This window comes from Alligator mississippiensis, chromosome 4 (assembly GCF_030867095.1).
Source record: "Alligator mississippiensis isolate rAllMis1 chromosome 4, rAllMis1, whole genome shotgun sequence".
In the NCBI taxonomy this organism is placed as follows: Eukaryota; Metazoa; Chordata; order Crocodylia; family Alligatoridae; genus Alligator; species Alligator mississippiensis.
In genome coordinates this window covers 208,976,361-209,045,374 of record NC_081827.1, presented here as the reverse complement: position 1 = coordinate 209,045,374, position 69,014 = coordinate 208,976,361, and the positions used below count along the sequence as shown (strand labels likewise).

General features: G+C 48.0%; 6 protein-coding genes and 1 long non-coding RNA gene across 11 annotated transcripts in view; all 7 read left to right on the top strand.

The window, feature by feature from the left end:
- HOXD10 (homeobox D10) overlaps positions 1 to 273 on the top strand; it is a 10,317-nt gene extending 10,044 nt beyond the window's left edge. The window contains exon 2 of the mRNA XM_006272230.3: positions 1 to 273. This exon is cut by the window's left edge and continues 677 nt beyond it. The gene's annotated coding sequence lies outside the window, so the exon portion shown is untranslated.
- Positions 274 to 3,288: 3,015 nt separating this feature from the next.
- Positions 3,289 to 5,388, top strand: HOXD9 (homeobox D9). Its single transcript, XM_019480603.2, has 2 exons — positions 3,289 to 4,041; positions 4,408 to 5,388. The coding sequence occupies exons 1-2, from the start codon at positions 3,417 to 3,419 to the stop codon at positions 4,647 to 4,649; spliced, it is 867 nt and encodes a 288-aa protein (XP_019336148.1). The 5' UTR covers positions 3,289 to 3,416; the 3' UTR covers positions 4,650 to 5,388.
- A 4,682-nt stretch (positions 5,389 to 10,070) lies between these two features.
- On the top strand, positions 10,071 to 12,056 carry HOXD8 (homeobox D8). Of its 3 annotated transcripts, XM_059727257.1 has the most exons (3): positions 10,071 to 10,296; positions 10,567 to 10,714; positions 11,304 to 12,056. In XM_059727257.1, the coding sequence occupies exons 1-3, from the start codon at positions 10,171 to 10,173 to the stop codon at positions 11,597 to 11,599; spliced, it is 570 nt and encodes a 189-aa protein (XP_059583240.1). In that variant the 5' UTR covers positions 10,071 to 10,170; the 3' UTR covers positions 11,600 to 12,056. The 3 variants fall into 3 exon arrangements, with proteins under 3 accessions (XP_059583240.1, XP_059583239.1, XP_019335760.2); XM_059727256.1 differs by having other exon boundaries at positions 10,071 to 10,714; positions 11,307 to 12,056; XM_019480215.2 differs by having other exon boundaries at positions 10,071 to 10,714.
- Positions 12,057 to 28,323: 16,267 nt separating this feature from the next.
- HOXD4 (homeobox D4) lies at positions 28,324 to 31,454 on the top strand. Its single transcript, XM_006272226.3, has 2 exons — positions 28,324 to 30,495; positions 30,872 to 31,454. The coding sequence occupies exons 1-2, from the start codon at positions 30,087 to 30,089 to the stop codon at positions 31,174 to 31,176; spliced, it is 714 nt and encodes a 237-aa protein (XP_006272288.1). The 5' UTR covers positions 28,324 to 30,086; the 3' UTR covers positions 31,177 to 31,454.
- A 14,836-nt stretch (positions 31,455 to 46,290) lies between these two features.
- On the top strand, positions 46,291 to 50,728 carry HOXD3 (homeobox D3). Of its 3 annotated transcripts, none has more exons than XM_019480476.2 (2): positions 46,291 to 46,990; positions 47,982 to 50,728. In XM_019480476.2, exons 1-2 carry the CDS (start codon positions 46,291 to 46,293, stop codon positions 48,755 to 48,757), a joined length of 1,476 nt encoding a protein of 491 aa, XP_019336021.2. In that variant the 3' UTR covers positions 48,758 to 50,728. The 3 variants fall into 3 exon arrangements, with proteins under 3 accessions (XP_019336021.2, XP_019336008.2, XP_019336007.2); XM_019480463.2 differs by having other exon boundaries at positions 46,291 to 47,002; positions 48,009 to 50,728; XM_019480462.2 differs by having other exon boundaries at positions 46,291 to 47,002; positions 48,006 to 50,728.
- A 2,337-nt stretch (positions 50,729 to 53,065) lies between these two features.
- Positions 53,066 to 57,299, top strand: LOC109281337 (uncharacterized). Its single transcript, XR_002087951.2, has 2 exons — positions 53,066 to 54,000; positions 54,095 to 57,299. It is a non-coding gene; the product is annotated as an uncharacterized LOC109281337 (long non-coding RNA).
- Positions 57,300 to 59,366: 2,067 nt separating this feature from the next.
- HOXD1 (homeobox D1) lies at positions 59,367 to 62,451 on the top strand. Its single transcript, XM_019480241.2, has 2 exons — positions 59,367 to 60,477; positions 60,586 to 62,451. The coding sequence occupies exons 1-2, from the start codon at positions 60,006 to 60,008 to the stop codon at positions 60,864 to 60,866; spliced, it is 753 nt and encodes a 250-aa protein (XP_019335786.2). The 5' UTR covers positions 59,367 to 60,005; the 3' UTR covers positions 60,867 to 62,451.
- The last annotated feature ends 6,563 nt before the right edge of the window (positions 62,452 to 69,014 follow it).

Sequence of the window (69,014 nt, the reverse complement as noted above, 5' to 3'; positions counted from 1 at the left end):
GCTATTACACGGGCCATAACATTTTGAATACATTCAGTACGTTAAGAGAAGAAGAAAAAACTTTTGGGGGAAAACAAAGCACATTACAATGTAACTATCCTCTCGAATGAACTTAGACATTGTCCTTCGTCAAATGGATTCTTGAGTCCTTCTCCATTGTAGACATTTTCTTGTGGTGCATATGTGGTATAGTAGTGATTATACAACAGCGATATGTCCTTCTTGTGCATGTTCTACTCGCATGTATAATTGCAATAAACTCTGTAAACTACTGCGGTTGCTTTGGCTCTCTACAAATGTTTAAAAGTGCAGATGCAGGTTGGTTTCCCGGTCCTTCTTTACCAGCAGCTGTTTGGGTCGATGTAGCTTCTTTTCTCTGTTATTTTTCTTTGTGTGTGTCTGGTATTTGGGGGAGGGGGTGGGCCGGGGGTGGAAAATAATGTACATCTAATTCATTTATAATTGTGACTGTAAACAACTGATTCATTGATCAAATATTGTGTAGTCGTTAGCAGTCTGAAAAGTGAATGCAAAAAAAAAAAAAAAAAAAAAGGATGCTAAAATGTTATCACCTAAACTGGACATCCTCATCCAATCAACTCATATATGGTAAGTGATAAAAAAAAAACCTCTCTCGTACAAACTGTCAGCAATATGCGTGTCATTTTATTTGACGTTAGCATGTTGATTTAAAAAATAACAGTCCTTGTGTGCTCACAACGTGTAGAGTTTGATTTCTCGTCCTCAGTTGCTTCCTTAAAAATGTAACATACGAAACGCAAAGCAAGGGCTAAATAAATACTCCAAAGTTCAGATCTTGGTCATCTCTGGGGTCTCAGAGCCTTGCAGAGGGGGAACCCAGTTCCCTCGACCTCTGCCAGGGTAGCGTGTTTTTAAGCAGAAAACATTTTTTTTTTTTTTGGGGGGGGGGGGGGGGTCCGCTCACGAAATTGCGTGGAGGAGAGCGTGAGTCTCGCCAGCCCTACTTCTGTCAACCGGCACCATTTTTGTTTGCTCGAGAAGTCGTTTTATTTCCCGCAATTGCATGTCAGTAGCACACATCAGGATAATTAAGTTCTCCCCTCTTAGCCCTTTCTGTAAAGTGTTGGTAAAAAAACATTATTAGCAGTCACTTTACCTTGCAGAGCGAGCAGGGGGCAGATATTCGAAACAGAACGGCAAATGCCTTGCAAATGAACATGACTCCTAATTGAAGTCCAAATGCTCGAACATGCTTTCACCTTCAAACAGTATTGGAAAAACAGTGTGGAGACAGCCTGCTCTCCCAACCCAGCTTCTAAACAACACACACCCCTCCTCTCCCCAGGCAGTTTCAAAATCAAGAAATTAGATCCAAGAGCCTGCCAAGGCGCCCCTGCTCCATGCCACGAAGACGGGGCAGGCTGCAGATGGTGACATTACATTTTGCTCGCTGTCGCGGGGATTTCTGTTAGACAAATACTCTTCAAAGCATTCACTTCGCAGCACTGGGTAAAACGTAGATGTATTTTCCTCAAAGCAAAGCACAAGCAGTTGGAGGCTAAAGAAAGCCGGGGGTACTTCCGTGTGCTGTGTTTACCCTGACTTGAAAATGCCCCTGCTTAAAACAAGGACCTTCAGTGGATTCAGTGCTACGTGTAGTTGAACATCCCTTTCTTTTCTTTTCACTCAAGGGGTCTCGACACATCACGCCAGAATTTGCAGTGGTGGGGATATAATTAGATGGCTACATACCAAACGCTTAGTAGATGAAGACGTTCATTTGAACCTGCCTGCCTGATCAGTTTATCTCTGTGGATAATTAGGTGCAATCCCTGAGTACGAAACAAACTGCGTGTGGAGAGCAAATAAAGCCGGAGCACGCGAACGCGAAGGAAGATTTTAGAGCCAAAACGCAAAAAACCCAGCGTCAGAGAACAATAAATCACTAAATAAACAGGAATTTCAGCCCCTTCCTTACACTAGCCAGTGAGTAGGAAATGTTTTCCTCTGTGCTTTTGTGTGATATTCTCAGGGAGTTGCGTTGTGGGCTATGAACTAACTGTGTGCATTTTCTTCAGATTCCAATACATCCACCTTCAGTCTGTCTGGGGAACAGAGCTGTGCTGCCGAACCTGGGTAATTTAGCTGGAAATCCTCACCAAATATTCTCTCGGGGCGGGGAGAGGAGAAGCCTAGCAGAAAATCCCAGCGAGGCATTTCACGTCAATAAAGTGGCTTAAGCAACATTTATCCTCCCCACACTATTTTTGGAGGAGGGCGAACCCCTGGCGAGAAGTGTTTTGCTTGGTTAGGGACGTGTGCGAAGCTGCCGGCTGTGCGTAAGGCTGCAAAAGAGCAAAACACTTTCTGGCCAGAGAGCTGTCTCTCGCCTGCTCACCTCGCAGGGGTGTTTTCAGCTGTGGTTTTATTGATATCTGTGCTGGGCTTATCAGGGATTTCGTTTGGTAAGCGTTCGCCGACTGTCCCTTCCTCAAGCTGCGAAGGGACCAGCATGCCTGACACAATGAGCTTGGCCACAACTGAGCTCCAGAGCCCCGAAGTTTCCCAAATAGAGGAGCATGTGTTGAGCAACACGTCAGTGGTGCGGGGAGACACAGGCTTTGCTGTTCCATCAGTCCATTTTATTAGGGGCACATTAATCTATAATCAAATACACCTCATAAAATTTTTATTGAAAGACATAAAATCATTACAGAGGTCTTCCACCTGTTTTAAAACAACACAATGGGCATCTCTCTTCAGCGACGAACCCCCCCCCTCCCCCCCCAAATGGACGCTTTATTTGAACAGGGGGAAGAGGGGGGAGAAGAAAAGGCGAGTCCCTGCCCTAAAATATGGAAGTCACCACAGAGTGCTTTACTGTAACATGTCCCTGCCTGGCGAGGAGCCGCTGCACTCAGTGCTGGCTCTGGCTGCGGTGGTGTTTGCAAGCAAGACCCCCCCGCCCCCCCTTTCCCGGAGGGTTTTCTCAGCGGACTGGAGCCGGATCCGACAGCCGAGGCTGCCGGCCGGCTCCCAGCCCCCTGCCTCTCACTGGTTCCGAATGAATGGCAGAGATCACTCAGAGGAGGTGAAGAAATAGTCCGCGGCTGCCAGCGCCGGGCGCCACGCCCGCTCGGGCTCCCGCGGGGCAGGGCGCCGGGCCCGGGGAGCGGCGCGCAGGGGCCGCCCGGGCCCCGCGCCTAGCGCCCACTTGAATTGGGCGGTGTTGTTGTTGCTGATGATTTTTTTTTAATCACAGCAGCCCCAGTTTAGCGGATTGATTTACTCCCAGTATTGGTAAATATGATCACGTGGGCTCCGCAACCAATGGTTGAGGCTCGCAGTCTGCAAAATACTACGATTGTTCTCAGGGAGGGCATCAGCTACAGTTAACAGTGTAACCTTTTCTATGACTAAGAGGGAGCCTAAAAATGTCTAGTGGCACCATAAGTAACTATTATGTCGATTCTCTCATAGGCCATGACAGCGAAGAAGTTTTCGGGAGTAGATTCGCCCAGGGAGGTCACAGTGCGACCTCGAGGCCATCAGGTGTGGCAGAGAGTTCAGATTTTGCCTCCTGTAGCTTTGCACCAAAATCCACCGTGTTCTCCACCTCCTGGTCCACGGTGCATCCTCAGCCGTCCGCGGCAATGACAGGGCTCTACCACCCCTACACGCACCAGTCCCAGTTAGGGGCAGGCGACACGGGCAGATACGTGCGCTCCTGGATAGAGCCCTTCCCGGGCTACCCCAGCAGCTCCAGCGCCAGCTCCTCCAACGGGCGCCACTACGGGATAAAGCCTGAGACGGGGGCAGCTGCCTCGTCCTCCACCACCTCCTCCTCCTCCTCCTCCTCTTCCAAAAGGACTGAGTGCTCCTCGGCCCGGGAGTCCCAGGGGATCAGTGCGCCCGAGTACACGAGCAGCCCCTTCCTGCAGGAGCCCCGGGAGAAGGCGGCTGCAGGCAGCGGCAGCAGCGCGGAGCCTCCTGGCTGCAGCCACAACCCCAGCCCCAGCAGCGAGCTGAAGGAAGAGAAGCAGCAGCAACTTGACCCAAGTAAGTAAAAAAAAAAAAAAAAAAAAAAAAAAAAAAAAAAGAGAGAGAGAGAGAGAGAACGAAATCGCCCTCTTTGATTTATTGCCGAAACCTGTAAGGCTCCAATGTGCAAAACTGATAGTTTTACTAACCTATAAAAACGTCTAGACGCCTACCCCAGCGCAGCAGCAACAAGCACCCATAAAGACTTCCCCATAACCACCTACCATCAAGACATCGTTTGTACAGTAAACAGACTGGGGCACCGAGGCTTTTATGATAATTCCCCCCCAAGTTGTGAAAACAGTCCATCCTTCGTTAAATTAATTTAACGACCTCTCTCTCTCCCCCCCCACTCCCGTCTCCCTCCCGCTTCCCTTTTTCCAGATAACCCTGCAGCAAACTGGATCCACGCTCGTTCAACGAGGAAAAAGCGTTGTCCCTATACAAAATACCAAACTCTGGAACTGGAAAAGGAATTCCTCTTTAACATGTACCTCACCCGAGACCGCCGTTACGAAGTAGCTAGGATTTTAAACCTCACAGAAAGACAGGTCAAAATCTGGTTTCAGAACAGAAGAATGAAAATGAAAAAGATGAACAAGGAGAAAGGAAATAAAGGAGACTAGCGCCGGGGGTGGAAATGCACCGGGGGGGGGGGTCTGGGTTTTTATTTATTTTTCTATCCCCCAGCGACCCCAGATACAATTTTTTTTTCTCTCCCCCCCTTTCGAACTTGAAATCAATCTGGTCTTTTTTAGCTAGAAGTGAGCTGTGGTCGATGTCGGGTATTTTTGGAAATCTGTCTTGCTCGCCAATGTGTTTCCAAAAGTTGCTTCATTTCCCTCTCTTCCTCCTTTCCCAAAACGGTCGGTTTCTAATATTGTGAGTACACGGTAGCTTTATCTGATGTTAAATGTTTGCCATGTTTCTTAAAAGTGGTGTAGTCTAGATAGTCACTTTGCCAAAGTAAAGGTAAGGGACAGAATTATTAAGGACGATAATACAACTATATATTAAATTACAGTTACTGCAATCCATGGCGCTATTGTGTTGTCCATGACTTATTAAGCTATTACCCAGAACCTCTGCTTTCTAGCTCTGAATTTTGCTCTTTACACTAGATGCCACGGTGAGGCAATGAGATCCCCCCCTTTAGTGCACTATTTAGGAGGTTGTGTCATACTTGAAGCAGTTTTCAGTAGGCCTAACATGTCCTGATCCCTCGGGTAGTTGGAGTTCTTGATACTGATAAATGTTGTATTAGCTATCACATGTTTCTAACTAGAGACCTGTTGTGATTGTTGTCACTTATTACGTAATAAAGTCTGACCTGATCAGATGAAATCACTGCAATCATCAAAGAAATGTGTGCATTCGTCTTCTTTTTATGCCACAGAGAAAGAGTCTTGTGTGGTGCATATGAAAAAACAAATCCATGATTTCCTCAGGGTCTGGGAGTCTGGGTCCTGCACAGCCCCAGCAGTTACCCGCGGGTGACTTTGGCTAATCTATCATAAAAAACCAGGATTTTCAAAAAGCAACAGAGACATTGATCTTTCGTTTATTTCACACACAGGAACTTGGAAAACATATCACTACACCTTTCATATCCAAATGAAAACTGTCTCCAAGTAGACCCTAATCCAGAAGAATATCTGAAGAAATAAAAGCAAACTCCAACCCCCTAAACTAGTCACATTTTGTCTATGATCGTCAGTAAACACCTACTCTAGAAAGTAAATCATAAAGGGCCTGGCTTCAGTTATATGTTGCAGATACGCCTACTACATGATCTTTCTTGAAATATGTTATATACAAGTTGTCTTTCAAAAAATCAGTGAGGTTTCGCGTCTGATCCCTTGGAATAATTCAGGAAATATTTCCGAAATAGCCCTCCACAGGCAATGATTTAAAATGATGCATGCTTTCTTAAATCTCCCCCGTCCCTATTTCTAATCTCGGTGCTATTTAACCTGAACAACTCAGAGACTCGGAATGGACACATACCACTACCAAGTTATCAGCTCGGGATGTGCGTGCGGGTCTGTTTAGCAACCAGTCTCCTGCTTTCAGCATTTATAAACACAGAGGACTTTATCAGGATAATTAAGATGAAGTTCATTGTAAAAAATGCTTTGTTTAAAGAGCAACCATTAAAATGAAGGATCCGTAAATATTTATGAGCAGTTCAGTTAATTTAAGATTCAGAAGAGTTGCAGAGACCTGGTTTTTAACGTTTTTACCTCTGTTAAAAAAGGCAAAGGAGCAGAGTATTAGGAAAAGGTGTTGCATGGATTCCCCATCCATTGTCGACCCTATACCTATAATTCTTTTAAAACAGGAAGAACCGAGGTATAATAAAACCATTGAGATGGCTAGACGTCTGGACCTAATGAGTTTACGATATGCTATGCCGCTTTTCTTTGAAACCATCTTATTTTGATGTTTGTGTTTGTTAGAAGAAAACAAAAATGCAGACAACCCAGGTCTTAAAATCTGGACTATAAATTTCAACATGTCAGCGTTGGGCCAAGGCAGAGCAGGCAAGGAAAGACGCTAAGGTCGAAACATAAAGCGATTTCTCTAAAAAAATCAATGCATTTGTGGAAATATATTTATAGAAGTGTGATTCGGTGATTAATCCTACTGCAAGCACATGCATGTTTTGGAAAATAGCATTGTGTATTGATTGATCTGTAACTAATGTCACTAAACCGTATTATTGCAAGAAGGATACTTCATTTTGTGGATTTTATCAGAGTGCTGGGAAGATACTGAAATCAAGCCCTTGCAAGATAGGTCGAACCTGATTTTATAATTTTTGAGTCACGAAGGCAGAATCACACTTGTCATTGTTTGCATGTTGCTTCTCTGCTTATTTCAAAATGGCAGGCGGAAAAATAGGCATTTGAAACAACTAGGCGGCCTCCAACTTCCACTGAAACAAAGTATTCACCAGAGCATCGCAACCCCACTCTAATTTCCGTGTGTCGTCTGTGATTTAAAAATTAAAATATCAAATCATGCTATTACAACATAACTAAAACTTGGACGGAATGGCATGTGAGGGCTAAACAAAAGAACAGTCTTCCGTTTCGTCTGCAGTGCAAATGTATATAATCAGATCAAAAACAAGTTCAAGGCGGGGAAATTCTGAAGTTGAAAATATCAGATAATCGTTGTGCAGTAGGTAGAGAATCGGGATCAAAATCGTGATAGCAGCGGTACGCAAAGACTGGCTTAGTAGACATCTTCTTTTTTTCCCGCCTGTCTTGTGTGAAGGGGACACTTATAGTTTACATTTAGTCAGTTGTGGGGATTAAAGGATGGTATACCTATGCTAAAAAGACATGGCACTGTGAATTTTGGGTAAAAGGCTTTTCTGTGACTACTAGGCGTAGGATTCAGGCTATATATACAACCTCCTTTTCTCTATGTGAAAACTGCTGCTATATACATTCTTTGGGTAGGGTATAAGCTGTGGAAATGACTTCGGAGGTTGAATGAGGAACATAAGAGCAAGTACGACGGTAAATCGTCGAATCCAAAGGTAAAAAAAAAACCAGCTACTTTTGAATCAAAGTAGAGTAAATATGTATACACCAAGAGCGAAAGCCGTCTGATTCCGATCAAGGTTGCATTTGACCACTAGAGGGCGCTATTGCTCCATTTTATGAGGCCTGAATTTTAATGTCTGGTTTTCGAGCGGGACATTTTATTAATGTATATAATATATAATCCCACTTTTAATCATGATTTTGATGTTTGTAACCAAAAATAAACACGGGGGAATATTCTTTATTCTGATCTAAAAAGATAGATTAGGGAAGCTTGCACGATCGGTTCTTTGGAGCTGATAGGAGGTCCCCGACTACACGGGCATGACACCACATCTGGTGATATCAACCCAGGGATGTGGAAACGAACACGTTTCTCCGGGCTGCTTCTTCTCGTTGCCTTACATTTAAATCTTGACAAATACACTGATCAATATCCCTTGCCTAGCGGTTAAGCGCTGCAAAATAAAAACCAGATGTAAGGCCGTTGGGTTGGGCCTGCTGTGGAAGAGGGCTGTCTGCGAGTCTGGTTTTTAAACTAAAACTGAAAGTGCTCGAACCTCTGAACAGCCCCTAAGCAAATGCCTCGTGTATCCTTTGGATCGATCCCCAGGCTCTTGGCATGTGAACCTGAGGTTTAGAGAGATCAAGGGTGACGGAGGTAAGGAGCTCATTTGCAAATGATTCGCTTTGTCGCCGAAATGGGGATCTTGTCCCTGTGCTTTCCCGACAAAAGAGAGAAAGAGAGGGATTGGTGAGGTCAGAAATGGAGTCTGTTTTCCTTAATACGAAACACACGTTTGAGTTTTGTCTGCCCGCTCATCTGTGGGCAATAATATCAATGGGATTAGGGAATAAAACGCGTTCACGTTTGGAGTGAATCACACCCGTTTATTGGAAGGGAAGGCTCCGCACGGCCGCGTGGCTTGCTGCACCCAGCAGGCCCAGTCCGGCCCGGCCTCCCCCTCCGCCCGTCCCGACGCAGGGGCCGGGGCTTGTTCCGCTTGCCCGGTGCCCGCTCTGCAGCGGTGTCGGGCAGAGGCTCCCGCACAGCCCAGGCTGGGTAGGGCAGGGCCCGGCCGCTGCGGTGTCCTGAGTAGCCCCGAGAGACGGGCCCGGAGGCAGAGAGCCGTGCTGACACGCTGGCGAGGGCGGGCGACACCAGGATCATTTCCAAGGCCGTGTCTGGTCACGGGGCTGAACCTCTCCCAGGCTGCTCGCAGGGCTTATTCCATTTGCCCGTCTCGCCCTGCAGCTCGGGCGGCGCCTCGGCGGGCTCGTGCAGGCCTGGCCCGGGCTGCTGTACCGGGTCCGGTGCAGAGGTGGGGCCCCCTCGGCCTGGGCTCTGGCTCCCTGCAAAAAGAGCGCGGGGAAGAGCAGTTAGCGGGGCAGGAGAGCGGGGCGGGGGATTGGGATGCTCCTGGATGGAGCCACGAATGCTCCCTCGATTGCCACGAGAGGCTCACACGTGGGGTCGGGCCTTCCCCGCGCTCCGCTCACAGCCGGGCACTGGGGTCGGCGTGGCCCGCCCGCAGCCTCCCCTCTCTAGGGACAGGGTCCTGCCTCCGAGGGCGCCCACAGGGGCTGCAGCAGGCTCAAGGCCAAGGCGCTCGGGTCACAAGCTGGATCGGGGCCCTGGATCCGGGCCGAGGGGCAGAGCGGAGCTGGAACCAGCCGTGCTGGGCCCGGGGCGGCCCGGGAAGGGGGCTCAGCGCGACCTGCACACCCAGAAATGCCCGTCCCGTCCCGGCCTCTGCATCGCCTCCCGGCCTCCTGGGAACATTGTGCCCGAGCTCGGACTCCGTCCCCCAGCGATGCTAATGCTCCCCCATGCATTTTTTTCCCTGCTTCGCTAACGTCGTCCGCCAAGGGTGAAATGATGGGAAGGATATTCATGGGCATGATTTCCATTAAGTAGCAATTAACCTGGGAGCCGCTGCTGGGCCTGCCCTGCGTCAAGGGTAAATGTGCATCTCATTTCCACGCCGCCTGCCCGGGGCTGGGGCCGGGCCTGCCCGCTTGGCGCTGCTCTGCGTTGTGTTGCGCTGTGCTGTGTTGTGTTGCGTTGTGACGCGGTGCCCCCCCTCCCCCCGCCCGGGCGGCCGCCGCCCGCGGGAGCGCAGCCCGCGCCCTCCGCACTGCCGCCCCGCCGGCGGGCGCTCGTGCCCCGGGCGCTGCCAGGCCCGGCCCGGCCCGGCCCGGCCCGCCCTGCCCCCCCGCGGCCCGCGGCCCGTGGGGTTTCCGAGCGGGGGGAGGATTCCTGTCCGGCCGCGGGAGCCGCGTGTCAGCTGGAGCCGGCCCCCTCCTGGGCGCGGGGCGCGGGCGGGTGCGTGCGCGGGCCGCCGGTGCCTAATAGGAAATAGTAAAAGCAGCGAGGCAGGTCGCTCCGGCTGCCGTTATAGCCCAGCCCCGCCGGGCCGCCGCGCACACAGCGCGGCCAGGGCACCGCGCCGGCCTGCCACAGCGCTGCGCCGAGGCGGAGGTGGAGGCGGCGGCGGTGCCTGGGCCCGGCTCCTGCTGCTGCTGCTGCTGCTGCTCCCCCCGGCCCGGCCCGGCCCAGCCCGGCCCGGCCCGGCCCTGCCCCGCGCCGATGAGCTCGTACTTTGTGAACCCGCTGTACTCCAAGTACAAGGCGGCGGCGGCGGCGGCTGCGGCGGCGGCGGCGGCGGGAGAGGCCATGGGCGCCCCGTGCTACGACTGCCCCTTCGCGCCCGAGGTGAGCGGGCGCCACGCCGCTGCCGCCGCCGCCGCCGCCGCCCTGCTCTACGGGAACGGCGCGGCCGCCGCCGGCTTCCAGCAGCCGCAGCCCGGGCCCGGCGGAGCGGGCGGCGGGGGCCAGGGCTATTACCACCCGGCCGGGGGGAGCCCCGCCGCAGCCTACCAGCCGCCGCCTCCGCCCCCCCCCGCGCCGCCTGCTGCTGCCCCCTGCGGCGGGATCGCCTGTCACGGGGAGCCCGCTAAGTTTTACGGATACGATAACTTACAGAGACAGCAGATTTTTACGACACAGCAAGAGGCCGAGCTGGTCCCATATCCTGACTGTAAATCGTCCAGTGCTAATATTGGCGAGGAACCAGACCACTTAAATCAGAGCTCGTCTCCTGCTCAAATGTTTCCCTGGATGAGAGCACAAGGTTGGGCGCAGTCGGGATTTGCTTCCCTCTCACGTCTGAGACCTCCACTTTTTTCTTCCCCCCCCCCCGCCCCCCCTCTGCTTCCCCTCTCTTTGCCTCCCTTGATCCCTTCCTGGCTCTATCGCCCGCGTCCTGCAACCGCGACGGCTTATGATAATAAAATCATACAGTAAGAAGCCCCTGGTCTGCGCTTCCCCCGCACCCCACTCCGCCCCGGCAGAAGAGGCTGAAACGCAGACACAGGGCATAAATCAGAGGAGGCCGGAGCCGGCTCCAGATTAAATATGAATTGGGATGGGGGGGGGGGGGGGAGACTTCCAGTTACCGGATAACACAATGACCAGTAAGCGCTGGGACGGAATGGAAGGAGAGGGGCCGATCCTGCCTGCAGCTCCTGTCTTGCCCTGCCCATCACTATCCCGGGGTAGTCCCGCGCGGGCCGGGCAGCTCACCTAGGCGGTAGCCCAGCCAGCAGGACGTGGCTTGTGTTCACCTTCCCCCCCCCCCCCCCCCTTTGCGAAAAAAACCCCAAACCAAACCAAACCAAAAAATCCCAAACAAAACCCTGGTGTGTTTTTGTTTTAATCAGCAGCTCCCGGTAGGAGGAGAGGAAGACAGACCTACAGCCGCTTCCAGACTTTAGAGCTGGAAAAGGAATTCCTTTTTAACCCTTATCTAACCAGGAAGAGGCGCATTGAGGTCTCCCACGCACTAGGACTCACCGAGAGGCAGGTAAAGATCTGGTTTCAGAACAGGAGGATGAAGTGGAAAAAGGAAAACAACAAGGACAAATTCCCGGCTTCCAGACAGGAGGGAAAGGAAGAGGAGGCCAAGAAGGAAGCACATGATCGGGAAGAGGACAGAGGCGAAGGCCAGAAGAATTGAGGTTCTGCCTTTCAGGTCGGGAGGGAAAGACTTAACTCAAAGGCCAGCCCGAGCTCGGGCTGCGAGCTCCGGCTCGGCTGCCTCGCCTTCTCCGCTTTCGTGTCTTCGTTTTCGTACCCTACGTGGCACTATCTCTTCACTAAACAGCTGCTCCGCTCTTCTGTATGTGGAAATCCGATACCAAATTTGTAGCCAGTTCTTTTTAATGAGACGTTTCCGATGTGATTGAAGTGAAACTTCCCAGTGATCCGCACCCACACGCGCAGCTTCCGCGAGGCTTTATTAATCGAACAAGTGCACTTGTACTAGGCTAAACCTTCTTCCTTTTTCGTTCTTCTCTTACGCTGAATAAATTAAAAAAAATCAATAATTTCTTTGCGGGGGGGGTGATCTTAGGGAAATATTTACCTTCTATTACGGATATTTGATTGAAATAAACGAAACTTATTGGCACGCACTGCTAAACTGTTGTAATTCACTGCCTCCTTCTCCCTAAGCGCGGCTGCCATTCCCACCCCCCACCCCACCCCCAGCACCCGCACCCGACCCCAGCCCTTGGCACCAGCCGCTGGGGCTACCTGCCGTCCTGCCACGGCTTTCAAGGCGCTGAGCCCGGTGTCGCTGCCGCTGTAGGCGGGGGGACGCGGCACCAGGCCTGGGCCGGTGTCAGAGCGGCCCTGCCGGTGCTGGGGGATTCACTTAGTGGCAGGTGAAGCCTGTTGAAAACGACTCTCCCAGGCCGAGCCCCTGCTCCTGCTCCCGTGTCACACGCGGGAGATCGGAGGCATCGGGCCCTGCTTGCATTGCCTCTGGCCCTGCACCCTGCCCGCACAGGCCGCCTCCTCCTCCTGCGCATCCGGGGCCCTCTCCATCTCCCCGTGCCTTGCGCGGGCGCCATATGTATCCGCGTGGCTCCTGTGAGACCATCAGGCCTACAGCTTTGGACCTCTTCTCCTGAAGCGCAGGCAGCGAGCCTCCGAGCCACTCCAGGCCGGCCACTGCGCTTATTTTCCATGAAGCAGGCCGTGCCTGCCTGGACACAGAGAGGAGTCGGCAGGGCGATCGGGTTTATTCCCCTGTTTTTGTTTCATAAGAAACGGGAACGGAGGGAGAAGTACGCAGCGCCCTGCTAAATTCAGCTCCGGTGTTAATTGAGAGCCTTCAGATTTGCAACTGAACATCCGTTCAGGGATTCAGCCTGACTTTGGATGTAAAGTGCCCTGAAAGCGAAGGAGAACCCGGGGTCCCCCGAGGTGGGACCTGGATGCTGCTCTCCTCTTTACAGCTGCGGGGCCGGCCCGGCACCCCCTGCCTGCATGGTGTCAACTGGCAAGTGGAAATCTTTTCGTTTTTTTAAGCTCAGAAAAGCAAGGGCCAAAACAGAGGGCTTCTGATGCATCCGGGAAACTAACCCTTTCCCCCAGGACCAGCCCCGTTGTCTTTATAGGGCTGGTGGCACCAATACAGATTGCTCAAGTGAGTAAATAAGGCTTGGCAGGAGCCGGCCCTAAAGCATCACACCTGGCTGCTAGCGAGAGACAGGGAGGTTTTCCCTGACCCGGAGCTTTTCGACTTCACTTCCCGAGGCTGATTCACCTCCGAGGTTTATGTTCCAACGACCGCGGGTGACATACGATATACACGAGGTCTAAGAAATCCCGAATATCTGCCCCCCCCCCCCGCCCCAACAAATGTCACACAGACAAGCGTGTGCAGACGCGCTACGTGGCGGCTGGGAAATAGGTGCCGGAAGAGAGAGCAGCCTCTATGCGCTTGAGCGCTCCCGCCGTGGTGCGGCCCAGAGCAGCGTGTGTCCGCGCAGCCGAAGCGGTGCAGAGGTTTTCCGTGGGCCAGGCCGCGAAGGCAGGCTTCAACACTTGCGCGAGGTGCTGCTTTAGCGGCTGCCGGGGAAGGGAGGGTCCATGGCTCCCCACCCTGCTTTCCATCGTTCCTATTTTTTCCCCGACGGAGTCAATACATCTGGCAGGACAGCTCAGACCCGAGTAGAGCCTCCTGGCTAGGCAGAGCCGAGGAAGCTTTCCGGATGCAGTGTCCCAATCCCGATTCTGCTTAAAATCCCCCCCCCCCCCACCCCCCATACTCTCTGGTTCACCTTAATTCATCTGCAACCGCAGGGACCCGCTCCTCTGGAGCGACCTGCTGGCTGCACAAGGCAGCTCGCACCCAACCCTGGCCTAGAGGTTGCTGTGGGCACTCGCTTCGCAGCGTGGAAGGCAGGGTGTTGCACAGACACGTGAGGAACAAGCGTCCGACTATGGGTGCCGGTGCCTGGCCGGGCAGCCCTCGCTCAGCTCAAGCGCCATGCCCCTCGTTGCCACCCCCGGTGCAGGACTGCGTCGTGCCCTCCGCCTCCTGCTCCGGGTGCTGCGGTAAAAACCCGCAGTCACCCCCTGCGGCTCACGGGCGGGGCGGGCCGGGGCGGGGGGTTTGTAACGCGGTGCAGGGCACGACTCGGAGGCAGGCCCCGGCTCCCATCTCCGGCCTCCCGTTGCTCACTGCCATCCTCTCGAGCCCACCTCGTCTGCAGCCCCCCGCCCAGCCCCGGCGTCGCTCTGTTTCCCAGCACAGCGACGGGCCGGGCACTGCGGCACAACTTTTTGGTGCATGGATTTGCATAAAGCCGCCGGGCCGCAGTGCCCGGCCAGGGCCGCGCATGGCTCTGTCTGCGGCCGCGGGGCAGCACTTCGCGGAGAGGAGCGAGGCGGCGGCATGGGGCGCGGGACCCCTCCGGCCACCCTCTCCCGCGGCCAGGCCCGAAGCGCAGCGGGAGGGCTCAGGCCCCGGCGGTCGCACTGCGGGTGCCCGCTAGCCGCCCCCACAGCGGGGCCCGTCTGTGGTCTAGGGTGCCCCGGGCGGGAGCTGCGCTTGGGGAAGACCCGGGAGCGCTTGCGAGCGGGGCCCAAGGCTCAGCCCCGAGGTGCAGCATAGCGGTGCCCTCTGGTGCTGGGTGCCCGGCTTCTAAGCTGCGCCCCTCCCCCCCCCCCTCCGCCCGGCTAAAGAGCAGCGCCTCGAGCGCGCAGGCCTGCGGCCCGGGGCCCGGACGAGTCTGGCAAGGCCCGGTGCAAGGGGCACGGCCGCCGGCTGTGCGGCTCGCGGGGGGCTTCCCGCCTGCCAGCCCTGCCGCGCTTGGGACGCGAGCAAAGCCGCCGGCCCCGCGCGCCCTCCGAGGCCCGTGCCTTGGCCCGTGGGTGATTCGCTGCAGGAGAACAGGGCCCAGCTGCTTCACTTAGCTCTGTTTTCCGGGCAGGCACCATTGATTGTCCTGGAGGATGCGAGCAAGGGGCTGAGCGGGGGGCTAGTAACACAGACTAGAGCAAAATGAAATAACATAATATAGCATGCAAGCAAGTAAAGAAAAAGAAAGTGACATCAAATAATATTAACTATAATAAGGTGAAATAAAATATATCATATAATTAATATCATATCATAATGAGAAACTCCCGCGAAATTGAAGCGCTTTTGGCCTCTGCTCTCCCTCGAGGAACTTCTGAGACCTCAAGGGACTCTCTCAATTCTACTGCTCCAACCTTCCCCATCAGCCCTGTTTAACTACGCTGAAGTAGAGAAGGGAGGGCGGGTGAAGGGAAGGAGGCAGCAATGGAACCATTCTACCTCTGCATTAGAGCGAGAACCAGAGCCTCGCAGAGCAACCTGTGCCGCTGCAGACTTCAGGGGGAAGGGAGCCCTTCCGTGCGGGGGACCACGCTTAGGGACCTGGAGTTCAGCAGTGGGCGCCAAAGGAAATCGGGCTGTGCCTTTAGTATGAAGGGGAATAACCCCCGCCTCCCCCCCACCCAAAACAGGGAAGCTAAATTGCACGGGTGACGGGAGAGCAGGGCCATTTAAATGACAAACAGGGGAGAGGGCTCTCCGGGACCCGACGGGCCCCGCATGGGAGCTTCTCCCGACCCGCTGTTGTGCTTTTTACATTTTTCCATGCCCCCCTGCTCGGGCAGGGCCGGCCCGGGCTGCGCGCCGCGGTCCCGTCGCACTGGAAACCTCCCAGGCCAAAAAAAACTGGAGAAGATTTAAAATAAATAAATAAATAAAAAACCAAGCAGGCGAGCTGGAGCGATGAGGCGAGAGAAACATGGCGCGGGGCCGCAGTCTGTGCAGAATCCGCAAGGAATTGCAGTAAATTCCTTTTTGTTTGAAGAAAATTTACAACTCGGTAATAGACCTTTTTATGACCTATTTGGGCTCGTCATTGGCTGCTGCTGGTCATGTGCAGGCAGTGATGGCTTTCATGGCCTTTTTCCTGATTTCCCTGGCGAATTTCCCCCTGCATTCCGCCTTCAGAGAGCCTCAACCCCTCTTTTTCTAACCTTTGTCTCCGATGAGGTGTATTACAGTGGCTATGATGTTTGTGTACCGACCCCTTTTAGCGCAGGGCTCCTCCAACCCTCGCCCGCTCCCCGCCACCGCTACCTTGCCAGTCTCCAGTCCTGGCGGAGCCCCCTCGCCCCGCGGCTCCCCGCCGGCTGCCAGGACGGGCTCCCGGCGCCAGGTCCACCGGCGGAGCCCTCCCTCCTTCTACCTGTTAGCCCGCCGCCTCCGGCTTTTAGCTTCTACTTTCTGCCGCTCGGATTGTGCTACCAAGCCGCCTAATGGATTACAGCGATCCTGCCCGGCTCCTCTGCCTTCCGCCAGCGCAGCCAGCGGGTAAGGACTCCAGCTCTCTCGGGCTGATTGCAGGGCTGCCCAGACCCCAGACTTCACCAAATGACTCGAGAAGTCATAAAAGAAAGTGCTCGGGACAACGCAAAATGTCCCTCGCCTTCCCGAAGGCACCGAAGGGTCCCCGAGCCGACCTGTCATAAATGCGCCCACTAACTATGCCCACTGTGCTTTGCCACCTGCCAGAGAGGGACGCATTTCCTAATCCTTTGTGCCCCTGGCCAGCCGGACATGTTGGGTTATATTTGGTCTGCTTTCATGTCTTTTTATTTTTGTCTCGGAGAGGCACGGCTAGGAAGGTGTGAAAAAGGCGATGGAAATGCCCGGACTTGGGGTACAGGAAGTTTAGCTGGGAGAAGAGTATAACCCTCGGGAAGGCAGAGAACAGACATTTTAGGTTGTGTAATTCCTAGTTTAATCAGGCTAACAGGATTTTGACAGATTGTGAAATATTCTAATGAGTCTGTGGCTTGCTCCGGATTGTGGAATTGCATTGGGTAACTTTAAAGATTAACAGGTGTTTTCTGAGAGTAATTTTGGTCGCTAATAATTTGCAAAATCGAATACAACGCGGGCGTGTTCAGCGTTGAGCCTGGGTGAATAATGCCATCAATTCTCAATTGTTTGGATGTATGCCGTTAGCAAATCAGAATGATTTTAAGACTGCATCAAATATCATTTTTAACAGCAGCTCTTCTCCCTATGCTTTTAATTATAACAAATCATAAAGGGTGTATGATCGCACTCGTTCCTACAATTTAGCATTATTCGTCTCAAGGCTGATGATGCAATTTTAGCATAATGAAAATATGGCGAGGTTCTTGGGTTTAATGAATGCTTCAGACGTTAACTAGCATTACAGTAATTGTGCATAAAATGTTTAACTTTCCAGAAAAATCGAGGGCCTTTTTTTGCTAATTCTGTTCTAACTAGATTTTGCTGCTATTAAGATTTTACATATCAGAGATTATTACAGTTATAGGAGGAATACAAGTAAACATTCTCCTTATGCCACTCTCCTTATGCCTCATTCCACAACTGGTAATACATTATATACAGTGCAGCAGTTCTGCCCCTACAATTAATAATGCTATGATTATATACACATAAATTCATGATAAAAGTATTTTAAAATATAGATTAATTTGGAATTATATAAGCATTATTAACCACAATCGCCTGAATTATGTATACCTGGATAATCTAAACGTAACATTATTTTGAAACATATATTTTAAAATAATTTGAGAATTTCTTACCTATAGTGGTAGAACTGCAGTATTGTATTTAATGTTTACAGGTCTGGACAGATGTTGAACGCATTATACTATATGTGTACAATTATACACTCGCAATTCACACATCATCACTTAGGTCAGGAACAGTCTTTCATTACACTGTAAAATATAATGGATTATTATACAGTACTCAAAGCTGACTGTGAAAACAGAAAGGCTTGAGTTGTGTCCGGGAATTACATTTTGAAAGCTGAAGAGGAAAAAGCCTTCATGCTGTACTGTGCATTTCCCAGTGGGTCTCTTGCATTGTATTATTTCAATAACGAGTAATGCAAGGCTTTTAGTCTTCCGATTGTTTGTCCATATTGTTTTAACATCAGAATGACATTTACTTTTTTTTAAAGAAAAAAAATAACGCTTAGTTTGCAATAATTTGCAATAGTGATTGGAACATTCTGCATTACCTTTTTTTCTCCCTGAGAATTTCTCTTTGCGGGTACCGTTGTGAATATATGTTATTAACAGTTTCTCCAGCAAAACTTTGCAAAAATCCTACTTTTATTTATTTTTTAAATGTTGAGACGCCCAGGGAAAATCTGAAAGGAAAACCAGGATCTTATAACGAGCGTTACAAGCAATATTTAGAGATATATTCTTTGGTACTTTCTCGCTTTTCCTCGAAAGTGCAGCATTGGGGTCTCTTTCTCACCGTATGTATTTCCATAATTAAAGTACACACATATAGGAATGTGTGTTTACGCTACTAACAAGATGTGTGCCTGTCTGCGCTGGGAGTACTTTAATTATTTAAGTTATTGTTTATATGGGACATTCTCGCACCTGCTTCATGTTCGGATTTGTTCAACAGCACCTCATAATTCGATGACCAATTTCAGGTTTGAAAGGAAACAGGAGATTCACGATGCATAGTTTAATGATGTACAACTAAAATAATCCTAATCAGAGAAATGGCAACCAGGAACTAGGTGTAATACCCAGCCCACATTAACTTTCTCTTAACATTTAAAAATACGGCTCCAGCTCAACCGTAGCGACTCCAGCACTTTTTCTCCGGATGCACAGACGACTGTGCTGAATAGGAGTCGGTAGGTACATGCTAGGGAAGGGTGGTCCTGCGGGCATGAGATACCCACTAGAGAGGATAAAATAAATACCAGACCCTTCTCCCTCTCCCCCACTCGGAGCCCAAAGATTTGTTTATTTTCTAATAATGTTTTCGTCCAAGAAATCTATTTCTTACGGACTGCTTTATGAGCTCTAGGGGCAGAAAAAATCAGAACAAAGACAGTATTTCACTCCTTGCTTGGCAGGCAGCTGTTAAAGGTATTTACTGCTCTACTGCAGTGCGGCAGTGAATGCTGCTGGCAGGGCTGGAGGAAAAAAAACAGGAAGTTAAAGGAAAAGATAAGACACCATAAATGCTGCAGTGAAGCAGCTGGGCACGGCTGAGCATCACAAACACTGACCTGGACAAGAGACCATCAAAAGAGAAAAAATACCCCCCAAAAAACTCAACTGGAGTGTTGCGCTCTCTTGCTGCAAACCGGGAAAGACCTTAATTGTGTAATCTCAAAGCGGGTGCCAAGAAAAGCTTCCTGGAGTTCCCGCCCCGCCTCGGAAAGTCATGCCCCGTGGCAGTGGGTTTTGCCAGTCAGAGCCCCACGGGTTAGAGCAGCTCGCGTGGAGAAGAGGGTTGGAGTCCTTGGAGCTCGCGGGTGAGGCCGCTTCTGCGTGGAGCAGGAGCAGTGCCACGTGTGTGCCCGCCTGCGTGGGGAAGCGCGCAGCTGTTCCCACCGCGGGGGCACGCGCGGGTGTGCAGGGCAGGCAGATTCAATAGCCCCGTCCGACCTGCAAAAGCCCGGATTCCCCAGGGCAAGTGGGATGCTGACTCATGTCCGCTGTTCCCCAAAGCCCCCGGCCAGAGCGGCCCTGCGGCAGTGCTGGCCCTAGCTGCGGTGGGGCGCTGTCCCCTGCCCGGCTGCCAGAACCTGCCTGCCCCCGCGGCAAAGGTGGGGGCTGCTTTTGAGCCGCGGTTCCTTTTGGACTGCCCTGTTTCCTGCCGGCGGCTCTGCGAGGCTGATGGAGGGGGAAGGAGGGCTAACCCGGAGGGGTTCAGTCCGGCCCCAGGTGCCAAATCTGCCAGGTGAGGCGGGGGCGTTTTGCTCCCTCCTGCCCCGCAGGCCGTCGGCGTCGGGCCCAGCCCGCTGCGTGGGTCCTGTCCCACGGAGAGCCCCGGGCGCGCTCCCGCCTGGAGTGGGGCGGGAGGGGCAGGGCAGGTGACCCGCGGGGGTGCCGGCCAGCTCCAGTGCCCCGCGGGTCCTGCTCGGCTCTGGGGGAACCCAGCCAGGCCGCCCTCCTTCGCCCGGGGACCTACGGGGGGACTCCGCATCCGGGCCCGTGTGCACGCGCTCACCCGGCTCGAGCGGGGCCCCTCCCCGCGCGAGGGACACGTCCGGCCCCAGCCCCAGCCCCGGGGCCGCACGCGAGGGGCGCCCGGCCCTGCCCGGCCCCGCGGCCTTCCCAGTGCGGCAGCTCGCTCTGCTTTCCCGCCGCTCGTCCAGGAGAAGGCGCTGTAGGACAAGCCTGGCGCTCCTCCTCCCGGAAAGCTGTGCCCTCAGCTTCGCCGCAGAGCCAAGGCGGCCGGCAGCGCCCTCCCCCCGCGGGGCGCAAGGCCAAGGGCAGCGCGGGCTCCCGCACGCCCCGCTCTGCAGCGCCCGGGGGCGGCGGCGGGCCTGCACCGCCCCTGGAGGGGCAGCCTCTCACCCCCCCCGGCCAGCGCCCGCCGGGGCCAAACCCTGTCCGCACAGCGCGGGGGGACAGAGACACCCCTAAAACAAGCCCCTTGCTTCCTGGGCCTCTTCCAGTGCAGCCCTCCTCCGGGGGGGGGGACACCGCCCTTTGGCCCTGGAGTCCCCAGGGCGCACAGGGAGCTTCCCTCCCTGGCATCAGCCGGGGCTTTCATGTCAGTTGGCTGCAGGTTCCTGTGTTTCCCCTTCTCTCGGCACGGCCCGGGCTCCGCTCCAGGCTGGCATGAGAGCAGTCCCAGGCCCGCCTGCCCACACTTCCCCTTCTCCTTGCACTGCCCACCTGCAGCCCGCCCTGTCCCCTTCCCAGCCCGTGCCTGTAGGGACCAGCTTGCACAGCCAAGTCACCGGCTGCACCGGCATCCTCTTCTATTCCCCCCCCCCCTTCCCCCAAGTGGTAGAAGTACTGCCCAGGGCTGATCTAGGAGCCCACAAGCCCTGTGGATCCATCTTCTTCGCCCCTTGCCCTTCCAGTGGTTGGGGTGTTCTGCAGGCGTCAGAGCCTTGGCCTTTTTTGATCTTCCACTCCGGCTCTGAGTCTTGGGTGCTGGCTCCCAAAGACAGGCTGCTGCAGGTTTGCTGCTAGGGTTGAGGCCTCGAGGTGCAGTAGCTTCCAGCCACGTGAGTGTGCCCTTAAGAGAACAGTCAAGAATCAGGCGCATTAGTAGGGCTATGCAAAAGATGGTAAGAGAGTGAGACCTGATTCAATGGGGCACATTCAAGATGGCACACCTGATCTTTAGTGTAGGGAAGAGGTGCGTCACTTGTTGGTTGCATACACACTGCAAGCGCCTCGGGGTAGGATCCTTGTGTCTGTGAAGCGACTTGAAATACAACTACCAGACACCCTTGTGGTTGCGTTCCCAGGTGAATACTAATCATTCTTTCCATTGGATTGCTTTAATCCAAACCCGCTATACATTTCGAGATCAGTAGAACCAATATCTGAAAAATACATCAGTTTCCTGTCTGTGATTCTTCCAAACTCCATTTTCTCATTTAGAGCAACAAAACTAGCCTCAGGCATTAACTGTCAGAGCTTCAAAGACACCTTTCTCATCAGGTTTCTCAGGGCTTTCAGAGGGAAGATAATTATCGTTCTATGTTTTAAAATCATTGGGCTTGAACTGTTCAGCAGCAGGTCGCGTCTCTTCACCACGATTGGTACTTGGATGTCAACCCACTTGCTGTAGACCGTCTCCGCGGAAATCGTCCTCTGCCTTTTTCGGACTCAGTTTCTCTGGATCTCCACTCTTCTCTGGCCTTTGAGAGGAATTGCATGCCTTGATGATAGCTATTTCTGAGCCCGTTGCTGCCACTGTGTTTTCCTAACTGCTATGGCTAAATAATGTTTAAACCTCTCAGCCTCTGCACGTGCCTTCTCTCTGCTACACCTTTTTAGCTGCTTAATGGCGAGGTTTTTCTTTGAACTGCACCATTTTTCAATGCTCTAATTTTTCACCCGAGAACCGTCCAGTTGTTGCATGGTTTTTTTTCGGATGACGTTCTTTGCCACATTAAGTGAATTCGCAATTCATCTCTTTTCACAGCTTACATGACTTTTTCCCCCGTCCTGGATAGAATCTCTTGCCATATTTCACTCTATACATTTATTTTCCACTGCCCACTTGAATGCAACAGGCGCTAAAGAGACTGCATATGTAGTTGAAGAAAGTATTACAGTTCTTTAAAGAAACAGTGAGTGGTCTGAGTTGACACATCACCACAGCCTAGTAGATTAAATTTCTTCCGTTGTTGTAATTAATGAGTCCCTCTTTTCTATGCCACCATGGCCAGTTCTAAATGCTTTTTGTTCTACAATATGATTATCAGACTCCATGGATTGCTGCCCAACTTTTTTGATGTTCCAAAACAAGGATGGTTCTTCTTTGAATTTTAATACACAACCACTTCCTCCACCTTCCCAGTAAAATGTTAGTAATTAACTCTCTATTGCTTTTGGCCCTGACTTAGTAATTAGCTGGCTTTCATTTAGTTTGTGTTGGATACTGCAGTTGGTCAGTACTTCTAAAGATTGAGTCGGTGTGCCTGAGAAAGGAGCCGGGAACGGATTTGGTACTGACTGACAGCATTCTCCCAAGCCGCCCATCTAGCATTTATTCAGAATAAATGGCACTGTATCTGCCAAGCCTCTGCTGCATCTTACTGGAAGAGGTGGGTAGTGATCATTCACCATCCGATCATTACAGTTCAGAAAATCGTAATATAACTGTGCAAAGAACTCTTTTTACGTGGAGACACGGATTGGTTTTACTTCCTGAAATGTACCTACTTACGGTGCCTTTGTAGCCAACTCCACTCGGGCACGATGCCAGGGCAGGAGACCAGAACCAGCATCCTGCAGGGCTGTGTCCAAGTCCAGCCTGTCTGCCACCATGCTCAAGATGGTGCTTACCCAGTATGGTGGCGCCCAAACGAGATGTGAAAGGAATCCCTTCTCAAGAACACATTTCCTACTTGGTAAATGTGGTTTTAAACGATCATTTCCTATTTCTATTAAACTGTTTTCACAGCGAAACCCCGCTGTCTTCCTCACAGGCTAAATATTTCCATTGGTCCATTGGTCCATTAGTCCAGTTTTCCTTGGTTCATGGTTTTTTCTGGATTAAGTGAATCTGGTGGTTCCTGAGACATTTTGCTTTGCCTTTAAGATGTCAGTTTACATGCAAGCTAGTGCCTCCTAAGATGCGAAATAGCAAGCCAGACTAAAGGCTCCCTTGGTCCAAATCCTGAGGGAACCCCGAACAATCTTATTCTTTAAATGTTTGTTTTAATGTCATTGACTGGTTTCTTCTGGCATTCATTCTTTTAAATTCTCAATTTACATCATCCCATCTCTGAATGCTATAGCAAAGAGTCTATCCCCATACAGTCAGGTATAAAAAAGCGTAACAAAAAAACCCAAAACAAATATATTATAGCGCTGTCCATTTTTAAGTACAGATAGAGGTTTTAGAGGGGAAAACAGGAGAGTGCACGAAATCAGGTATCATAGAGAGGAAGAAGGAAAACAAAGTTATTAGCAAGGTATCAAGCAAGACTGCCTTGGGAAAAAAAAATTATTATGCCATGATTTAGAAATGGCAAGACGATGCAAATATGTTAAGATACGAATATGTCTCTTTATTAAACACATTTTAGCCTATGGTAATGCTTTTGCCCTACAACACAGGTCTATGTATCCTGACAATAGGAATATTCCTGCTAGATATCACGGAGCCAAGCTGAGCGTGGAGGTGCCTCCTTTTCCATAGGTCACGTCCCTGCAGCGAGGTGAACACACGCACACTCGGGGCTGGGGGAGACGAGCTTTCTCTTCTATTCAGACCTGTTTTCGTGTTTTGCCTGTGTCTTCTCTGATGTAGCCTTTCCTGAAGAGACGTATTCAACCCCCGGCACGACTCAGCAGACCTGTCCTTTTAACCAGAGCTACTGTACTGACCGACTTTCCCATTTTGAAGCCGAGTTGTGATAGATTATTAACTGGTGCCCAGCTTGCTTCATGCAAAGGTGCGGGGGGGGGGGGAGGGGGAGAAGCGGGGTGACATTTGACTTCCTGTGCTTAGCCTCCTTGAAATTCTCATTTGCTTACTCACACCCTGCTCCCTTCACACCAGAGCTGTTTTATTGTTTTATAGCCCTCCTTAAAGCTTCAGTTATCAAAGATCTCCTTTGGTCAGGATGACCAGTTTTCTCACTTTAGAAGGAGCAGTGCCTTGCTGTTTGGAGCAGTTTGGTCACCTGCGAGCGCCCTATAGGCAAGCATACCCCAGAAGCCCCGGGCATGTGTTGGGGGAGATCGCAGCCTTCTGGCTCGACTGGACTGAGCAACAGTCCCGAGGATGGCTTAGGGTAGCCCAGACTACTTTCTAAGGGCGTTCGACCAAAGTGCCATAAACTTTCAGACAAGGGGGGAAAAATCCCCTTAATGAAGACCCTCTCTTCTTTTCTCCTTACCATTTGTTTCCCCATCCCTGCCAGGTACATGCATGCTCAAATAAAGGTTGGAATTGGTACTCACAGCGAAATGCACACGCTCCTTTTTCCATTAGCAATTTGGAGGCTAACTCCACTTTAAGTAGGGTTCTTTACAATACACTATTTTAAAAGGCCAGGATATTGGTACTACAGCGAGCTGTGTCCATCCCTGATATTTTGAACTATTTAAATGTTATAGAACACATTCAGCGAACCTTTATTTAGTGAATAAAAGTTTAAAGCTGAAGGTTATTTATGGTTCCACAGAGATAGGTCCTGAGTGGCTATTTAGAAGCACGTGATTCCAATAAACTTTGTTTTATGGCTTGAGAGTTGACAAGCCAAAATATAATTCCCACCATAAATTAGTTTAAGAGCATAGAAGTGCAGATGCTTTAGTTCCTGGAAGCAGTAATAGGGAAAGTGTTAGCAAGGAACATTCTGCTTGAATCCGACCATGGAGATATTTCTGCTCTCAGTTCCCCCTTCCATGGGGAAAGCACACAGTAAGTCCGATATTTCTCTTTATACCATCACAAACGTGATCGGTTGCTCCGAGGTCTTTGTGCCTCCTTGAACTGTATATGAATAGTATTCAAATGTAGCCTAGCCCTGCTATGTTATATAGACTGGAAGCAGGGTTATTCTCAAAATGAGCAGGTACAATTCAAATAACTACGATTAAGTAATAGTGGCTGAAATTGGGTTGCTTTTTTCAGGTTTGAGCTTTCGGATGAGAGAGAAGCATCTTATTCTGAAATTAACCCTGTTTTTAGCCGGTAAGGCATTACTTGCTGTTTAACTGCAGGGATTTCAGTATCCTTGGCAAGTTTTAAGGGAAAGTGAATAGTGCAGAAAAGCTGGAGGGGAAAAAAGGGTTTGGGAGGCTCTATATAGTGCACTAGTATTACAAGGTCAGTTTCTTTGTATGTTGATACAACAATTGCCCAGGACACTATGGCAAAGCAGTGGATGAGACGAAATAGTTGCTCACAGATAAAGAAATACTGGCATGTGCTCCTTAGAGATATGAAATATTTTAACAAGCATCTGAATGCTTATTCCTTTTGTTTTAACTTGTATATTTATTGAATTTAGACAGAAAGGAAATGTGAAGGTAAATTTAATGGAAGTGTACACTCTTATGGTGCAGACAAAGGCACACATGACTCCTGGTTATGTTTGGATAATAGGTGATCTTAAAGGATATCAATAATAGGGAAATCGGAGACGTATTAATATGGAATTATAGTTCTTTCTATTCTCAGAATCGATAAGATGCTGCATGACATGTTCCACTATTGATAGGATATGATTTAGAAAAGGTAGATCCGAATATTTCATGTGTATAGGAGTTAGTGAATTGGTAAAGAAAAAAGGCCTTTGTTATTCTTTTTTCAGTGGTGGAAGTAGTGGGTTTGGCTTTCTTCCTCCCCCCCCCCCCAATAATTAATAAATGTATGACAGAAATAGTCAAAGTGAAAGAACATACGTCAGTCATTGGGGGGGGTGTTCATACAAATCTTAGTGAACGCAATTTGTGTTTAATTCAAAGAGAAGCTTCTTTCAGCACCTTATTCGAAGAATTACCCTAACCTTTTCTGTATGTGTGCATGCTTGTACTCCTTATGTTGCTATACTTATTTGAAATGAATATGACTCATATATGAAATATAACAATAACAAACGTTTTTATTGCAACAGGTTTGACACAATGGAAAGACGGCTACAGTAAGTAACTTCTAATTTCTTGTATAACTGGTATTCTTTGAAGTCATTATTTCTTTGCCTTAAGCTGGAAAATAGGTCATTTTTACACGACAGTAAGGTTGTTTTTATTTGTATTTAAAGACTCTTGGGGCTCCAGTGTTTTTAAGCCTGTCTTTATGCACATGTGTACTTTCAGATAATTTAAAAGTGGAGTTTCTTTAGGGATAATATCAGTGCTGCACAGGTGCTAGGTGTCATGTTATCCTGCTCTTAGGTACTATAAACTAATTAGCAGTATTACAGTTTTATCACGCCAGGGCTATACAGCGCCTCCCTGTGCAAACACTGAATTTATCAGGTTATATCACAGTGCTTCATAATCCTGGCTACTCCTCCTCTTTTTTTCCCCCCCAGAAAGGATTAAAAATAGAGTTGCGTTTGTTATCCAGGTTGAAACTCGGTTGGTCTGGCATCGCGAATGAAGGGCATCGTGGTGTTTGCATGTCGGTAGCATGGGTGAATCAAGTTGTTAGCCTCGAGCTCCTGGGTGTTTTCCCAGCAGCAATACAGCTCTTCTGGGTCAATTAAGTCTTTTTGGGCTAGCGAGGGTAAAACGTTTATTTAAATTACGTGAAGGCACTGAGTAGACTTACTCTGTGAGTTTAGGAGGAGGACCTTCCATTTTATTGATTTGTCTTGTCTTTCATTATCTACAATTAATTGCAACAAGACGAATATTTAAGGGGAAAACATTGTGACAAAGACCATTGTTAGATATAGAGCAGAAAACGTTCTTTACTGCAGCTTTATGTGTGGAAAAATTGAAAAATAGGGGAACTCGATGCATTTCAAGCCCCTGCCTTAAGAATAAGATTGACCTGTTTTTTAATGGAGAAGAAAGCCTCAGATTGTTAAGATTCATTAAATATACATTTTCTGCCCACTCTGCAAACCATGATCTGACCGTGATAATGTACCGGGGGGGGGGAGGGGGGGCACTGCTCTCATGTCTATTTTCTCTGTGCTTCTTTTTCATGCATACTGATAAACAAGGTCTTTTGCTTCTTCAGAGTAGACTGATGGCTCCGATTCTGATTTTACGTTACCACATTATTTTCCGAGTTCTCCCTGATGGAACTAAACAATTGCCAGTCCTGTAGGCTTTAAAATTCTCTTCCATAGGTAACTTTTCGTCTTCCATAGATCAGTCCTGAGTTGCATGGATAGTCTAGCCATATTCTGTGGTCGGCCCTAAATCTATGGATTACTTTCTTTTTACAAACCTACATTTAGCATACTGATTATGAACCAGAATACAAAAAGGCTGATAGATCAAAAGCACTTGTATGGGCAGTTGAACAGGAGGTGAATATTTAACGCTTTTGTTCATCAATAACTCTTTGGCTTTGACCTGTCTGAGCAAGTCGTGCAATAAGGTGAAACGCAGGTCACAGCGTCTAACAAATATGAAAATGTGAGCTATTAAACGGAATATAGAGGTGCTTTCTCAGCTCTATCGATCCCTTCTGTTCAACACTCTCTCGGAATCTGGCGGGGGCTGCTGCACTGCGAACTGGGTTTTTCTAATGTGGGCTTGTGGAGTACGTTTAATTACCCAGCACGTCGCAGCTAAATGCTCTGCATCAAAAAGAGAAAGCAAAGAGGATCTATGAAAAGAGCTAGATGTGACCTTAAACAATCCGGAAATCCAGATTTGGGCCAGAAAATCGTTTCGAGCAGCGCTTACTAAGAAGCGGTCCTTACCGCCATAATGAGAAAGCAGATGCTTAAAAATATCTTCCCTCAATACAGCGAAAGTAGACAGATGTGAGTTGTAGCAAAGCCAACCAGCCAACCAGCTTCCATCAGATAAACCTGCTATCCCGAAATAGGCACTAACTAGTGCATCTCGGAGGACCCCCGCGCGCACACGCTATTAGCTGTCCTTAGGCTTCTTGTTTTACGTAGTGGAAGAAGAGGTTGGCCACAGGACAGCACGGAGGAGCTGGGTCAGACACAATTCATGAACTTTTGTACTCCTGTGTGCTGCTGTCGACAAAGTAAAAATAATGAAACTTTGTGATATGTTTGTAAATGATTTCGAATGACCTCTCGCCCTGCCCTTCACCATAAACGCTACCGCACGAAAACCTGAGGAGAGTGCTAAGCAGAGAGTTTTGCTGATAGGCTCCCACTCAGCTCTCAGGAATAAGTAACTAGAGCAGCATAATGTGATGAAGGTAAATTTGGAAATTATTTCCCCCTAACAACTAACTTTTTTTTCCTTTGTAAAATCCTGTTTGCATATAGCTGCCTTTGTTTCCCGCTCTTGTCTTTCTGCTTCGATTTAAAAAAAAAAACCTAATTAGGTAAAATCTCATCTAGATTAGCCAAAATAGAAACACCCTGATTGCATTTAATTTTAATGTAAAAAGCATTTTATTTTGATTGGTAACTTCCATTGGCTTTAGTAGCGATTTAAATGGCAGAGCATCTAAAGTGATCATCAAATCTTAGGGAGCATTTACAATAGTGTTAGTTGCAATTCGTGGTACAAATTTGTTCAGACTCATAAAGATCTATTCCATCCTGAAGGACGTAACTGAATCTTTTCGGAAATCTTACCCTTCTTCCAATCCACGTTTCAGAACGTTATCACTACAGAATAGTTTGTATTCCTCAGAAGACAGTAAAGAATCAGAAAATTGCAATGATCCCGACTATGATATTGTAGATGAAAACAGAATGTTATTACGTTGTCTATATATACCCTGTAGAACCGAATTTGTGTGGTATTCACATAGTCACAGATTCGATTCTAGGGGAATATATGGTCGATGCAAAAACTTCACCTTTCTGCAAATGGTTAGAAGTTAAAATATTGAAGGTACCAAAAGACATGTGCGTGCTGAATATTGGGAAATTCTAAAAGTTTTTCTGCCTCTATCATATTTACTGCACATCAGAACAATCGTTAACGTTTATTTTGTTGTTCAATCGGAAATCTCACTCATAATCTGTTCATTTAAACATGATCAGTACAAATTTTTTGGAAAATGTGCCAATTAACTAATGACTTTTTAAAAAGATAACTTTTGCAAGTAAAGAGTTAGCTAGATATGCCAGATGTTAGCAAAATTTTCCTATCAAGTGTCCAGATCTCATCAAAATATTTAGGACAATAGCAAAAGCAGCATTCGAGTCACTGGAATGTATTTACTTGTACTCCAAGAATGCTGTTGATGGATTAACACTGCATTTTTCTAATTACATCTGTGATTATTTTTTCACATAATAGTTAAATGCCATCTTCAATTCAATTGATTGTACTTCAGTAGTTAAAAATGAAAGTTTCCTGGTTATATGCTTTATTATATACAGATATATAGCGAGAGAGAGACTCGCAAAGTGAACCAGAAGTTACTGATTGCCTAATTTTATTCAGCAGAACTAGATTCTGGTAACTTTTGGATGACCTCTGCAAGACAAAGACAGGACAGAGCTATTGTACATCATATTAGCTTCTTCTTTGATGTCTTTTCTTTTTCTCGTCTCCTTATCAATATTCTACCTCTGAATCCTATTCCAGCCTCTCGCTCTTCCTTCCTTGCGATATTTTATTTAACAAACATAACTCGTGATAGAAATTATTGCTGGTGAATTAGACTAAAGGGCATCAGAGGTTAGAAAAGTCAGTTCAGACAAAAGACTTGATTTACCTGAGGGTCAGAGAGGCTGTCATCGTTTGATGAATATTCTTTATACATTAATATCTGTTTTTGAAGATAAAATGTATCGAATTCGGGTCACTTGATTACACGTATATTATTTAGTTAAATTTGTGGAAATTATGAGATGCACACAAATCCGGTGATAAACTCCCTGCCTTCCTATTGGCTGAGCCAGTCACATGGACGCCTAACTTTATTCAGTTGACAGCAAGTAGGAGGGCTCTATGGAGGGAGAAAAAAAGACAACACGAGAAAAATTAGTATTTTCTACCTTCAGAAATTAATGGCCATGAGTTCGTATATGGTGAACTCTAAGTATGTGGATCCCAAATTTCCTCCTTGCGAGGAATATTTACAGAATAGCTACCTAGCCGAGCAGGGCTCAGACTATTACAGTGCATCGCAGGGCTCGGATTTTCAGCATCAGGGAATCTATCCACGGTCAAACTACAGCGAGCAGCCCTTTAGCTGTAGCAATGCCCAAGGCTCTGCAGTGCAGCCGCGGGGTCATGGACAGGAGCAATCCGGCCCACCGAGCCACTTCCCCGGTCAAGCAGAGCATTGTCCACCGCCTCCAATGGCCAACTCCCGAGCCTGCAGCCAGCAGCAAAACCTCAAAACCCCCAACGGGTCAGCAATTAAGCAGCCAGCAGTAGTTTATCCCTGGATGAAGAAAGTCCATGTTAACTCGGGTAAGGCTCCTCTTCTTACTTTGCTCTTCTCCCCTGGTTCAGATAATCCTGCGTAGAGGCTTCTTAAAGTCCTTGCAAGACTAATGGGAGAGGGTTTTAGGCTGAGCTAGCCAATTAGACTCGTCATAAATTTTTATTGCGGAGGAAATAGGCCGTTGGCCATGTGGCTCTTCTCTGTGTAGGGGAAAACTCCATTATAGGAGCAGAGGAAAGACTTTCAGAGGACCTAGCTAGCTTTAAAAAAGATGCCCGTGTTTTGTAAGCAGCTGGGACTCGCCCTGCCAGCCATATGCTTGCAGCTTGTAAGGTATGCTCTGTAAAGTCGACCTGGGAAGTGGAGATTAGATGTTTAAAGTTATACGTATTTTTTCCTCAGTGAATCCCAATTACAACGGAGGGGAACCTAAGCGCTCCAGAACAGCCTACACAAGGCAGCAAGTCCTAGAACTGGAAAAAGAATTTCATTTTAACAGGTATCTGACTAGGCGCCGCCGTATTGAGATAGCCCACACTTTGTGTCTCTCTGAACGCCAGATCAAGATCTGGTTTCAGAACAGAAGAATGAAGTGGAAAAAAGATCACAAACTGCCCAACACTAAGGGCAGGTCTTCTTCAGCTGGTTCAAACCAACATTTACAGACTGTTCCCAAGGACCATCAGACTGACTTGACAACTTTATAGAAGAGGTGAAATTTTCCATTTCATCCTTAGAATCTGAACAGTACTGTACATAACTGACATTACCCCAGCAGAACCTGCATGTAGCAGCTAAAGACTCCAGACTGTCATCCTGCTTTAAGGTACTGTTGTACAAAGGAGGCGAAATGACCTTACTCTGGACTTTATTTGAATTACCTATATTAGCACAACCTAAAAACTCTTCAGACAGGTAGTGGAAACTGTGAGGACATTAAGCGAGATCCTCTGTCCATAAAAAGTAATAAATCTTGAAAATGAAAGTGTCCTGTGTTCAGTTTTGAATTTGAAAATGAAGGTTTGATGCTTTATTCGGCTCTCTTTTGTTCGGGTTGTCTTTCCCTCCCATGCATTTCGAGATGAGGCATTTGGGCAAGTTCAGGACAGAAATCTCTGACTAATCTTTTATTTCAACTCTGAAGAGTAGTATTTGTGAACTTTGTTTGTGCTGCTTTACATTTCTTGGTGTAATGAAAATTCTTGCTCATTTCCATAACATCCCAGAACAAGGGCATAAGAATGGAGTGAAAACGGGTTATTTTATGTTTTCTGTTTGTATTTGCCTATTTATTTATTTACGAATTAGAAGCATAACGATAGGAAGCAAAGGAAAATAATCAAACCAAAAAGAGGAGAAAGCCAGGGTTTCTCCTCCCCAGTCCCATGAACATATGTATAATGCTCAGTTATCCTGATCTGACAGAACTTTTCGCCTCTTTGTCTGGTTTCCTTCCTTCTCTGTAAATACGAAATCGTTTCCGACCCTAAAACAGTCACATTCTGTAAAAGGTATTTTACGTGTTTGCTTTATTCGGCTCTCTCCTTTAACCAGCCTTTCGTAACAAAAAAGAATAACAACAAGAATACAAACTAAAAAAAATATTCTCAGAGTGTAGATCAAAGCGTTCGAGGGGTGTCATCTAAGCCATTCTGCTTTCCAAATAGGTGGCATTTTCTTTGTTTTATATCTATAATGAGAGTCCCATTTTAAAGAAAGGTGGCATACACTTCGTTGAGAAGATGGTAACGGTTTTGAAGCAATCAAACTTGAATCAAAGGCTTAGGCATCACTAGAAGTTAACATTAAGGGAAAACGAACCATTTTAATAAAAGCTGAGCAGGTCCATTGGGCTTTGATTTGGACGTGGAGGCCATGTAAAAGTTTGAATGGAATCGGCCTTCTTTGTATCTCGGCTAAAATACTCACAAGCTGGGCTAAATCAGCTGCCCTCCTCGTATAAACCTCGACTTGGAGGGATTTACAGATCAGCCCTGAACTCTTAAGTAAAGGGAATAGCCTGTGTCTAGATATTTTAACTAGACACTGCCTTCCTCCTATCAAAGAAAATCCGAAATCACAATGACTGAAATCTTAAAAGTGCAAGCATCTAGTCATAGTCAAATTGGCTTCCGTTGGCAGCACTCTGGCATCTGAACTTTTTACTCGAGACAACAAGAGGGAAAATGGATTTTAGTAGGTTGGAAATAAAAAACCAGGGGCTTCCAAATGAATGTAATCGGCAAAATGAACTGTGCTCAACGATGATTTTCTGCCCTTTCCTCGTCCCTAACTCTGTAAAGTGTCTTCCAAGACTTGATCTTTTGTTTTAGATCCTGGAGACAACTCTTTGTTCTTCCTAAGGGTTAGCCTGGTTCTCAGACCTGCACATGGCAATACTTGAATATCTCCACGTCGTGATATTAAAGATGGATATTCCTGCATTATTCGCATCATTGTTTCTATGACAAAAAGCCCCGAGTTCATACATAGTAAAGACGTCTTTTTTCTCTGACGCCTTCACGTTGAGAAGCTGAAAAGGTATTTTACTGAAGTTCGGCTAAATTGCAGAAACAGGTTCATCCAGAGGACAAATTTTCTATTCGATTAGCTGTATTTCAGCCGGGCAGAGTGACCTCTAAACCCTTAACCTCTTGGACCCGCACTTCTCTTCCTTTTCTCTAGCATGGAGAGCAGCTAGAAGGCAGCCTTTGGGAAGGGCATTCCTCAGACAAGTTGCGAAGCTGCTGTACCTAACTCTTTTGGTATCGGTCTTAAATCTCCCCAGTTGTCAAAAGTCATGTATTTTCTGTCAGAAGTGATCTGAGAGGGGTGGGAGGAAGGCACTCTGGTGAGCCTGATTTAAAGTAAGCCTCGCCATTGTTTACCTAAAGTCTGTGCTGAGCTAATTGTGAACCATGCAAACATGTTATTTTGGGGGGAAAGCCAACGTGTTGGGCTTTGTTCAGTGTGGTTTTTTGGGAAGTCACTGAATCAAAGGGGCTGTGTGGTTATGTCTGCGCTCCAGGGAGAAGGCCACGTTCTGCTCCCAGGCACAGCGCCCTACTGAAGCCAGCTGAAGGGACTGAAGGCAAACCAGAGTCCATGTGCGAGCAAAATTTGGCCCATTGTCTTTTGAAATGTTAATACAGTCTGGGTGAGTGTTTGGTTCAGCAGCGGGTAAAACCCTGTTTTCAAGTCCCTCTGAGCAGGACTGGGGCTAATGTGAGTTTGCCTGGTTCCAGTTACATCAGAAGGCTCTGAAAATCCGCAAAACTCCACAAATAAATAGTTCACATCTGCCACCCTTCTGAAGCGTCAGGATGTGAATGCCTAGGTAATAAGAAATAAGCACGTCAATTTGCTATTCTCTCTCATTTGTCCCCATTTAACATGAGCCCGAAGTGTTTTGAACTTTCATGAGAGGTTATTTTATGTAGCTGAAGAAAAAAAGATGTTTTTTGTTTATCATGGATAAAATATTGTGTATTGCAGCCTTTAGTTATAAGATTGCATTGTCCAACAATACTATGATATCTGTTAACGTGTGATGCTTTTTATAGACTTTACCAATGTTTTTGCTGCCACTGATTAAAGTATTATTTATACTAATTGTCGCCTGTAGTTTTGATGTAAGTCCTCCACATATATTTGAAATAAAAAAAAAAGGTGTAGAGAAACAAATTCTGGTTTGTACCTTGAACAAGTAGTCCTTATGAGATGGATCTCCTTTCCATAAACATACATATCCTTCCTTTCATTATGCTGTTAAAACATGGATGTTTGTCTACAATCCCAAAGTCTACACCCAAATGTCCCTTTGAACAGTTTTGCTGATTAAGTTAACTAGACTGGTGTTACTCCGGGGCAAACTGAAGTCTATATTTACATTGAGGCTGCAGTTAAAATGCTCATGATCCATTTGTTAATGTTTTCTATTTAACAAAGCATTAAAATGGTTCATGGATTAATTCATGAGCGTAAATATGAAGAATCCACACCTGGAAGTACCTCGACTCCTCCACAAATGGGATGAATATTTGAAGTGGGCAATGAAAGAGATTCATTTTATTTTTTTTTTAATGGAGAAGCTGCTTATAAGCAGTGGGTTTATTCATTCCGCTGAGTTGAGAAACACAAATAAAGGTGAAACTTCGCATTTTGAACTTTTTTGCAGCCCTCTTTCATCCTAGCTATAAGCCCCTCTTTCCTCTTAGACATGAATAACTCAGATGACAACAAACCCTTCTTGCTACAAGGGGTCCATCGCTTTATTGTTATCACAGATATTTGTCACATATGACTTGCCTTTTCTTGAAGGATGGCGAAGGCATGAGTGCAAAAATAGGCCGCCTGCAAAATCAGAATAATGCCCCCAAATCAGGCGTGCGCCCTTCACCCATGGAAAGCTTGGGCAGAGCTCTGTGTGCGTGTGTGTTGAACAGTACCCAGGCATTGAGTTTAAATATTCAGGCACATTTTGTGATTATACTTGCAGTGTCTTCTGCTTAATGGCTCCTCCTGTTATTACCAATACATCAATACAATTCTGTATATTATATCACCGCTAGTCGTTAAGGTAAGAATGAGGAGGAAAGGCAGAGTCAATAGCAAACACCACTCACTGTACAGTACAGTAAATAGGGACCTTTCAATGCACAGCCACACAGCTTCCAACGGCCATGTTTGTTAGCCTTTCCCCCTGTTTTTTTGTAAGCCTATAGACCAAAATAATCTTGCAAGGCACAGTCATAAGAGGCCGAATTTCAAAGTGCAAGGAAGATGATAAGAATAGATTTCTACAAGTCCTGACCACGTGATTTGCGAAATAATTAATTCAGCACGTCCCTTAAGAAACACGGAGTCGTCATTAATCTGCCAAGCAAAGGACTCTATCAGACTTGAAAACTGAAGAGATCCCAAGAATATAATATACAAAGGGTGCAGTCCCTTTCTCTCCACACCTAGCTCTTTGGTAGCAGCCGAAAAAGAGAAGCCTGGTATGTAAACATTTTACTTTTATTCCTTCATATTTAAATCCTTAATGAACTTAGCTGTCAAATGCTTGACAAATAGGACCCCGGGCTTCCTGATTTGGAACCAGGCAGAGTCCGAAGTTGGTCTGGGCTGATGTAGTGACCTTTGATTCAGAGAACAGTTTACACTATATGAAAAATTGTGATCTTCGGCAAAAAGATCCCTGTGTGTGTGCCTGGTCGTACTCTGGAGAGAGGAGAGAAGCTGAGATGTGTAGTGAAATGGGAGAAGATTTACTGGTTGCTTGTGTCTAACTAGGAACAATACTGGCTGTCAGGGCATCTGCTGCCCATTCTTAAAATGGTGAGAAAAGGCCCTGAACTTCTTTTCAAACAAGGGTCGTAAATTTTTCTTTGCGTCATAATAGAAGGCTATAAAACTGAGTTGAAATTTTACCCAAGGCAGGCTTTAGCCAGGAGATAATGAATTCAGAGGCTCTCTCCCCACACCAGACCTTCCCGCCACCGGGACACAAAGGGAAGGGGGAATTTTATTTTTATTCACTTATTTATTTATTTTTGCCAGACCTGCCCCCCATTTGGGACCGGTCGCGCTCGCCTTGTCTGTGCCCCTGGCGCGGGGAGCAGTGTGGAGGGGCGCTCCGAGGGGGAAGCCCCAGTGTCAGCTGTGCCTCCCCCTGCAGTCCTGCACTCTCCCCACTTCCAAGAGTCCAAACTGAGAAGGACATTGCCAGGCTACAGTTTTGATCTAGAAATCATTTTCCTCCTAACCAATACGATTTGGACCTCAAGGCTGAGATTCCTCTGTGAAATTCCCCAGTCAGTTGGAAATCCTTTCTGCAAACAGGATATTCTTTATTATCCCTTGCTGGAGTAATTTCTTAAAAACCCAGATTGTAGCTTTTATTACTTCCGTTTTGTGGCAGGACAGAGACAAAGTTTCCTATGTTATGAATTATACATTAAAACAATAACACATTAATTCAATTATTCAAAGATGACAAATGTTTATGTGCTTTGGTAGTGACTAAGAAACAGATTTGCTACTTCATGAGAACTCCTACATTTTTATCAATGAGGTTTATATTATTCTGTTTGTCCGGAAAGAGCCCAAACTCCACAATGCCACGCAGTAAAATGGACCCGAACATAAATTGAAACACTTTAATAATAACGTTTATTCCTGCATATAGCCCGGGATATTTTATCAGTTTGACAATTGCCGGAGTTGTTGTTATAAATCATCGTAAGTAATTCCTGAAAGGGTGCGAGGCTGCTGGGGGCGGGCGAAGACTGTAAATCTTTCTGTTTTATTGCTCTATGAACATATGCTCCGATTGAAGAAGTCTTAGATCCTTTACTGGAGACAAATTCACGCAAAGCTGGAATCCTGCTATCGCTGGGGATTAACACTTCCTTAATGCTTTTCCAGTCCTTTTGCAACGGCTTAATTTTTGCTGCTGCTTTTGGTGGTTGGGTTTGGTTTTTTGGGTTTTTTTGGGTTTTTTTTTTTTTGGCCATGCAACTCAAACAACTCCTTCGGTGGTGGGTACCTTTTGCCAAATTGCTCACAAAAAAGGGGATTTTTTTTCCTCCACTTGATCCTTGCATGGTCGATGGAGCACTTTTATGGAAGGAGCGAAGGATATTTTCGTCATTCGAAAATGTCTAAATACTCTGTAGAATTATTTCCTGCGCTGGATACATACATCTGTCTACCTCTATGTAAATCTAGACAGACCCCTAGCTAGGTACACTGATGTAAAATGCATGGCTGACGGGAAAGGATGTAAAGAACAATTACCTTGTATTCGAGGCAGGATTTAAAGGCACCATTTCCAGTAAATATATGATTATAAATCCGGAGTGGTACACCATCATTTACACGGAATTTATGCTTGGCTAACTGGACTCCAATCTTTTTATGACTGGTTTGGAAAGTCAGGGAAAGCAATGTAATTTAGATAAATGTTACAATACACTTATGGATAGGATTGTAAGGTAATACGTTACTGTCAGGTCGCCATGCTTTGGGTGGTAATGAAATCTTAGCAGATGCTAGATTAGGTGTGGTGCTGTTATAGCTGCAAATAGCTTAGAAAATCAAACAAAGAGCGAATATACATTTTTGCCGAATTTTACATGTTCAGAATCTTTGTGTACATCCTTTGGACATATACATGTAGCTTTTGTTCTGGCTACAGACATGCGTATGCACGACACAGAAAGAAATAAGGCTCAGTCCACACTCAGAAATGTAATGTGATTTTTCTAAGTCTCCAGCTTCGGGAAAAAACGAGTTTACTTAAGTTTCTCCTCTACAGAAAAGAAGGGGGAGGAAAAAGAGAGCATATTAGTAAAACCCAGTACGTTTCAGTGACCTCTCAGTGCACGTTTGTGCTGCAGAGTTTGTATCCATGCCTATTCTTTTCAGTTACCTTAAATCCAAATTTATTTTCTTCTGTCACAAATTTCTGAATTATTAATTTATTTGATCAGCAACGGCTGAAGAGGCTGCTAGTCGGATTAATGTCCTCTGTATTTGTTTTACCCACACGGGAAAAGATGAATGCCATAGAAATTACGGAGTGTTCACGAATTGCGGGGTGCTTCCATGGAAGATTGCTGTGGGAGTTTAATTTGTCCAGGAGAGCTAGGAACGCACAATTTACCTAGGAAGAGAAGGTCCTGATAGTACTTGGCCAAAGAGATCAATTTAACCAGCGGGATTTGTAATAGATCTGAAAGGGAATTTGGCCATTCCATGCCTAAAACAATAATCTAACGCCAGCTTTAGTGGAGTGTGAAGACATTTTTGCAGTGGACTGTTGCAATGCTTCTGCAGGAGGTGGCTGGGCGCCTTTGGAGCCCCGCGTAACACCCCCAGACATGTCTATTCTGGGGGGCTCGGAGAGGACGGACATTGTGAAAGTTCCAGCCTCAATCAGAACAATCTACTCTGGGGATCACGTGAACAAATATGCTTGTGTTTGAAGGCAGCGCCTATATTTCTGATTATAAAGGGGTTTGTGTTGCTCTTCCCCAAAATTCATAAATGGCCGCACGATTTAAAAACAAAACAAAACAAGAGCCGGCCAATTGCTGCCTTTGATTCCCTGAGGTTGATTGCAAAGGGTTGTGGTTTTTTTTTTTTTTTTTTTTTTTAACCCCAACAAATTTCGAATTGCACTCGCCCTCTTTTATTGGTAGTTGAGCCTGAGCCTGCTTTCATTCTATCGGGAATACTGGTGTATGGAAATGTCTGTAAAACCGCAAGATCAGGTTTAGGACAGTATTGTCTGCAGACAAAGGGTGAAGGATATATTCTAACAACTGCAAGCGCAGACACTGAGACTGAGGAGCCCAGGTTTATGATAAATTGATACACAGGTAAGCAACTGCATGACAAAATGGAACCTTTAACCACAGGGCTGCAATATCGCCTGCAGTCAGAGGCTAAATATAATTTGTTTGTAATCTCTGATCAGAAGGATTGCAAATGTATAGCGAAAGATGCATGTCTCCGTATGCATCTAGAGCAATATCATCTTAAGTATATGCTTTCCTTTTGGAAACTAAACATTTTCCAAAAGGCTGGAGGAATCAATTTACCCCTATTTTATTCTGTATTTTGGCCGTTGACAGTATGGGATGGCAATTAAACAAACAAACAAACAAAAAAAGGAGGAGGGGGAAAAAACTTTGTTATATACTATCACTGCCAAAGTGAGATGGAGCATTATATTCATTCGCTGACTTGGACTGCTGGGCAGGGGGGAGTCGTGTTGGTTTGTAAAGTACGTTATAAAATAGTCTCTTTGGTAATGTAGCCTCTTCCTCTGGTCTCTTAAACGCTCTTGGCAAATACACTCACCTTTTGCCTTAGCCTTTCATGCGCATTTATCATTCGAGGCTGCGTTTCTGGTCTTTTTTATTATTATTTCTCTCAGTCACACTTGCACTCAAAGCACGATTTGCTATTTACCAAGCAGTTTTCTTTAAATGTGTTTCCATGGGGTGATCCTTGGAAAAAATGTACTAGCGTGTTCATAGAGAAACTGTTCAGTGTCCCTTGGAGGGCTTGGGGTCTAATCTCAAATAAAAAAAAAGAAGATGATAATTTATGCCAATTTTATCTAACATAGGGATGGCACAGGAACCTTAATTCAGCTGTTAGCTGTTGAAAATAGCCAGAATCTAGCACTAAATGCTAAGTGTGCGTTTTAAGAACCCCCTACCCTATTTAAAGAATAAGAACTCGGGATGACCTTTTAAGATTATCCTTACTGAAATGACTCTAATACAATGTTCAAGCTTCGTGCAGGGTAGCAGGGATTAAGACTAAAACGTTGCCAGGCTAAATCGGAACAGAAGCCTTTATAGCTCTCCCGCAAATCGCCCTTCGTTGTAGACGCTCGCCCGTTTATGCAGAACAATGAAAAGAAGGGCAGAAAGTTGTTTTGTCAATTGGGCGCGCTCTGCTCGATCAGAATTTAAAGGCAGGGCACATTTTTCTTAGCTGTATGCCTCCGAGCTGCTGGACTGCCAAGTTAGCCGGCTGAATCCAATTACAGCAAGCAGCATTTCATTTGGCTGGATGGAAGCACTCACTTATAACTGCACCTAAAATTTCAATAACACCTATATTGGGTCCATGCCTGAATAGTCCTAAAGATTTCCCTGGGTTTAGCCCTGGCAACTTTTGATCAGAGCCCAATTTTAGTTCTTTGAAGAAGTCTCAGCAAGGATGGCACAAAGCCAACTTCTTTAAGCCTCAGATCCTTAGGAATACAAACTTCTGGGGTTAACCCACGTTGTGATCAAAATCTCTCTCTTTGCTAAACTGGCTGTCAAGCCAGGCGGTCTGGAGCCAGGCTGTTCTCGCGGAGCTGCTGGGGAGGCAGTGGGACTGTTGTAAAAAGGATGAGAAGTCGATAATTAATTAGACACAAAATGAAAAACTTACCATGTTAATCAACAGCGGCTTACAGTGACTTGGTTTGCAATATTATGATCTCTTCTCTCAGGCTTAAGGTGCACCCGAGTAATGCTTTCTTCTTACACACTGTAAAGTGCTAGTTCTAATGATCTCTGTTAAAAAAAATAAAGCACTTAAAGTTGACGTACGCCCACGTGAATATATTATATAAGACGTTACCGGGACAGGCCCTGGACCAAGAACCTGGGAGAGCATCGTGTGTAATCATGAAGCTCCACTTCCCAAACTCCAGTTTGCCAGCATAAATTAAGGTGATTTGGAGGTGGAATGCTGCATCATACTGGGTTTGAATAGGGACACAGAAGACTTGGTGGAAAGTTGTAAGGTCTGTTGTGTTGTGAGCTATTGGAGGCGCTTCCGTTGGTTGTTCATTAAGTGGTGAGTTATTGCTATACAAGCCAAAGGTCATATCAAAGGCTTATGGTTGCTAGATATCGTCTTTATAATGACCTGGGCTTCTTTGTGGGGGATTTTCTTGCACTCTTAATGTTTTCAAACTCCTTAGACGACACATTAGAGAATCCAAATGGTCATTTCGATGCACAAATATTCATTGTGCATAGATAGGCAGGGATTTTTCTCTCTTATCTTTCCGTGGATCTTAAACAGCAGCTCTAGTTAAATGTTTATGGCGCTTTCCTAAAATCGTAGATCAAAGTGGGGAGGGGGGTGTAGATCTGTGCAGGAGTGCGGTGGCTTGGCTTTTCTTGTTGTGACAAACCCAAGATAACCACAGCTATACATAATGTATGAAACCCGGGCAACGGCGCTGTGGTCTTTCTAGTAAATTTCCATTCTTCCTAGTGTAAACGGTTAGACTTGTGCATGATTTTTCCCTGCCTGATGCCAAATGCATGCACGTCTCGTTTACCCTGTGCAGCTCGAGTCGTTTTTCGATCCCTTTTGTTGTTGCTGCTGAGAGAAAACAAATTACACTCTACGATTTCTATGGTTGCCCTTCCTTTTTCTAAGAGGCAAAGGACACTGATCCAGGAGCTAAGGGGGCTGGAAACGCTAAGCAAGCCTCAGGAATGGGAACTGTGTTTGTATTTGTATTCGATTCGGGTTCGAGGTAGTTTATCAAGTGTTCCGCCTAGATGCCCGCAGCGCCCGGGAGCTTGCATTGTCTGCAGGAGTCGAACCAGGCCGCTGCAAAGTTTGGCCGCTGACTCTTAGAAAGGAAAAAAAAAGCAACAAGAAAAGGCTTCTAGTAAAACATAGCTAGCACAGCAATAAATACACAGCCCCTGTTCCCGGTAGACTCCGATGTGGAGCGAAAGGCAGAGGGTTTTGCTACAGCAGGACGTGCATTTATTATGAAATTCACACAGAAGGAAGTTTCAGGCAAAACAGCTTCCACTGAGACGTCTCACTTTTGTTTCAGGTTCGCCCCAACGGATTATCCACAGGAACCCGAAGATCCTACAAAAAGAGTTAAAGTCAAAATTCAAGAAAAAACATAAGAGTGGTGAGTTTGTTGTATTCGCTTTTCCACCCGTTTGTCCCCTGTGTCGCTACACCAGCCGCCGCCACGAAATGTTTATGGTAGGGGAGAGATCAAAAACGCTCGGAAGTGTATCATGGAGTGGCACCCGACAGACACACGTTACAATATACATTGCACTGCACATTCGGCGATTTTCAAATCGACTGTTGTTTAATAGCGGTAACCCACTCCTCCAAACCCTTCCCGAGCGTGTTAGTACACCAGAAGCTAAACACAGACATACATAAATGCAAATACTTGAAATAGCTCAACCCCATTGAAGTAGCTCGTTATTAGAGATTTTTAAACCCGATGGAAAAGAAAGCCCGCGTTTAACAGAACCACACTGAGATCGATTCCTCTTCCTCGAATGGGAATTTCTCCCCGCCTTCAGTGGGAGCTGGAGCTGGCTTTTTAAAGCCTATGGGCTTTTTTCTGCTGCTTTGATGTAGCAAAGATTTCCTTACAACATTACTGTTAAGTCCCAAAACAATGCTTAAGGAAGACGTCTATTTTGCTCAAGAGAACCGTCAACATCGGTCAGGCAGAGAAAGAAAGCATCATTATGATCCAAATTTAGAAACATTAGTAACTGGAGTTTAGAGCTTAAAACCACTGTAAGAGAAGCAGGTCAGAAAGCTATTAAAACGCAAGCTTTGGATACCATCTATAGCACACACACATCTCTGCATTAATGGCAGCCATGGGCATACTATATCAGAGACACTCTTTCCCCTCCCAAACCCTTTCCCTCAAAGTTAATTTCCTGGAAGTCTTCGAGGTGCAGACTCTCCATCCAGTCTGTAAACTGTCCTCCAGCAAATCCACCAACTATTGGGAGAGAGGGGCTTGTGTGGGGGTGAATAAAATCAGAAAAACAGACACGCAGTTAAAAAAAAATCCCTGGCAGCGTGAAGGAAAATTGCCTGTGCCCTGGACGAGAAGCAGTAAAGGAAGAAACTGGTTTGGCTACTTTATATACATGTGCGCTTCCAGGCTTTAAATAAGGCAAATTTGCGGAGTAGGGAATTCTTTTGCTGGTCTGCCTCCTACGCGCAGCCTGTTTTACACTTCTGAAAGTGCTGGGTCTTGGGAAGTGTTTGCCTTTTCATTCCCTACTGAAGCGTTTACTGCTATAGCACTAGCAGTCATAAATTTTGTTACAAACCACAATGACAGGTGCATTGATATGCACCGTGAGAGCTCCGGCTGCTTAATAACCACTCCACTGGCCGCTCTTACTGCCTTATATTTATTTATTCGGTATCATATTAGATATTGATCCTAAGCAGAATTAAGTGTAGTGGAAATTTTAGTAGAGAACTGCTTAATATGAATATGTTTGGGTGCCGGATCGAATACAATTGTGAGGCTGGGAACTTGTCAAAATGGGAGCTACTTGCATTTCGGGCGCACACGTGGGGTGCGTGTCTGTGTGGGTAGGGGAAAGGCTGCTGCTTGCTCTAAAATTCCTGCATCTCTTGTAGCCAGTCTGATCTCTAGATAGGGCTGGAGAAGGGTTGGGAGCTTGGAAGAGCATTGAAAACTGTGACGGGACAAAGAGCTCCATTATCATATGTAATGTATAGCGGTTCAGATGAGGTTAACCTTTCTGGAGAGCAGGCAGGGAAATTCGAAACACAGACATGGATACTTTGTGGTTTCCTAGCCCCAGTTGCCTTTCAGTCCGCCTCCCACAACGCTGTCTAACCATTTGGATCTGACTTTTTCTGGAGATTGGCTCCGGCGAAACCAAAAAGTGTTGAGCCTGTGCTTTGGTGTTACCTCTGAAAACATCGCCTTATGTATTACACTCTTGTAAAGCCAAAACGTGTAAAGGTCCCCCCGCCTCCCCCCAAGATCTTAAAAGATGAGCCACCAAACAGTTGAGCATTGTCCATGTGATTTATGACCCATTGCCTCCTTTTTAGGTTCAAGCAGAGTTCACAAGCAGTTGGTATTTCAGAAAAGAAATAAGGCTTTTTAACAGTTTTGCAGCGATACTCTCTCAAGATTCTGTATATGCTTTGGGGGAACTATATTTCACATGGTCTGTCTGCACAATGCTATGTTGTCATAACAGGATGCCACAGTGTTACTGAAAATATAAATGATCAAGATAGAAAATTATGGAGTTGATTATTTAAAAAAAATACATTATGAAGTACACTTAAGCTGTGGCTAACCTCCTCTGGAGCATCATACTTTCTCACCACACATCAGAAGCTCACGATTTTTCAAACACGTTAGACCTCTGTTTGTTGGTTTCTTCGGGGAGGAGACAGCTAATTTTTCTCCCCCTGCCAGTTTCCCAGAGTCTCTCCATGCTGGTGTTGAGCAGAGAAAAGAGCCCTTCTGGTTAAGCTGTATTTCAGATAAACTGACAAGATAAAGAATTTAAAGTCACCTCGAATTGGAGTTGCCTTGGCTTAGAATATAAACTGGGCTGAATTTTAGAAAGAAGACCAGTGCTATTTAGTCATGCAAATTACCACCGGGGAAGAGCAGGCGAATACATTTGACATAACGTATTACCACAGCGTTGTATAAATATTGACTGAAGAATGACAGGTATCAGTTACTGCTTTAATATTTTAGACCTACTTTTCTATAATGTGTTAAGAAGTTAGACAATAAAAGAGAGGCAGTGAGCACGTGAGACCTATTTAAATACAGATTATATATTGTCAGCTGAAGTGTTTGACACTTGATCTGGATTGTGTGATTCGAAGATGCAAAAATATGAACAGAAACGTAGGATAAGGAAACAATTAGAAACATTCCAGAGCCATATCACAGCATGCTGCTACATCGCAGACTAGTTGCCATTTTGGAGTAAAATAAAGTTAAGATTTACTTTCAAGTCATTGCACCAGGGCAATCTCCGGTACAAAAATATTGATTATGTACAGAAACTTTTCGTGTAGATACATTTCTTAGCCCAAACAGTGTGAAAGGAAAAATCCGGACTTTGAGCTAAGGCGCGCATGCTAATAAATGAGCAGAGCATGGTTATAATGGGTGGTAACCGGTAAAACGGGCCACAGCATCTCGGAACGATTCTTTTGAAAATAACCAACAAGAAAGGTTGAGTAGAAGATTGAGAAAGGTTGAAGAGAGTAGGAGAAAGGTTGAGTAGAAGATTTCGAGAAGTAAATTCATCAAAGAATGCAGCTAGGACCTCTGCGTTGTTCTTTATAGTGCAAATTAAAGTTACTGAATAGTCTTAGTTATACTTTAACTTCTTAGGAATCTTTAAAGGAAAAGAGAGACAGGGTTTACAATAGAGATGGAATTTTCTCTGTTTTCTTCAGTTTCCAATTCTGGTTCAATCCATCATGTCATGTGAGGCTCTCACACGCTTGTACGCATGCGTGTCTAAGGAAAAAAAAAGGAGGGAAAATAGGGAAATGTTGGTTAATCTTTCTACCAAAACGGTACATAGAGGTCAGTCATCAGAAATACTGTATATACATATATACACATTCAGGATAACAAAATAAATGATAGCATGGGCATACAGCTGAGGAACCGGGGAAAAGAGGGCGGTTTAGACATGTAGAGGTGGTTTTGCAACACGTTTTATGCAAATACCGGGAATGGGGAATTTAGAGATAAAAGGCACGAAAGCATGAGTAGGAGTGAAGTTATGGAGACACCTCTGGGCTTTCAAAAATGAGCTAAGGTAATTCGAGAGTGATACTGTGGGGCCATGGAGCCTCTGCTTTTTTTATTGATAGCACAGCAGCCATGCACTGGATGGCTCTGGTGCCTAGAGCCTATGGGTGCGTGCGTGCGTGTGTGTGTGTGTGTGTGTGTGTGTGTGTGTGTGCGCGCCCACACCGAAGTCTTCCGCACATTAGTGGCAGAGCCCGACACCTCCTCTCCTATACTCCGGCCCGCACCGGGCGATGGAGATGGCCCGCCGCCTGCCTGCTAATTCCACGCCACGAAGGGGTCCTAGACGTGTTTCTTTCCACTCGTCCCGTGTTCACTGCAACTTGTTAGTCAAGTTTCTTCTGTGCGTGAGTGTCCGCGCGTGTTATGCGTGTGTGCGCGTGTGTGCCTGCATATGTAGGTGTGTGCATGTCTGTTGTGTGTGCACGTGCCTTACGTGTGTGTCTGCATGTGTAGGTGTGTGCATGTGTGTTGTGTGGGTGTGTGCGTGGGTGTGCATCTGTCGCGCATGTATGGGTGTGCGTACGTGTGTTGTGCGTGTGTGTCTGCGTGTGCGTGCATGCGTACTGTGCGTGCCTTTGTTGTGTATGCGTGTGGGTGTGTCCATGTGTGATGGGTACGTGCGTGGGTATATGTCGTGTTCGTGCGCGGAGGTGTGCGTATGGGTGTGTGCACGGGTGTGTACGTGTGTGTTCTCTGCGTGTGCCAAGCTAACAGGCGTTGCTGGAGGCAGAGGCCCGCGTTGGCAGGGCTCAGGGGTGCGGGTGCGGGCCGGGGTCCCGGCTCCCCCTCAAAGTGTCTTTTGTGTCCCCGTCCCCGCAGGTGGGTCCCGCGGCAGCGAGCGGCCGGCGCCGGACACGTGAGGCGGCCGCAGTCAATGTTATTTGAGCGGGGCGCCCCGGCCTCGGCGATCCCAGAGCGCGACATGCAGAAAGCCGCCTACTACGACAACGCGGGGCTCTTCGGGGGCTACAGCTACGGCAAAGCCGACGCCTACGGCTACGGCTCGGCGCACCAGCCCTACCCCGCGGCCGCGCTGGACCCCGACTACCCTGGCTCCGCCTGCTCCGTGCAGGGCGCCGCGCCCCTCCGCGCCCCGGCCCACAAGGGCAGCGACCTGGCCGGCAGCTGCATGCGGCCAGGCGGCGGCAGCCAGGGGGGCAGCCAGGCCCCGGGCGGCAGCGAGCAGCAGCAGCCGCCCGCGCTGCCGCCGTCGCCCCCGCAGAACCCCGCCAGCGCCGCGCCCCCGAAAAAGGCCAAGGGCGGCCCCAGCGCGCCGGGCGCCGGCCCCGCCACCATTAGCAAGCAAATTTTCCCCTGGATGAAGGAGTCCCGGCAGAACTCCAAGCAGAAGAGCAGCTGCGCCGCCGCAGGTACCCAGCAACCCGCTGGGGGCCCGGAGCCCTGCTCGCCCCCCGGGCCCTGCCTCTGGCCACGCGGGTGGGAGCTGCTCGGGAGCCCTCTGCGGGGACCGAGGGGTGTCTGGGCGGCGGGTGGAGCTGGCTGCTCGCCCCCCAGGCCCTTCTGACGTGCTGAGAGGAAACAGCCATGCCCCTCGCCCCCTTTGGCCTCTCAGTCCTCGACGGACCCTGGCGGGGGCTCTGCAAACCAAGGAGCATGAGCTGCGAGACCCAGTAGCCCTCACACTCCGCAGCGGGAACATCTCAGGCTCTGTGTCGTCTGCTCCTGGCTGTTGCCTTCAGACCCGCCTTCTACCTTTGCTTTGGTGAAGGGAGCCCAGCGTTTACACAAGCCCTCGCAGCACCGCTGCTGTCCTCAGTCTTGGCCCCAGTCCTCTCAGCACCGCTCCCCATGGCTGATTTTGTCCTGCTCCACCCTAACTCAGGATAAGGGCCTATTCCCACTAAAAGCAACAGGAGTTGGATCCGTTGCTCTGAGGGGGCAGGGTTGGGTCTTTGAGGGGTGTGGGGGGGATGGGGCAAGGCCACGAAGATGTCTTCGAAGAGGCTGGGGGAGTTCAGATCCAGGGGAGGGGGGGTGGGTGGTCTTTGAGCATTGATTCAACTGGTGTATGAAGGCCCCACACTGGAGTGCTCAGGGCTGATTCTGCATTGGCAATACCTCAAAGAGAGGTGTTTTGGGAAGGGCTGTGGTGTGCCAGCTACAAAACTCCGCGTGCCTCATGGGTGGTCAAACAAGTCTACCCTGAGGAAGGTCCACCAAAATAGACCAGATCAGATCCATTGATTGTCGAGCCACTGGACCAGGGACTCCATGCCAGTGCTTGCACACAGGTGTACCAGGGCTGTTGTGGGGGAGGGGGGTCCTTTCAATCTTTGTATCAGTGCCCTGCAGTGAATGGGTTGCTGGGTCAGGGGTTTAGGGCTGGAGCTTTATTTGTTTCTCTTCCTCTAGCAGGAGAGAACTGTGAAGACAAGAGCCCCCCAGGCCCCGCATCCAAGAGGGTCCGCACGGCCTATACCAGCGCGCAGCTGGTGGAGCTGGAGAAGGAGTTTCATTTCAACCGGTACCTCTGCCGGCCGCGCAGGGTGGAAATGGCCAATCTGCTGAACCTGACGGAGCGGCAGATCAAGATCTGGTTCCAGAACAGGAGGATGAAGTACAAAAAAGACCAGAAAGCCAAAGGGATCATGCACTCTCCCGTAGGACAGTCCCCTGACCGAAGTCCACCCTTAAGTGGCCCAAATCATGTAGGATTCTCCAGCCAGCTTCCAAGTGTCAATAGTCTTAGCTATGATGCTCCTTCACCAACCTCCTTCGCCAAATCGCAGCAAAACATGTATGGCCTGGCTGCTTACACAGCGCCTCTCAGCAGCTGCTTACCCCAGCAGAAAAGATACCCGGGAGCAGAGTACGACCATCACACCATGCAGAGTAACGGCGGCTTTGCCAATCCCAATTTGCAGGGCAGCCCCGTGTACGTCGGAGGTAACTTTGTTGATTCCATGCCAGCTTCTGGCCCGATGTTCAATATCGGCCATCTTTCCCATCCTTCATCCGCCAGCGTGGACTACAGCTGCGCTGCTCAGATCCCAGGCAACCACCACCATGGACCTTGTGACCCTCATCCCACATACACAGATCTTACTTCTCATCACACATCTCAGGGAAGGATTCAGGAAGCACCCAAACTCACACATCTGTAGTAGACTGGGACGGATTGAGAGCGGGAAATGTACTCACCTTGCAATTACCTCACTTTTCTGACGTTACGGTGTTACTTTGCTCTGAGTGCCAACAGCATTAGTGGATTGGTCTCCCCTAACAGCTCCACCCTTCTGTCCTTTCTTTCCTTTGTATCATTTTCTTTTTATTTTCATTTTTTTGCGACTCCAAATAAGTCAATGAAAAGGATCCTTTCTTTTATAGCTGTTTTAAGCATGACAGTGCAATATACTGCAAACCAAGGGACTCATAATCTGGTAATTATGTACTTGAAGGTAAGTCTTAGAGATCAATTAGTATTAGCAGCGCGTCATGCTGAGGTGTTTTTAGACCAATTGTGAGCGATGGGATTTTGCCTGCATATAAGCTTATTTCAGAGAAGTTAATTTATTAATTCTTCCGTAATGTAAGGATTGCATTGGACTAAATGATATGTATTTATTATTTTAAGCGAGACATTTTTGTATCACGGATTATTTATCCTCGTCTTAATGTATTTATGTGGATATTTGTAGAATTTATTCACCAGTACTTCGGGAGATTGATTCAGGTCCATGGTGACTTACATTTCACCGATTTAGTATATTTGGTCTGAACTAGTTGAGAGAGTAGTTTTGAACAGTTGTAACAGTGGCTGGTGTCTGTAGTTTATGTAAGGATTAATTAAGACAGCAAATTGTAAGTCATTAATAGAGTAAAACAAACTGTGGCATTACACAAAAGGCCGTTACACATTTTGCTTTAAAGCGTATTTATTTCAAATTGTCTGGTACCATTTGAAGACCTATTTAGATTTTCTTTAGAAGCCGCTTTTTGTTTAGTTAGAAGTGCGTCCGCTGGAACAATGCAAGCTGCGAAGCGGAGCACTTGGTCGTGTTGTTTCTGAAAATGTTCTACCTACCAAAGCCTCAGAGAGGTTGGCATTTATTTATTGACTAAATATCTCTTGCACACATTATTTCGGTGGGTTATTTTATTTTTATTACATTCTAGCTATCTGAAATAGAGTAAGCTTAGAATGCAAAAAATTAGAAACCCTCTAATAGTGCTAATATGATTAGGGTTTCCATAGCAATCCATGCTGCAGCTGCCCATCTCCTTTGTTATTTATACTGTTGTTTTTTATACCGACCATAAATCAATTTTTTAGACAGCATTGGAAGCCCGAGATTAATTTTTTGCATAAAAAAAACACTTTGTAAGAAAATTGACAATCAAAGATATACAAATGAAAGGAAGCCGCTAAGTATAATAACTGAGATACAACGAAGGTAAACAAACTCTTCTGAGATGCTCACTATAGCTTTCAGCTAGAAAATCATCTCCGTGTGCTCCTCTGTAGTAGAGATTGGTACATTCCTTGTGACAACTATTCTTACTGCCGTGACCACAATATTTCATAAAAGGAACAAAGACTTACAACCATCTCATTTTCTCCTTTTTTATTTACACCTTTGTGTTTAATCTCTCAGTGGAGCTACGAAGGTTTTTGGAGGCGCAGAAGTGGCGTTAGGTCTGTTAGGAAGGAGACATGCCCCTCCAAGAAGGCTTTTTCTTATCGCTTTTAAAAGCCTTCAGTTAAGATTCAGATCTTCAGTGTTCCCAGCAAAGTCGTCGCGACGAGTCACTTTTTAGTTTGAAAAATACTCCAACTCCTACTCCTTCCCTTGATGCTCAGACCTGTTCCTATTGTGAGAAATGCTTCACTCCTACATTTCTGTCAACACAGGAAAATCTTTCTTTTCTGGTGTTTCGTGGGTCACTAAAGACTCAGAATATTATTAGTTACTTTTTTTCTCTGTGCTATTTTTAAACATGTCATGTTACGTTGAGAAAAGAAGTGTATCCTTTTGTTAAATTTCACTTTGACCCGAGCAGATTTGAATATACGTGTTGTAGATCTCTAAACAAAACCAGAATAAACTGCTTCGATCGAAGAAATATTTTAACCATTTCGTGACCTCCCCGTGTTTTCTATAACAATGTTCACACCGGCGGCTTCTTCGGAGATAAGCTATGACTATGTAAAATAAATAATCATTCAGATAAGTAGTAATAGTGAACACTGTAGCGGCGTGTTGAATCTAACAGGACACACACACACACACACACACACACACACACACACACACGTAAAACGACTTGGTGCCTTTAGATCATTGTTATGTTCTTCACATTAGAACAGATTTCATTTCATCCACCTCTAAATCCAAAATGCAGAGCCAGTGTGTTCCCATAGACTATTATTATGTTACCCAACGTCACTCTTCTGAACGTGCGGGCATCTGGAGTCCAAGGTTTGTGGGCTGGCTGACATGCCTAGGCTTCCTTACATTCATGACAAAAGGAAAAGGATCATTTAGAAATTTCCCGGGGTGGAGGCAGGGGCAGAGGTTTAAGGCCACAGGATACAAATACCGTGTTTCGGGGAGCCCTGGGACGTGGTCTCTGTTTTTTGTACGGCCAAAGCCTGCAAATCTTTCTCCAAATGCTCCGACTGGGGAGGGGAGAGGAATCATGTGATAAATACATTCAGTTCCTTCTCCCTTAGCCTGGTCCAGGTGTCTTTGATGCAACCGCGATAGAGCCCCATGATCAAGAGCTAATTAGCAGAAGCCCTGGGTCCTTAGCTAGATGGCTGGCGCTTTTACAGTGTTTGCATAAGCATCAGCAATCTGGGAGAGAGGCACTTTGGCAAGAGTCGTCTTTTTCTTGGCCCACCATTTAAACTTCATAAATTATAAACCAGCCGCTTCCACGCTGCACATCACCCAGCCCCTGAAACACGCGCTCCGCGTTCCCAGCCCTGCCCGGGGGCATGCAACAAAGCCTGGCGGCGAGCTCCCGACCCTGCCGCCCCGCCAGCCCGGAGATCAGCCCTGCGGCTCGGGGAGAGTGTCCTCAGACCCCCGCTTCAGCCAGGCCTGGCCCAGAGGTGCCACAGCGGCCATCCCGTCCTCGCTGCTGCCGGAGAGAGACAAAAAAGGCGACAAGGCGTCTTTCGAACTGATCCAAAGACCACTGGGAAAGTCTTCCGGCCAGGCCTTGGGGCTTTATGTTTATTCAAAACCGGCATTTTAAATATTAATCAGAGCTTTTCAGGAGGCCGAGAAACCCCCCGCGCCCGCCCAGCCCTGCAAGGCCCCGCGCTCGCTGCTGGAGCGCTCCCAAGGGTGGGGGTGGGAGGGCAGGGGCTGCTCCAGCGCGGGGGTCCCCAGGGTGAGCCGAGCTTGATCTGCCCGGGCGTGGAGACAGGTCTGCTCCCGGGAAGCCAATAGGGAAGCTCCTGGAGGAACTCCTGCCCCAGCCGGAGTAGGGAGGGCGCCTCTGTCGCAGGGTTTGCACATTCCCGGGGGGCTCTGCTCAGTGCTCCCCACTCCTCCCTGCCCACGCGCAGCGCCGCGGTGGAGCCCGCGGGGTGAGCGGGCTCGGGCCCTGCGCATCGATAACCCCCTCCTCGGCCCAGCCCCAGCGCCCCGCTCGCAGCTCGTGGAAAGTAGGCGCCTACACTGCAGCAGGGGCACGGCTCTTTCCTGCTAGGCCGCGGGGCCGGAGGGGAGGGCCGGGGCAGGGGTTGATCTGTCGGGTCCGCGAGCAGATTTTCTTTCTTTCCATCACTTGGGTCCTGCCCCTGCCTCCTCCCCCCACCCTTACCCGCGGCTACAGGAGGTCTGAAAGGAGACAGATACCCCTGGAGCCTCTCACCCCGCAGGAGCCTCGCTCGGCCCCGGGCCCCTGGCGACAGAGACACCGCAGCTGGCTCGGTTCCCCTGCCGGGAGCTGGGTCCTTCTCAGGCCTCGGCAGCCCTGGCCCGCCGGCAGCTCGCCTTCATGAGCCCGCGGGTTGTCTGGGGAGAGGGGGCAGGGGAAAAAGGCACCGCTGAGCAATCTGCAAAGTGGCCGAGAACGGGGTGCGCCCCGAAGCCAGCCTCGGGCGCGGGAGGCCGTAGGGGGCAGCAAGCAGCAAGCAGCTCTCCGCTGTCCTCTGAGATGGGCCCCATTTGTGCACAGCGCGGTCCTGAAACACACGGGCCCGTGCCCCGCCCCCCGCCTGGCAAGCCTTTCTCCCCCCACGTTTCGTAGCCCTGGCCAGCGGGGAACCCAGCGCAGCGCCCATCGGGCGGGCAGCAGGCACCATGTAGTCAGCTCGGACCCTCAGGAGCACCTCCCCGCCGCCCTTGCATAATGTCATCACCTTTGAATAACGCTAGTTTCGAGTTTGGAAACAGCGCTGCGGGGCAGGGGCTGGGACAGGGGTTGGGGCAGGGGCAGGGGCAGGGGCAGGGGCAGGGCGCTCTGATCTGCCCGGGATCCGCTCCCCAAGCACGGACTTAGCACGGAAGCCGCGGGGCTGTGTAGCCCCAGCCAAGGCCCGGCACTGCGCAGCCCGCCCGCCACCCGCCTGCTTGGCCGCCTCGCAAGCTGCTCGGACCCGCGGTCCCAAGCCCCGGGAGGTGGCAGCTGGCCCTACTGCCAGGGCACGTCGCAGTCTCCCGGCAGGGCTGGCGCGGGCTCAGGCCTACGGGCCGCCCCGGCGGGGCTCCCCAGCGGAAAGCCCCGGGCATGTGCATGGCAGGCGCACAAAGGCGCTGGAGGGAGGCGACGCTGCCAAGCGGTGCGAGCCGCTTGTGTGCCAGGGCGCGTGGCAGGGCGGTGGGAGCGGCGGGGCTGGCTGGAAGCGGTGCAGGAGGTGCAGGCGAGAACCCGGCGCACGCAGCAGCTGCGGTTTCTGCTGGGGAACCCCGGCGACCCCCGGCCCTGGCTGGACAGGAGCTTCCAGGACAAACAAGAGTGGCTCCCTGGGCTCTGCTGCTCCCCAGCAGGCCCTGGCCCGGGGTCACTCGGAGATCGCGGGATCGGGCCTCCCTCCGAGCCGAGAGAGGGAGAAGGCGCCGCAGGTTGAGGTCCTTTTATGCTTCCAGCGAGGACCGGCCCCGTGGCGGGGGAGCGCAGAGCGGCGCCCGCGGCCCGCCGGCCTGGCTCGAACAATAGCGGCGGGGCCGCGGGCGGGCGGCACAAAGAGCCGGGCCCAGCAGCGCGCCGCGCGGGTCGGCGCTGCCGGCACGGCCCCCGGGAGCCCGCAGCCCGCTCTCTGCAAGGCGCGGGATCCGGGAGAGCCAGTTACCCGGCCCCAGCCACTTCTCAGGGACTACATCGCAAGTTAATCACTGAAGAGGCAAGAGCTCTCCATTACCAAGCGAACGATTGCAGCGGGAAGGCTGAGGTCCGTGCTGGGAGCGGGGCCGGCGGGGGAGGAAGGGAGGATCGGTTCTATTAAGAGTTCATCAATCACCCAATGTGCACTTTTCACTCGACAGCGGTTCCTCCTACTCCAGCTCGAGTCCGGGCCAGCTGGGATTCGACCAGAAACCACAGCCGGAGGAGACAGAAAGCAAAGCTCAGCCCTGCCATCTAATATTCACGGGCTAGCGCTCGGCTCTCAGCTTCCAGCAGGGAGGCTGCAACTGAATCCTTTAGTCACAAAGAGCGACATGCAAAAAGGGATCCCGTGGAGAACAACCTCAGCAGACTCAGTGCCCACACACACACACACACACACACACACACACCCCAGAGCACAGCCTACTAGTGAAGGCCTTTGCAAGACAATGCACAACAGTACAGGCTGCCCCGGATAACCAAGACAAGCTTCGCCCATCTTATTTCGCGTTAAACTTGAGGGGCTATGTTGGGCTCGACCCCTAACATAGCTCAGGGGTCTGAGCATCAGCTGTGAAACGCAGAACAGGAGGTAGCCCAAGCTACTTATGGAAAAGGTTTCCGTGAAGGAACAAAGCAGGGGGGAAATCAAAATCAAAATAACCCCAAGCAGCAGAAAGCTGAGTTAGAAAGCTCCCCCTCACTCCCAACGTTATCCAATACCTGTCGGTTTGCGTGGCTTTGCACGCTCCCTTGCAATTGCACTTGAAAACACAATACAAAGACATAGCACGGGGAGTGGTCTTGCTGGAAGGCTGAGTGCCCCAAGACGCGGGGGCTGCATTTGGCTTTGAACAGCACCCGGCACTTGGCGGAGCTGCCATTGAAAAGAAAAGGCAGATGGGAGCAATGCAAGGCGCTGTGTAGGGGAAAGAGGAGGAAGAAGGTGTGTGTGTTTGTCTTCACTGACAAAATGTTGTCCACAGAAGGGCCCCCTGCAATGCTCTCAAGTCTCAAGGCGCATAGTCCCCGAATTTCCTGGGCTCCTTTACCGATGGTCAGAGGGTCCTGCAAGAGGGCCAAGGAAGCAGAGATTCCCGACAGAGGGTAACGTTAGCCCGACAGCACTGGTGGGAATCGCTGGGACTGTCCATATTCTTAGAGAAGGAGGTGGAAACTTTCTCTCCGCCTCTTCCAGGCACAGTGGAGGGGCTTAATCAATCTCCGTGCCTCATCCAGGCCCCTCAGGCCTGCTGGAAAGGCCAGCCAAGAGAGCCGGGCTTAGAGTAGGGGACAGAGACTCCCCTTCCTCTATCTGAAGCGGAGAGGACGACCCTACAAGTCTACACTACAGCCCCTTCGTGTTTGCCCTTGAGCTGAATGTGGATTTCTCTGGAGTGCCAACCAAACTAACGTTTCCCTATGCGAGCTTTACGTATTATCCCATACAGCAACCCCTATCGACAGCCTTCTCAGTGAGGCACCTGCGATTTTTTCTTGTACAGTAAGGCCAAAATAATTTATGTAGAGGATTTTGGCAAATTCTCCTGAACACAGTCTTTGAAAACCTACAAATCATGAAATGGACTTCATCATCTTGCCTGGCGACTCTTTAAAACATGTTCCCAGAAGTGTTTTTTTTTTAAGAGGAGGGCCATGGAAACACGGTAGATCCAGGTTCATAATACTCATCTCTCTACCAGACAGCAGAGTGGGAGCTCCAAACTCCCATTCCTACCAGGGCTCTACTGGTCTAGGGGCCCTGAGGGGTGCCAGGGATCTGCTGAATTTACACTAGTGGTGGGCCTATTCTTCAGGCTCAAGTCTCATCCCATTACTGCTGCTGGTGGTAACAGAGTTTGCAGAACAGGTCCAAACAATCTTTCTGGGGGGAAAATGGCAGAGAATGAGCAAAGTGACAATTCCTGCAGTATTGACTTGGACTCTTCTCGGCAAGGCGCCCTTGCTCTCAATAGAGGTGGATCTGTCCCGCCAGCGCCTGCATGCCCCCGAGTATTTTTCGGAATACTTATCGCGTGTCAACAGGTACCTGACTCCAGCTGACTCTGGAGAAAACGCCTGTAGGCGCACTGCTGTTGCAAAAAGGAGAGGCGCTATTTTTCATGCCTTTGCCAAGTTGCTGTAATAATTGCCAATTTGCATGCTCCCAAGTTTCTTCCGACTCGTTCCAGGTCTCCAACAAGTCTGCAGCACTGCGCTCCCAGGCAGCCTCCCCCACCGCTGCTTACGGTGGCTTCCTTTTCCGCTTTTAAAAATCTCCGGGTTTCTTTTCCCTACCCCTGAACATTTTAGAAATCTTCTCCAACCCCTTATAGGAAAACCCACAGCTCCCTGATGTGACGCGCACATTTGAAAATAGTGAGGTTAGACTATGCTGAAAACTACACCTTTTTTTCAAAGAGAGACCTTCAGAATGAGAAAATCCGGAACGGCTCGTGTCTGTTGCTGGGGTCTTCACTCCTATACAAGTAAACTGATGTAGGCAGGTGAATGGGTAGAAATAAATAGCAGTAGCAGAACAAACTTGTCCAGTTGATGTGGATGAAATCCCCTAGTTCAAAGTGGTTTAAAACACAGCTTTTGCAATAGGTAAAGCAATGCATTGTATTTTGAGAAAGAAATGATCAACTAAAACTGTTACAGAATTCTGCAAGATCAGCCTTGACTGGTCTCAAGTACCTCTTACTGAAGGGGCATCACTTGTTCACTTCATTTTTTTAAATGAGGTATGAATAAGAGTAAAATTTCACTGTCTGAAGGGATTTCATTCGCTAAAGAAAAAAAGAATAATTCCTACGGAAAACGACTTTACAAAACTAAAGCGTTTGCAAAGCGATTGCAAAACTAACTTAAACGGAGGTCCTGCTTGCTTTAAAGGGGGGAGTGGGAGTCAGAAAAAAACAACTAAAATTTCTTAATCAGATAATAGGTTTCTGCTTCCTTTGGTTAAATGTGTCTCTCTAGGGATCATAACCATTCATAGTTAAATCTCCTGCCAGTCTCTCTCTTTATATACATATACATATACAGAGAGAGAGATCTAGACATATCTTTATCTACATATAGATCTCTACATATCTATACGTATTTATTTACCAATTATGAATTATGACTGGTGAATTATACATATCATAATTGGTGAACACGGTAACATTTCGGAAGTCTGTGTCAAGGTGCCGTTAGAGAACGCCTAATCCAACGATCTAGGTTAGCAGTAATTTAGTAGCAAAAACCTTTCTGCAACCTCACAGCAAAAGCCTTGCTCCATTCATGATGCTCCATTGTCTTACAGTATATATTTTACAAACTGTTGAGAAATAGAAAACTATGATCTGAAACACACTTTGGTTTATTTATTTTTTTTCTTGCCAGATTTGGAAACGCAAACCTATATTAAATACAATTCAGGCAAAAGAAACAAACAAGGGTGGGGGGGGGGGTGAAGAAAAGATGTGGCGAGGAGCTTTGCAAGCTGTCAGCCAAAGACCTGACACACAAAAAATATGACAAGGCTCTTACTCTTGCAACACCAGATAGGAAAGGTGGGTGCGGGGTCCCTGGAGAAAAAGAACTCGCTGATTTGTTGCTGTACGTCCTAGAAATGTTTCCTGTTGATTTTTAACAGAAAATAAGAAACTTTATTCTGAACTTTTGAAGTTCGGCGGAGGAAATCAACGGGTGAGTTTTCTAATAGGAGCTTCGAGTGTAAGGAGCTAATTAAACGCCTCACTTGCATTGCCCTACTAATTCCCTACCTCAAGCGCGTGTCCCATTTTCAGTCCCTAATCAAAACCACTCAGCTGGAGCGCCTCTTATCAGGCCACGGCCCACGGAGGGAAGCCCACCCCCTGGCTCGTGTGTGTGCTGCATGTGCTCCGCATCTCTCGGAACGGGGCCACCGTTTGTGACTGATAGCAGCCAGGGGGCCTGGCCTGCCCTTACACCCCAACGCACATGAAGACCTCCACTGCAAGATTTCAGTGAGAGCTGCTCTCGCTACCGTAATTGCAGAGCTAGTCCTTCAATATGTTACTCTGAGCTGGACTCCGGCAGCAAAACTTTCAGGAGCTTTGCGATATAGTTGTACTTGGGACTAAGCATCCTGTGACTGCGAGTGCTGGTCATGTGGGGGGCGGAAGCCGTGAGGAGGGGGGGCAGGGTCTCGCATTCAGCAACGTGTATGTAGTGAACACATTAATAAGGACTAAGGCTAAGTCTGTAAGGTGCTTCTCTACCCGGCCTTCTGCCTGACTTTAGACAAACACGTCTCTTCTCTTTAATAATGACAACATCCCCCAGGGTCCTTTACTGTATTATATGCCAGAAAAGCTATGGGAAATAATTGCGTTTTATTTCCTGCCTCTTCCTCCCGCCCCCAAGTCCAATAGCCCAAATCTCGCCCCTTCCAAACCAGCCCTCCGGCCACCTGCATCACCGAACTTCTGCAGAGAATTTCCCTGACTCTGATTTTCACCCGTTCTGCTTTCAAGGGCGGGCTCCACCACAGGTGCTTTCCCCTCCTGGCTCCTAAACCCCAAGAAAGGCGTGTTCAACATGTCTGAGCCTCCTGCCCTGGCCCACAGCAATTAAATCCCGTTTGCTGGACTCAGCCCAGGGCTCCGAGTTCTCGAGTCGAGGTTTCAAGTATCTAGAAGTATCTAATCAAACTGTATTTATACAATTTTTGGAAACCAAGGTCATTTGTCTTCTTCAGTCAAATTAATTCCCCGCTCCCCAGGGCAAATGAAGATTTAAAAAGTAATAGCAGAAAAGGCTGGAAAGTTTGGGAAAGCAGCGATTTGGATCTCCTTGCTGCTCTATGCTCTTTGATTTCTGTGCCAGTGGTAAACACTCAGTAAGCAATGCTATATTACCAAGGGAAAAATGAAAGCCCATTAACATTGGAAGTCCTCGGATACACTTTCAAGAGACGACAAAGCACTTATCTGCTGCAGCAGAACCATTAATTGCTGGGAGGCACAATATCATCCAAACCCTTCAGATCTGGACTGGCTTCCGGATGCATTTTAACCTCCGATTCCTTCGGATCTGCAAAGATGAAGTGTCTCTCGGAGAGGGAGCACACGCACAGCTGAGTCCCAGCTAGCGCCGAGATGGCAGGGGAGCGGGAAAGGCACATTACCCCCCAAAACTTGGGCACCCGGGAAAACAGGGGACAGCTGCTCCCCTGCCCTAGCAGACATGACACTCGGAGTCCAGTGCAGGGCAGAGGACCCGAGTGCCAGGGTGGTGGCGGCTGTATTCCCCGACATAGGCAGGGGGGTAGGAAAGACAAGGCGAGCTCTTGCTCCCCGCGGCAGGGGCGCCAATGTCAGGCCCAACCGGGCATCTGGGCAAAGGCCTAAGCGCAGCGAGCAGTGCCCGGCCCTCGTTAGTCCCCGTCCCCTGCACTTGTGTCGCGCGCTTGGATCAGCGCAGTAACCAGCCTGCCTTGGGGGGGGGGGTGTTGGGGGCTCCTTAGGGTCCCGTCAGCGCCCTGGGCTGGCAGAGCTGGGAGCGGGGGAGGGGCCAGGGCAGCCGCCAGGCCGTGCGCCTGTGTGCGTGTGCGCGCGTGTTCGTGTGCCTGCGTGTACGTATGTAGGTGTGTGCGTGTGTGTGTGCATATGCGAGGGTGTGTGTGAGCCCGTGTTCCTGTGTGTGTATGCGTGGGGGGTGCGCGTGTTCGCGTGTGCGCTTTCCTGCGTCCGTGGGTCCGCGTGTGTGTGCGTGCGTGTTCATGAGCGTGAATCTGCCAGTTCGTGCGTGCGTAGACGTGTGTGTCCGTGTTCGCGTGTGTGGTCGTGTGTGTGTATGCGTGGGGGTGCGTGTTCTTGTGTGCTCGTGGGGGTGCCCGTCCCGGCGCTGCCCGCGCAGTCAGTCCCGCACCGGCAAAGTTTGCGGCGGGCCGCGGACTCGGGCTGCGATTGGCCGCGGGGCAGCACGTGCCGGCCGCCGGCCCTATATTAGGGCAATATTGCCCGCGCGGGGCGGTGCCATGGCCGTGGCTGGCGGCGCGGGCACAGCCGGGCCCTCGCCCTGCCCCGGGCCATGAGCGCCTACCTGGAGCTCTTCCCCCGCGGGGGCGACCGCGCCTTCCCGGAGCGCGCCTACGGGGCCGCGGGCAGCCTGCCCGGGCCGCCTCCGCCCCCGCCCGGCTTCGCCGCCTGCCAGCGCCAGGGCGCCTACGGCCCCGCGCCACCTGCCGCCGGCACCTTCCCGCCGGGCTACGACCTGCCCTACGCGGCCGGGCCGCAGGGCGAGGGCGAGGGCGGCGGGTCCCTGCACTACGCCACGTCCCTGCTGGCGGGCGGCGGCCTCCCCCCGCGGCGCGAGCCGGGCAGCCGGGCGCCGCTCGGCCCCTTCCCGGCCGGGCTGCACGAGGCGCCCGTCTTCCCGCCGGCCGGCGTCCCCAGCGGCTCGCCGCCCCCCGGCACCTACCCGCCGCCCCGCTCCCCAGCCCCGGGCGCCGCCAGCGGCACTTTCGAGTGGATGAAGGTGAAGAGAAACGCGCCCAGGAAAAGTAAGTCTCCAGCCGGGGGAGGGTTGGCGGGGTCCAGCGGCCCCGGTCCCTGCCGGCGGGGGTGCGGGGCCGGCGGGCCCGCTGCTGACCCTGCTCTCCGCCTTGCAGGCAAAGCCGCGGCCCCCGGCGCCGCCAGCGCGGCGCGCACCAGCTTCAGCACCCGGCAGCTGACGGAGCTGGAGAAGGAGTTTCACTTCAACAAGTACCTGACGCGGGCCCGGCGCCTGGAGATCGCCCGCGCGCTGCAGCTGCACGACACGCAGGTGAAGATCTGGTTCCAGAACCGCAGGATGAAGCAGAAGAAGCGCGAGAGGGAAGGGCTGCTGCCACCCGCCCGCCGCGCCGCCGGCACCCCGGAGCCCTGCCCCGCTGCCCGGGACCCCCCGTGACGCGGAGCCGCGGCCGGCGCCGGCTCCCGGGCAGCTCGCTGCGGGGCAGGGCAGGGCAGGGCAGGGGGCACCCGAGGTGACGGAGCGGCCGCAGCATCCTCGGAGCATCCCGAGCCAGCCCCCCTCCCCATCCTCCCTCTTTGCACTAGGGCCCTGCTTTGCGACCAGACCTCTGGGCTGCGTCTGCCTGAGAAACGGCCCCTCTTGTCCTATCGATCTGTCTATTGCGCTCGTTTCTGTAAATACACCGGACTGCTCCTAACCGCCGCTGGCTTGCACTTGACTTCTGGGCGGATCGGGGATTGCTGCCGGGCAAAGCACGCTGCTAAGTTTCCTTATTGGCCTTCTGAGACGTTGGTGAAGCAGGCGGCGTCTCCGAGCCTAGCGGGTCAAACGAGCCCTCGGAGCGTCCTCAAGGCTCAACCTGCCGCGATGCTCTGCTGAAGGGGCTTTCTGGCCGCCCCGCCAGCCGGAGAAGATGCGCTCTGGCGGGTAGGCTGAGCGTCTGCACGGACAGCGAAGTTCTGGGTATTTGCACTATGACGCTTTAAATCGCTCCTACTCTCCTATGTGCCTGAGTACAGACAGTCCCGGATCAGCTGCTACCGCAACGGAACGACCTCGTTTTCAGACTTCGCAACTGCGACTTACCAAAGCTGTGGCCAGACTTGTACTGTAGTTATTTTGTAAAGGAGAAGCTTTGTCTTGGTCTTTCTCCGCTAGGGCATGTTTGGTGGGGCTGTTTTTTTTAAATACAATCCCAAATAGCTGGGAGCTGACCAGATAATGCCTAAAACTGATAGGTAGATAGAGAACAAATGAGGAGGGCTTTGCGGAACAATAGTGGTACCAAAGATAGTCTGATCTACCCGGCAGGGTCAAACTGATTTAGTAGATATAATGCTGGCTGTGTCCTAGAGGTTTTTTGTTTGGTTGGTTGAGGGTTTTTTTTGTCGTCCCCACCCCCCCACCCCCTTCAAGAGACATTTAAAAAAAAAAAAAAAAAGGAGTAGGAGTTTTTAACAAAATGAACTAGAAGCTTAGTGGTTATTCCCTAACCTTTCCAGGAAGAAAACAACAGAAAAGTGGCTTGCAAACGAAGGCTCTTCTTGCCTTTCCCTTGTATGGTAGTTCTTAGTAATAGGGAAGAGGGCATGAAAGCACTGACTTCCCACTTCCAAAGTCAAGAATCGCAAAAGGGGACTGAACCACGTGGGCGGCCTTGTCTCAGGAGTACGTGGGCTGACCTTCCCTCAAATGTGATCAGGGGTCTTCATTACTGACTGGCTAAACTTGGGGGAGGGATATCCTGTCCCAACTCTCTGTCCATGGGAACTACTTGAACTGAGATAGCCCGATTGGATTTGTAAACCGTGCCTACAACTTTAGGAAGCAGGTAATAGTGCACAGTGGCCTTGTGATTTAACAGTGACTGCTAGACAATCTCTTCAGTGACCCTACAACCCTGCAACTAGGGAGTCCCAAACACCTCATGGGCAAGATTGTGAAGTTGCTGAATCCCAACTCATGGGTTTTAAGCAGAGAGTGAAATGAAAATAAATAAATAAATGCGATTGGAAAATGATGTGGCCCGGGCGCTTTAATACATTGTTGTCAGTGTCATTCTAGTATATTTGGCCATCTGTCCCTCAACAGAGTAATGCTAATTAGCTCTTGACTAAAACAACAGAGCACCCACCAGGCTGTATTGGGATTTCAAAAGGGGCCGAGATGCAGGCATTCCCAATGACCTCCGGTCTGCCTGCAAGAGGGCTTTGATATGGCAATCCACACCGCTCTGAAAGGCAATGAAATGTACAAAAGTGGAAACAACATGCCTGAATCCCTATGTGGCTTTCCTATTCCAAAGGGAAAAGACTCTCTTTACCCTACCTCTCCACCTCTTAAATGCAGGTATGAAAGCACCTGGTGACACCCTCACATCTATACCTGCAGGGAAGAAGATAGTAATACTCAACAGCTCCGCCGTGACTTGGTTGGCTGCAAGGCTCAAAGCCTTTCTACTTAGAGTTGAAATCCAAGGGCCAAAATCTGCTTCCTTTGATCATACAGACCCACCACTGATCAAAATGGAAGTTGGGGAGAGTGCAGCAGGAAAGGGTCTTGTTCACCGAAGGTGACTTGTTAATTTAAATTTTAAAAGGAATGTGAATAGCCTTAGCATAACAAGACTTTCTCTCCAACTTGGAGGAGAGCAGGGTCAGAGAGAGTTCATTCAGAAGTGAAAGCAGGAAAGACTTTATCCTTCCCAAGATTTGGTTATCACTGCTAATATTTCTAAAAGCTCCCCCATTTCACAGTAGTACTCATTGTGTTTTATCCTTTCTCCTCCCATCCACTGCCAGGATGGAAGGTTTTTAAAAGAAACAAAGAAAGTATTAAAACAGCGCTAGACAACTTCCATGATTTTAGGATAAGGCACAGATTTGTAGGGTCCCAGAGCCACTAAGGTCCCTGCACAACATCCTGTTCTCTTTGATTTTTGTCTGCCTGAGTCTTTTGACTTCTGCCCTCTCAGATGTGGTATTGGCCAAGAACGGAAGCAAGCAGGCTTCCCACAATACTGGCAGCCTGATGGGGTTACATATGTCAGACTCTGGCTACCATGGCCTTGATGATATCTCATTTTTAAAGACTCACGCTACACTAAGTTAGTTTAAAATAAATCTTATTGAATTTGAAAACCTCAGAAATATTAAAGTCCAGAAGATACTTAACTGCAGACATATCTTCATATAATAAAAGACCAAAGGGACTGAGATTCTTTATTATGCAGTTCAGAGTTCAAAATAAGGGAAAACCACCAAAAGTAGTACATGACAGTTCAGAGATAAATATGAAATTAAGGTAATATGAATACAGCTATTTGCTTATGTCTGATTTCTGTAATTCAGCACTTAGAGTGTTAAGAGCAGTATGAAATAGGACAGAAGGAAATGTGAAAGAGACCCCATTGTAGACATTTCCTGCCTTCCATCATGTAGCTAAGAAGCCAAGTACTAATAGCTGCATGGTGAGAGTTAATATAAACACCCAGGTAGAAGAAAAAGAAAATTAAGCCAAATAGATGTGGAAATAATACCTCAGTATATAGGGGGACAACTCTCAATGAATCTGTGATGTTCAAGTCACTGGATAGCAGGCAGGGCCAGCAAGTGTCCTCATCCTAGTTCCCAGTGGGCAGCTATTCATATTATAAAATGACTATCACAACAGCCACTAATCATCACACTTTTTAAGTCTTGGCATAAAGTTGATGGAGGACAGGGGCAGCCTTTTCCCTTCCAGCAGATAAATCCTGACATTCATTGGGAATTTAGCACTGAGAAGCTTGATCTGTTTCCACAATCCCAGCCCTATGGCTAAGGAAAGGTTGGTCTCCTGGTCTGGTTGGCTAGCACTAGCACTAGTCATTCACGCAGTCCTCAGCTGGTAGGTGAAAGGCTGGAAACCTTCTATCCGGGTCTCAAAACTCCACCTCATTTTTTTTTTTTAACTGTGATGTATAATTATGGGCTGAATAGCACTCTTGTACCCCCAAAATAAGTTTAATAGCAATTCTTAATGTTTACACCTAACCCACAGATACTCAAAAGAAAAAGAAAAAAAGGCTGGTTTTCCTTTAGATCCATGGATCATGATTTGAACCAGGACTTGAAACAGGTTGGTCAGTAAAACTATGTACCTGCCACCTGTGTGGCAGATTACTCACTGTAGTTATCTGCCATCCCAGATTTTCCCTGTGGTTAAGCTTCTCCTCTTCTGATCTACCAGGTAATCATCTCTGATGGCTGTTTTGTGGATTGCAGCAAGCACAGGAGGAGATGAAGGAGATCATAGGAAACAGGACACAATGTTAAAAAAAAAGGTCAGATAAATCAGGATGAATGTTGAGGTAAAAGACAGTTGGGCTGGGGGCATGTGAAGGAGTCTTGACAATGAGCATGGCATAAAGTGTAGTAAGTGCTTAAGGGAAGTGACTTCTCAAGACTGAAGTGTTGAGTTACACATTTTACTTGAATTCAAAAGGTAAAACTAAAATGAAATCATAAGCACACAGTTATACACACTGACCTCCTTTTTAATACATAATGTTAGTACTTATTTCTAGATAGCTGATTTACTTAATAGGTTGTAGTTAAAAAGTCATACTAATTGTATTACCCATATGAAGCCAATTTAAACTGAAATCAATGTTTAAAGATCCTTATGAAATGAAATGAATGGCACCACAATGTTTTTTGTTTTTTACATTGGGAAAATGTTTCTGACTACTGCTTTAGAGAGAATGAAAGGGAACTACCAAAATATAGTACTACAAACTCTGGGGAAATAAACCCAAACCAAAACTGTCTTTCTATTTATTTTAAGCTAAATATTTATAACTACTGGAACAACAATTTTCAGTGGTCTTTAAAACACAGTTCTCCCCCAAGCCTACTGCTAGTAATCCTTCCGTTTTGATGACAAACATACATATGCAACCAGAATAACACTGTTTTTCAAGAGCATATGGTTCTCATGCAAACTTCAAAAACAGCTGTGTTTGTATCTGCCTCCAAATTTGTCACATGGCTAAGTGGTTAGTGGTTTGTCAGGGTTTTCTTAATGGTTTCCACATTTGTGTCAGTTGCTTTGATTTTTGAGGAATGCATCCGTTTCATAAAAAGATCAGGGAAATTCCTTACGTTGGGGTCTGCTCTGCTCCAAAGTCAAAGGAAAGACTCCTGCCTTTTTTAGTGGAGTTAGATCAAGACATTAAACTACAGCAAGTTTCTTATAATGACTTTTTCATGCCATATATTTTCCTGGATAAATAAATACATATGTTGGCCTTGTAGCAGTGCATAGCTCTGTATCCATCAAAATGACCAAACTAGAATACAGAGATTTACTTGCTAATTGAGACTAAACCCTATATCTCTACCACAAGGATCTCTAACAATCAACTGCTATGAATATAGACATATTCTGTTTAAGCATTAGTGCTTATTCCTAAATGTAATTTCTTCTCAAAGCATACATGCACTTTAATGACACCTTTTTTCTCCATGAGAAATGTTAACTGTACATGTGTTAGCTACTGTTGCTTTGCATTATTCTGTCAGCAAGATACCCAGAGGAATGAGATAATGCAAGTCATATGCCAATTCCTGAATAATTAAATAAAAATGTCTGTTATATACACAGGCATACACATGAGACAAATAAATGATAGATAAGGTCTAGCATTCATTTGTTCAGGATTCAGCCCAGCAGTTGGGTGTTGCATATGTTAATTTCACACCCAACAGTTGGAAACAGGCTGTAGGTTATGCTGATAGGAATAGAGGCTCATTTCCTAATTCTCATGAAAGTTAGAACAAAATTGAATTTTGCCTTAGTGACTACTTGTCACTCTACATTATCAAGGATTATGAATATTATGTTATTTCTTGGTTTTATTTTTCTTCAAACTTCTTTAAAACAAAGCCAAAAGGGGGGCCACTTTAGCTCAGTTGTATAGTGGGGTTTAACTATTTACTGTTGGCTTAAGGCTACAATGGATTTTGTTAGAAGGCTTTAGACATGTTCTCATTTTTGGAAGAGACCAAACAAAAGATAGTGACCTGCAAGGTCTGTCATTTTTTTTATGCTTGAGTGGTGTGTGGAAATGTAAGGATTTTGTATTCTTTCACTAGTCATAATGTTCCATGATCACTTATCCCAGGAAGTCCCACCCCTCCCTGGAGATTGACAGATGAAGATCTGTCAATCTCCGGGGAGGGATGGGACTTCCAGGGACCCTCAACCAATGTGGGGGGAGGGGGGCACTGCGCTCTGCTGCAGAAGTGGCAACCCACACTGTTGAGACCACAACGTCAAGGGCAGCCCCTGAAAATTAGGTAGCTCCCTACTAATGAGATAACGTAAAGAAGTCTGCATTGTTATTTTCTGTGCGACAGCTAAACAAACACAGGATTTCAGTTTCTAGGGTTGTCAGTCTGAGTTCTTTTGATGAGCTAAGAGTTAATTTGAAAGATATCATAACTATTTGATCAAATAAAAATATTGGGTTTTCATTCATAAAAGTTAGCACTCTTTAATAGTAACATCAGGAAGTTAGACCAGACTGAGATACATTATCTTATCTGGACCTGGTGTTCATTACTATTCACCTTAGATACTTTCTTGATCCTTTTTTAGGAAACCATGACCAAGAGGACCCCTGGATGCTTGCTCCATTGTCTGGACCCATTCAATTTTAGCCTTTATCTTCACTGCAAAAGTGAGTTTCTTTTGTAGTGAAAGAGCTAATGCACATTATCTAGATAACAGTGAAATCCTAGTCAAGGCAAGGCATGAATCATTTGTAAGATAAAATACCTACACAAAGGCAACACCAGACCCTGCCTTGGTTGATCTCTCCTACTTTATTGATACCACATCCCCTAGAACCATCATTGCCATTCAATGATAACTCCTCATAGTTTCTTGGACTGAGTGTACAGAATCTAGACCTTTTATCAAGCCTTCGTATAGATATTAAAAAAGAACAATTCTATAGTTACTTCCTTAATAATAAACTTACTATGTTTGCATAAAGTCTTACCCCACATTGACCAGGGAGCTTAGTAGGTGTTAGACACTTTCATTATTCAGATTGGATTTCTCTCTGATTGTTCTCTGCCTTTCTCACCTAACATATACTCTCCTCAGAAGCTACATGACCTTTGCAGTAAGAAACGTCATTTTAATCCAACAAAAATATATTCAAACTACTTCATCATGGCTTCTACAACATCTGCTAACAGCAATATGCTTCAAACTAAAGCAACTTCTTGTTATCTGCATTCTGTCACAATTAATGCACCAAGTATACTTTGAAATTAACGATGATTTAGCAAGCAGTTTGATAGTGTGTCTGTTGCTTATCAAACATGCATGTAAAGATATCTCTTAGGGCAAGGCATCAAGATGCAGACAGGTCTGTCAGATTCACATGAAATTCTACTCCAGTTACATTTACCTTGTACTATAATGTGAGTGCTTTATCTACACTAGCATTTAATAGTGGGATAGCTAACATGCATTACTTATCCCATGGTAGAAATATACCTCTTTTGGCAGTAAAGGCAGAGCCTTAATGGACTGTAATTGCTAGCATGATAACTGCATCTCCTCTCTGAAAGGAGTGCTGGGTGGGGCTTCCTCACTGTCCTCAGTTAAAGTAACAAATCTTAGAAATCAAACACAACATTCATTGACAGAAATTGCATTTTAGATATAGATCAAAATAGGCACTTCATATTAAGATAATGTCAGAATTGTCACACATGCTCCTAAGGGCTGAAACATGTAAAGTCCTTCAGGATTCCATTTTATCCTGTTTCCCATTTGATACGTCTCTAACAATATGGCTTCTAGTACTGACATGGGGAGCTGTGTGATATACATCATTTTTATTTAACCTAGGCAGCATGTTTTTTACTTTTCTAGGTCAGAGTATGTTTGGAAGCAAGCTCTCAACTCATATCCAATTTAGGTAAGGCTGACAGACAAAAAAGCACTCTCAGAACTTTGTTAGAAGCTCTGATTGCTCTCACTATTGGTAATGTATGTGTGACGCTTAACTATATGGTTCTTATCTCTGGGACAGGTTAGAATTATCACTACTCTGGGATCAGAGATGATGCTGGCAATATATAATGCATTTGTGTTCATTTATGGTTAACCAAAGGCCTGTGATGCTTCCTTCCTCATGTGGACCTCACCACAGTAACTGATATTTGCAGCCTCAAAACTAGAGTAGTGAAATATATTTAACCCCATACAAAGCTTGAGGAGTTGCTGATAGTCCCATCTGACTCATCTCTTAAGTAGGATGTCATATTATGGTCACATAACAGGTGTTCTCAATTTTTCTGAGGTGGGCTTCTGTTCACAGTCAAGTGAAATTCAAGGTTTTCAAAACAGCCAAGCTTTACAGGGTCTTGGACCTGGCAATATGACAAAGAATCATACTCCTGTCTATTACAAGCTCAGTCTAGTAATCACTTGCTGTCTACGTCTTGCAACTGTGCAATCTGGAATTCATTGCTTGAAATTTTTAATGGATGGTCAGTCTTTTGGGATCTACTCCTTCTG

Excerpts from the sequence above, each read along its gene's own strand:
- HOXD1 (XM_019480241.2), top strand. The coding sequence starts at position 60,006 with ATGAGCGCCTACCTGGAGCTCTTCCCCCGCGGGGGCGACCGCGCCTTC. Across the intron at positions 60,478-60,585 it reads GAGAAACGCGCCCAGGAAAA|GCAAAGCCGCGGCCCCCGGC; the intron begins GTAAGTCTCCAG and ends TCCGCCTTGCAG.
- HOXD9 (XM_019480603.2), top strand. The coding sequence starts at position 3,417 with ATGTCTAGTGGCACCATAAGTAACTATTATGTCGATTCTCTCATAGGC. Across the intron at positions 4,042-4,407 it reads GCAGCAGCAACTTGACCCAA|ATAACCCTGCAGCAAACTGG; the intron begins GTAAGTAAAAAA and ends CCCTTTTTCCAG.
- HOXD8 (XM_019480215.2), top strand. The coding sequence starts at position 10,171 with ATGAGCTCGTACTTTGTGAACCCGCTGTACTCCAAGTACAAGGCGGCG. Across the intron at positions 10,715-11,303 it reads TCCCTGGATGAGAGCACAAG|CAGCTCCCGGTAGGAGGAGA; the intron begins GTTGGGCGCAGT and ends TGTTTTAATCAG.
- HOXD3 (XM_019480476.2), top strand. The coding sequence starts at position 46,291 with ATGGGTGTGTGCACGGGTGTGTACGTGTGTGTTCTCTGCGTGTGCCAA. Across the intron at positions 46,991-47,981 it reads CTCCAAGCAGAAGAGCAGCT|CTTTATTTGTTTCTCTTCCT; the intron begins GCGCCGCCGCAG and ends TTAGGGCTGGAG.
- HOXD4 (XM_006272226.3), top strand. The coding sequence starts at position 30,087 with ATGGCCATGAGTTCGTATATGGTGAACTCTAAGTATGTGGATCCCAAA. Across the intron at positions 30,496-30,871 it reads GAAAGTCCATGTTAACTCGG|TGAATCCCAATTACAACGGA; the intron begins GTAAGGCTCCTC and ends TTTTTTCCTCAG.